Raw genomic sequence first — 60,948 nt, 5'->3', positions numbered from 1 at the left:
AGTGATTTTTTTCTTAATAATTGCTTATGGCAACTGTAATACTTTGGGAACAAAGAATTATCTGTAAATGTTTCACTGATTATTGACTACTAATTTAACACAATTAGGTTGTGTCTAGTGCCTATGTATGATCAGAGGTCTAGAGTTCAAGAGTTCAACAATGAAACGATACTCGTCAGTAGTAAAGAAATCCAAAGAAATCAGTTTGGAAGTTACATTGCATATGTTATACTAACTCTACAAAAATATAAGGTTTTACAGTAAACATCATGAAAGGTAATGACCTATTACTATCTGTTAGATTAAGTGGTGTTAAAGTAGTGAAAAAGTAAACTTTAGTGGCATGCCAAACATATGAAGTCATGAAGATATAAATAACATTCATTTTATAGAGAAATATTAAATTTTTATTAATACATACATAAACCATGGCAAACACTAACTAATGCATACATGTTTTTCTTAATAAGCCTCCTTAAGTTAAAAAAAACGGATTACATGTAATATCTTTAAGTGTTTAAGAATGAAACAAGAACCATAATAATATTAGGATGGTTTCTATGGGTTTATAAACCATCTTTAAGTGTTTAAGAATGAAACAAGAACCATAATAATATTAGGATGGTTTCTATGGGTTTATAAACCATACTATTTGTTCTTATAAATGGAAAATTTTAATCTATACTACCTAATAAAACAATACCCTATGTAACACATGACATCATTGTTTGTGTTTTCCCACTCAAAATGTTGCTTCTCTTTGCAATTGGGTCGTGCAGACCCGTATTCAACAATTCGGGTCAAAGTATATAAAACGTTATAACCCGTTTTCACACAAAAGTCCATACGCTATCTTTTGTTATCACGACTTGAAGCCTAACCTTAGATCTCATTTAAAGTTTCCACCATCACTTCATTCTATCGCATATGCTAATCAAATTCAAGCAATCGATCGTTTTTGGGATTTAAGGTTTGTTATCTTCCAAACCCTAATCTTCTTCTTCCAACGATCGGCGCCATCAGATTGTCTTCAAGGTACATTTCTGGTTGCAATAACCGACGACACCACTTTTGATCTTTGCTTTTGTGTTCTTCGATTGCCTTCAAGGTATGTTTCTGGCTCCGTTAATCAAAATTGATTTAGCTGAACTTTGGGCATTTTGGTGAAAGAGTCTCCTTAACCAAAATAACAAGGTACAATCATAATAAAACATAACTCAAATACTACCGGCCGATCATCAGTCCGATTGTCTAAACGTTCCAAGTAAAACTCTACCACACCCGCATCTAAAGGTGTGTTGGACACCCGTTCGTATTTAAACCTAAACGACGACAATGAAGACTTTGTTTTCGAAGAACCACGAGATGACCACGCAAGGGAGAGATAGAAGCAAAGTTGTTGTAGGAAGGGCACCTGGTTAACTTCCTTAACAAATCCCTGGGGTCCAACCACATCCATTGGGTTCATCAAGATTGGACATGTTGGAATTACAAATCTCCCGTTTAATCACGCTCAAGGAATTATAAGAGAACCAAAATCTTAAGGAAAAACAAATGCAAAAAAATAAAATAAAAATTAAAGCTTCTTAAGGAAGACTTTTCGCATTGCTCGCCAGTGGACCAGGCAATCTTCGAAACTTAGAAACAATATCTAAGCTAAATATTTAAACACGGACTAGCTAGGAGTTGTATTTTATTGGTTTTTTAGTACCTTTTTTTTATTTATGGTTTGTAATTTCTTTTTTATTATAGTTTAATGGTAATTTTATGTCTTAATTGTTTCTTTTTTAAGTTATGATATTTAATTTTAATTTTCTTTTTTTTTAAAAAATAAAAAAAAACAATATTAAAATAAATTTAATATAAAATTAAAGATTGATTAATGATGATAGGGGTTTTATGAAGTTTTGTCCCACTGTAAGTCAGTTAACAAATGGAGCTCCATGTTCAGCTGGCGTTGATGTGTTATGGCTAGGGGCTTTATACCGCACCACCCGGTCTTATTACAATTTATCTTTTTGGAATAAATATTCTTTCTATTAAAAGTAAATGTAATCATCATTATACATTTAAAAAAATAACTTATGGTTTTAGTATACACATTTTGTATAGGGGTATTCAAACAAATCCGTATCCAGAACCGAACCCCGAACCCGGAATATTCGAAAATCGGATAATCCAGAATTTTGGTTTCGGATTCAGATGCGGATTTCTAAAAAGTTCGGATAATCGGATTTTCCAATATCCGAAAACAAAAAAAGTTAGTAAATTTATATTACATGGGCACCATGTTTAGTTTAAATATAGTAAAAATAGTAGGATTATAATGTGGATTTCTAAAAGAATTTTTGTTTTCATTAGAAACTTGGAAAAATGAATACGGGTTAAAATAGTGTGTGTAATTAACACGTATGAGGAGATGGCATATAAATTATTTTGTTGAATAAATAAACTAAAATTTTGCTCCTAAAGAATAATACATGGATATTTTTTTAGGGTAACTCATAGTATGAATTACAACACTTACATGCTTTGGAGTGAAGAAAATGATCCTAGGGTGGGTGATTAGCACCATGAACCATCAGTTCTGCAAATGATCCATGAGTTGAGCTCAAGACTAGTCGAGGAAAACATTACTTACCACTATGAACTTATATATCGAAACACCCAACATAAAAAAAATCTTATGACCCATGACCCCAAAGTTTCTATCTCACACTTTCAAAACGCTACAAATTGTCTTAAGTTGTATTTGAATCCGAAAATCTGATATGAATTATCTAATATCCGAATTTGAACTATCCGAAAATTCGAATTTAGGTTCGGATAGCGATATTAAAAAAATTAAGATATTTCGTACTTTAAGATCCCGGTTTCACAACAGTTCAAGTCCAATAGAAAGATAGACAATAATGTGTAGGATTCTAGCCTGGGTAGTATCTTTATCATCATCTAAATAAAATCCAAAATCCCAGTTTGCGTCTCAGTTCGGTTAATTAGTTAGTCTTTAATTAATTGCAATTTAGGTTATTAGAAAACCTCCCTCAAAATATAAAAACAATTTAATTGTGTTAGTAGGTAAGTCTAGTGAGTCTAGTTAATGTGATTAATAGAGTCTCATGGGTTCAATATCCGAACTTATTTAGCTATTCTAGAGTCGATCGGTTCACTTGCCGGTCAGTAGTTTAGTCTAGTTTTAGAGAGTAGATTTTAACTTAACTAGGGAGGTTCTCTCGCGCTTCGCGGCGGTTGTTGCTATCGTACTAAACCGAATTGAAACCGTTTGAACAACATATATGTACGATACTGACACTCGTTATAACAATTGAAAGGAAAAATCCAAAAATAAACTCGTTATATGCCCAAAAGGAAATCGACACATATTTTACATAAATCGAAAACCATAAAAACGAATATGTGCAATGTCTTCCGAAATGAATATCAGTTTTAATTCCGATGACACCGATACCGGTACTGATGTTCGATTGGAATTGACGTGGTACCAATACTCACTATAGTTTATGATAATTAAAAAAACTCCATACTACCATCGAAGTTGTTCGCACGGTATCAATTCAATTCGTCATGGTAAAGAACAAATGGTATAAGTTCGGTTCGTCAAGGTACCCGTATGGTATTCATATTCGCTATAGTTTATAATATAAAAAAGATACTATATACCACTCTCCAAGTTTCGCATGGTAATTGTTCGGTTGATCAAGGTAAAGAACAAATAAAAATCAATTATATTGTTTCGTTTTATTTTGAACAAAACTTTTAGCGGAACGAAGACAAAAATAAACATGTCGAATATGTTCAGAACTTTATAAAGTATTACATTGTATTATTATTGTATTATTAGGATAATGAAAAAACTAATGTCAATTTATATATAAAAAACTAAATATGAGTTAGGTTTGATAAATTGTATGTTTGTGCTTCCATTACTTAAGCTATATGCCACTATCCAAGTTTTGCATGGTATTTGTTCGGTTGATCACGGTAAAGAACAAATAAAAATCAATTATATTAATTCGTTTGATTTTGAACAAAACTTTTAGCGGAACGAAGTCGAAAATAAACATGTCACATATGTTCAGAACTTTATAAAGTATTGCATTGTATTATTCATATAATGAAAAAAAATAATGTCAATTTATATATAGAAAACTCAATGTGAGTTAGGTTTGATAACATGTATGTTTGTGATTCGATTACTTAAACTTTACCACTCACAACTCAGTTTCGAGAAAAAAAAAATGTATCAATACATAAAAAAATTTAGACACGTCACAACAAAATACTCAAAGCTATATAAAATATCATATCTAGTTATAAAAGAAAAATAAATATACAAAATCAATTAAAAATATATTAATAAAATAATTAATTATAAAAGCAAACAATATTGGAATAATTTTAAAACACCATTCATGGTGACTTTCTATTAATATATATAATATATAATATAATGTCTATATTATGGTTAATTTAGTTAAGGGTGTCCGATGTGGGTTTGGCAAAGGACTTTGCCGCGCGGCAAACAGCGCCGTCGACCCTTTGCCGATTCGGTTTCTTTGATCAAGCGGTGAAGGCATGCCGATGCAGGAATCATGAGAGACAGGGTAGTGTGAGAGAGAGAGGGTAATGTGGCGTGGGGTCCATTCCAATCTCAACAAATCACACGTTTTTCTTTTTTTTTTTTTAATAGTTTACCACTTCACCAAGTGTCTGACCATTGCCAACACTTTTGAGCATAATTTACCGCTTTGACATGGCACACTCTCTTTGATTGATTTTTTAGTTTGCCACTCTTAAGTGTTTAACCACTCCTTACACCCTAATGTTTAATTCAAACAAAAAGTATTTTTGAATTCCAAACCTTAGCAAGTCAAGTCAGAGATTTTACTAACTTAACTTTGGAGGTGCCCTAGTATATTTCAAATTAGGGGTGTGCATAGGTCGATTTGGGTCGGTTTTGACCAAAAACCAACCGCGATGTTGGTTATTGGATAACCATAATCATAACTGATCGGTTATGGTGTTTATGGTTATTCGTTTTTTATGGTTATAGCGGGTCGGTTATGGATGGTTAACCTTGTATTTAGCTTAGCTAAAAATAGCTCAATTTTTTTTAACATGGAATACATTGTTATTGCATATTTGTATATATTAGTACATTAGATAGTATTAAAAAATATATATAATCTATAATATTAATACCAATTATTATCGAATATTCAAATAAAGTGATATGATACATTCCATAAATTCAAATAAACATTCAACCAAAACCACAAAATGATATGAAAACCCCATCAGTACTAAAAATCTTCAGTCAAAAACATCATATATTAAAAATATGGTGAAAAATCCTAAATCCTACAAAGATTTATTAGATGTCGGTTCGGTTTGGTTATGGTGGGTATGGAAAAAATGATAACCATAACCGACCCACTACTTTCGGTTTTCAAAAAAAAACCATTAACCGATCCACCGGTTTTTTATTTGGTTCGATTTTTTCGGTTCGGTTTTGTCGGTTAATTCGGTTATGATTCGGTTAATTCGGTTTTTTTGCACAAACTTTCCGCGAGTTCGACTTACGCCATTCACTAACGTAATTTCATCCATATTTTACGTTTATTACCTTTTTATAAAGTTATTCTATTAATTAATAGATATACATGTGTTAGTATTTATTTGATGACGTGGGTAGCTCAAACTTAATAAAGTGACTATAAGTGCAATATAGCTTAAAGGGTTGAAAGGTAAAATGGTTCGGAAGACGACCAGCTGTAGTGAACAGCAAAAAGCATGAAACAGTGTCACGTCCCATCACACTTTACGTGTGACTTCTCCCACTCAGCCGCAAAAGAGCATGTGGTAAGTGACACTCTTTTAACCGCAGGTCCGAAGCCTTCAACCTACCAAAAAGGGCAACCCTCTCACTGTAATCTCGAATCACTAGTCAAAGGTTTCTTTATATGGTTGATTCCTTCTCTATAAATGAGAACACTTGTTCATTCAGCTAAACATTCCAGAAATCTTACTCTCTTCCTCTAGAACTTGTACTCTACTTGTTCTATTCTTCACTCACTCCAACACTATCACATTCATGCAAACATTCTGGGTTGAATTCCCTTCAATCCAGAATTCAAAGCAATCAATAGTAAGTGATCCGACCCTATGTAATGCATACGTGGGGGGACCCCGCGACCTGTGCTAAGCTAATTAGGACTCTTGAACCCTTTTGCCTAACCAGTTTAACCACTATTATTGGTCTTATATTTGTTGTAGCAACATTATTAATCCACCCTAATACTAGGGGTGTGCCTGAAAACCAAAAAAACTCAAAAACCAAGCTATATGCATATCAAGTTAAAACCAAACTGCACCCGTAACCGTAAAAATCAAGCCGAATTGTGAATTCGGTTTTCAATTCGGTTCCTAACCGTATTCAAATTGTGAATTTAGTTTCTAGATTGGTTATCGGTTCCACATATCTTGTTTATTCGGATAACTGAACAAAACCTCTTAGTAAATTGGTTCGGTTGGACACATTTTACATTTTTAATTAGAATCGTTTAAAAAAACCGAATAACGCTAATGTCCAAACACCCATTAAACGGGGAGGAGGAAAGCAAAAACCCTTTCTTTTTAGAGTTAACTGCCATTTTCGTCCCTGTGGTTTGGTCACTTTGGCCATTTCAGTCCATTTTTCAAAAATGCGCCATTTTCCTCCCCGACGTTCTGGAAAGGTGCCATTTCAGTCCAAAAATCATAACCCAGTTAAGTCGGTTTGTTAATAAGGACTGATTGTGTAAATTTGTAACATAAAGGACCATTTAAGTAAAATGTATAAATATTAATATAATTATAAAATATAATATATATATTTATATAATGTATACATATATATATACAAATCAGACGAGAGAGGGAGAGGGTGAACCGGAACCGGAGCTCCGGTGGTCACCACCGCCGCCGCCGGAACCACCACCATCAACGTCATCATCGTCATCAGACGAGAGAGGGAGAAAGTCGGAGAGAGGGAGAGAGATAACGACGAGAGAGAGAGAGGGGGAGAGAAGGAGGCGGGAGAGAGAACCGACGACGGTGGGGGTGCCGTTTTTCCGGTGAGTTGCAGGCGGCAGCAGTGGTGATGAAGGTCTGATGATGATGATGAAGATCGCGATGATGATGGTGAGTATACATATATATATATATATGTATATATATAATGTATACAATGTAAGTATCTATAGAAAACCCACTTTAATTTAGAAAACCCGGGAAACTCAAAGCTCCCGATGTTTTTTTTCTTGAAAAAATTTACACATTGTTACATACATGTTTTTAAGGGTTTTGGGCAAAAAAAATCAAAAAAGCGCCGAGTAGATATTTAAAAAAAAAATAAACAAGTTTTGGTGTAACACATGTTACAAATATGTTAGATGAATGTAACATGTGTTACACCAAAACTTGTTTATTTTTTTTTAAAATATCTACTCGGCGCTTTTTGATTTTTTTTGCCCAAAACCCTTAAAAACATGTATATAACATGTGTAAATTTTTTCAAGAAAAAAAAAACATCGGGAGCTTTGAGTTTCCCGGGTTTTCTAAATTAAAGTGGGTTTTCTATACATCCCTCCCCAATGTATACATATATATATATATATATTATATATTTTATAATTATATTAATATTTATACATTTTACTTAAATGGTCCTTTATGTTACAAATTCACACAATCAGCCCTTATTAACAAACCGACTTAACTGGGTTATGTTTTTTGGACTGAAATGGCACCTTTCCAGAACGTCAGGGAGGAAAATGACGCATTTTTGAAAAATGGACTGAAATGGCCAAAGTGACCAAAACCACAGGGACGAAAATGGCAGTTAACTCTTCTTTTTAAGTTTTGGAGAAGGGCAACGACGTCGTATCAAACTCCAATATTTTCACACCCATTTTTAAACAGGAAGAATACCCACATCTAAAACCCTTTCTGCTTGCCGCCGCCGCCGTCGTCCTCCTCGAGCAACCAGTTGACGGCGGAGCAACCATGGCAGCTCCGGAAGCTCCTCTCTGTTATGTCGGCGTGGCCCGAAAGTCCGCCGCTTTCCGCCTCATGAAACAAATGGTTAGTTTTATGTTCATTATTTGCTTTCATCTTAACCCTTATTTGATCTGGAAACTTTAATGTTGATTATAAGATTTTGTTTGATTGATGGGTTGTGTTGTAGGGATGGGAAGAAGGTGAAGGGCTTGGGAAGGAGAAACAAGGGATTAAAGGTCATGTTAGGGTTTCCAACAAACAAGACACTGTTGGTAAGATTATTAATTTCTAATTAATCTATGTTTTATTGTTAAATGATTGTTTTATGTTTTAGGCTAATAGAATTATTAGTAATTTGATCTTAAGGCAAAGTGTGATTAGTCAGTTAGTTTGTTGAAAGGAGGTTAGTGGGAAACACTTAAATGTGTTGAATGTATTTGAGGGTAGACATTCTTCACAATTCGGTATCTTTATAGACGAAGGGTGTTTGATTTGTCGTATATATCGCACACTATGCAGTTATAGCAGTCCAAAATCATATAGCGGTCAAGGTCCGCTATATGATATATAGGTTATAGCGGTGGTATAACAGTAACTTTTATATCATGCATAATTTATGTATTTATATATATACATATACATAAATAGAAAAAGTGTATCGTACGTTTTGTCTTAACCTACGAAACGTACGCAATGACAAATTTGCATGTTATAACAAAGGTCGCATGTTGTAAAAATTTGAAGATCGCATGTTCAAAAGAAAAAAAACAAATCGCATGTTTATAAAAAAAAACAATTTTGCCTGTTAATTAGAAAAAAATCGCATGTTGGTTCAAAAAACCAAACTCGCATGTTATAAAGTTTTTTTCGCACGTTGATACTGAATCTCGTACGCTTCATACTTTAAGGCATTTTGTACAATAACCGGCCTCTACATAAATATATATTTGAAAATATTTATAGTAATATCAAACTTCATAGTAACATCATGCAAAATATTAGTAGGAACCACCAACGAATTAGGAACCACCAGCGAATTAGGATTTAAGAAGTGGAAGTCCAGCGATTTCTAGATTTACGCTTAATTTTGTTGACTGATGAAGAACCCGCGTCCGGCAAATGAAGACTTTAGGCCTCAATTTAGGTTTAATTTAGGTTTCGCCCTTTAGTTTTCGGTATATTTCAAACAAAAAGTTGATTAATTTGGGCTTTTGGGATGAAATAAATAAAACGTTAAAAGCAGTACTACGACCGCTGTACGGGTTTCAGAATAGCGGCCTTTAGCACCGCTAATAGCGGAACCGCTATAGGGGACCGCTATTTGAACCGGTATGAGATCGTATATCCGCTAAGCGCTATAGCAGTGCTATAGCACGCCATTGACTGTATAGATCGCACACTCACTCACTCACTTAGGGATCCACCATTGTTGGTTAGATTTGTCTTATCATTTTAAGTAGTACATGAGTGGCTCTGAGACCATTTGTAAATTGTAACATTTGACCCCTCATACCAAAAGATATATTCTGTTTTGCCCATTGATAGCTTAGAGTTTGTTTTTAATTGCCCGAGTGGATACTTCTTAAGGTCACCGATATTTCTCCTACTTAAGCATTGATTGTACTTGACGGCAAACTATAGTACCCAGTTTGATCTTTATTTAAATTTTAAAATGCAGGTATCGGTTTGGACAAGCCGAATGCATGGGCATTTGATACAACACAGTTCGATGGTATACTTAAAAAACTGAAAGTGGTAAGTGACTTAGGTTTTTACTTATGTTTGTTTTTTAATCCCATTGCTTTTAACAAAATCCCGATCTTTAACAGCAAGCAACAACAGTCATTGAACAAGATGACGATGACCTAGAGACCGATTCTCCAAAAAAAGATGGTAAAACAACCGTCAAGGCTACCCGACCCCAAGGAAGGTTTGTACTAGTTACATATAAATATATATATTTATATAAATAGTAATTAATAGTTTATATAATTTTAGTTAGTAATTTCATCAGACGTATATTCATGTGTTACTAGATACAAGAGAAGAGAGAAAGGGAAGCATGTTCGTTCTTATTCAGCTAAGGATCTTGAAGGAATCCTTGTACGTTCTCTGCAAATGTTGTTTTTCTAAATTCTACATTTTTTTTTTCAATCTTTATATACGGATTTGTCTCATGATTATGTTTTCGTGTATCGACTTCTTTTCAGGTCAAAAAAGTTGAGGATAATACAGAACCTGAGCCCGAGCCTTTCTCTTATCAGGATGGAGATTTGGATATGGTAGAGGCAGAAAGCAACACTGTTAGTTTGAAAGGTAAGATGCATATAATTTTTATCAATGTTCCTTCCCCAATATATCATAAACACGTGAGAAATACCGTGGACCAAAATCGGTGTTATCACTAAGGATGTAAACGAGCTTACTCAACTCGTGAGTACATTTTTAAGCTTGAGCTCGGATCGTTACATATATTTATTTATTGTTATATAGATTTCTAATTTTATTTTGTATACATAATTCATATTATTTACTTCTCTTTTATCATAATTATATATATACAGTAGTTTTCATTATGATTTTATATGTATATTCATCATCATCATCATCATCATACTCAGGAAATCCCACCAATAGCAAAGCTAAGGTAGGGTCTAAGGAGGGTAAGATGTAGACAGCTTTACCTCTACCCCGTTGGAATAGAGAGGCTGCTTCCAGTGAGACCCCCGGCTCGATAGTAGTTTTGCATCAAGCCTTGGACGTAAGGCACATAACACTCATCAATCGGGACAAAGACCGATTAGTGTGTGTACCCTTTTGTCTTTCGGCTATCAACGCCACTACATGATGCATGATTAACCGTTCGCCGCTTTTAACATTATTTTCACGAAATTAGTAAAATAACGTTAAAATTAGTGCAATTTCACTTTTGCCCCCCTAAGAGCCCACACATATATACATTATATGCACACAGCGCCTTATTCAAGCTTGATATATGAAGCTCAAGCTCGTTTAAAGTCAACTCGATTCGCGTTTTTAGCGAGCCGATCTCGAGTAGCTCACAAGTTGCTCTGTTTTTTATCACCACTTTTAGATAATTACTAACGGTAAAGAGATAAGAAAAAAAATGAAATTATGCTATAAAGAACATTGTAACAGCTAAATATGGACCAGGTCTTTCTCCGGATTGGTGGGGCTATAAATACGGATTTGTTTCCGGAGGTTTTCTTGGTGCTCAATCCAGGAGAAAGAAGACTAGCCTAACTGAAGATGATCAAAATTGTAATAAGAGGACTGCGTTTTACGAGGAGGATCAAGAGAATCTTTACAAACTTGTGCAAGTATGTATCTTATATATTACTGTCTTTATTTGCCTTTCCCGTTTTTCTCGTTCTTGTTTGGTCTTGTATAGGACTATAGGGTTGCAAACGAACCGAACGAACACGAACAAGCTTGTTCGTGTTCGTTTGTTAAGAAATGTACGTGTTCGTGAACTGTTCATCAACACTTACCGAACAAAGATTTTATGTTCGTATTCGTGTTCGTTTGGTTTGTTAATTTTAGGCTCCGTTGATGTTCACAAATGGAAACAAATGTACACAAACAAACGTTCATGAACATTATATCTATAATACACCGACACTTATTAAATATTTTATTTGTCGGAATTTTGAAGTATTTAAATAAAATATAAAAACTAAATATACTAATGAACAATCGAACATAAACGGACACGTTACCGAACGTTCACGAACATAAATGAACGCACGCGGCCTCTGTTCATGTTTGTTCTTTTTATACATGTACGAAATTTCTTGTTCGTGTTCGGTTGTTTAATAAACGAACGAACACAAACGAACGGGTCACGAACACGTTTGGTTCGTTTGTAGCCCTAGTTTTGTATCAAAAAAGTGGATTTTTTACTGTTTGATAATGGCGTTTCTTGCAGGACAAGGCAACTTCTGGAAAACAGGGACTTGGGATCAAGGACCAACCAAGAAAAGTAGCAGGTGTGCGGTTCCAAGGGAAAAGAACATCTTTTAGTGATGATGAGGGAGATGAATCCGAGGCTGAAGAATGTCATCCTTCACCAAAACGAAAATTTGATGACATCCAAGACTCACAAAAGAACTTGGAGTCAAGACCGAAGCTAAAGAAGTTGTGCAAAAAGCTTCTTTGTCAAGTATGTGATATTAATTGAATAATTAATTTTAAAAGGTTCTTGCGATGTTCTCGTTTGTGCTGATTATTAAATTATCGTTGCAGGTACCTGAGAAGTCGTTAAAACTTAAACAACTCAAAGTTCTCGTCGACGAACATTGTTCTATTCTCTCTGACTTCTCTTCAAAAAAGGATGCTCTTGCATTCTTGAAAAAGAAGGTAAGGCCGTATGCATTTATCCCGTCTTTTTTTTTTACAGTTTTGAATTCTAACTAGCGAGTCTTCTAAAAAATTGTAGTGACTAGTGAATCTTCAAAAAACATTTCGAACCCGTTAATTAACTGAAGATTGTATGCAACAAAGCGGTCCGGGTTACGAGCTGACTTTTTATTTATTTGTCGGTTTCGGTATGGTCCGGTCTGATCTAGAGCCCACGAGTACCCCTCCCTATTGTCATAGATTGCCATAAGGCTTTTTTGTTTTATTTTATGTTATATTACTTTGTAAAATGCCAATTTCATACATAGTTGTCGATAGTGAATAGCGACAAATAGCGACGGGACGGCTATTTTATAAATAGCGATTACACTAGAAAAAGATTCTTGAAAATTTTTATATGTATATTACATCAAAATACCCTTGTATATATGCTATTTTACATGTATATTTAACAAAAACTAATAGTTAGTAGCAAAAGTTTAGGACTTATATGTTGGGTGTGTGAATGAAAGTCTCAAAAGGTGGTAAATACTTTGTCCCACATTGGTGTGTGAACAAAGTTAGTGGTTGTTTATAAGGTAAAGTCTTTACTACTCCATTGTAGCTTTATGACATGTTTTACCACAAGTCCTACCCGCGCGCCGGGGGGGGGGGGGTGCAAAAAATGAGTTTCTGAACTGGTCGATTCGCTACAAAGCGCGCTATAGCGGTCGCTATAGCCGCTATTAACAACTATGATTTCATACAAAGGTTTGTTTTTTCTTATTTGGATCCAAAAAGTTTGGAATCTTGCCTTTTTCATCCGGCTCGTTAACTCCATCCATTTTTTCTCCCTTAAGGGCAGGGGTATTTTCGTCTTTTTTGTTATTTGGATCCAAAAGGTAACGAGCCGGATGAAAAAGGCAAGATTCCAAACGTTATGGCTTCAGATGCGAAAACACAAACCTTTGTACGAAATTCGCAAAACAGGCTAAACCACAGGGACGACAATGGCATTTTACTCTACAAACTCTATTACTCAAGACATAAACTTTGGTTGCCTGTTAAATTATGATTAGAATATGATATTGGTAGCTAGCTAACCGATGAACGTTATTAATGTGATGAAATTAGTACTTTTGCTTCACATTAGCTCCATTTTGATACTATTGATTTTGTGACTGCAGCTTGAAGGCAGTGGAACGTTTACTGTAGACAGAAAGAAAGTCTGTCTCTCTTCAAAATGAGGACACATTTTTGCTGCACGTCGAGGGGAAAGTCTGCTTCAATGCCAGATTATATTGTTATATGTATTTGATAGTATGATAAAAACAACTGATTATTACTTTTTAAGGTTTTTAACCAATTTTATGAGGGTTGTATTTAAAGGCCATGTTAGTGACTTAGTGCGACTTTTCTTCTACCTGGTTTTTAAACGTTTACTACGATAAAGATCTTTTATTTCATATTTTGTGTTGCTAGATAACATTCGGCTTTCGGGAAGTATAGAGATGTGCAAAATTACCCTCTAGTAATGTCGAAAAAAGGCGGATATCGGTCAAGGCCCGATATTTGAGATATCGGTAATACGGTGAGATATCGGTAATTTTAATATCATTTTGAATTTATATATATAGCAATATAACACTAACAATTCAGTATACTTTTCTACTATTAACAAACTAATTTTTTGCAACTTGTAAAACACTAACAACTGTAGCAAGTAGGAACTGATTAAGACTTAAACACTAATATTAGCAATAAGAAGAAAGACGGATAATAGAACTAAGAAGAAAGGTACTAATGTCGGGAAAATCAGTGATATATCGGTCTGATATCGGCGATAATATCAGTACCGGTATTTTGTATCCATATCTCACCAAGGGACCGATATATCTGTGATATATTGGCGATATTAACTACATAGCTCAAGTACACTAGTTAAGTCCGTTGGAGAGCGACTTGTAGTTGGTACTAAATATAATCGACTTGCACGATTTTATTTGCCAAGTATTTCCCTAAGAAATCATACCCATGGAAGTATAGAGCTTCAATTTCTGCTTTCTTGCCACTCTGAACCATTACTGCCAACTCTTCTTTATAGTTATCCTATCAAATTGATTTTCTACTCAGACTTCAACTCTTTTTTTTTAATTAATAAAATTCATGGCGATGCTATCTTATGCTGGGTTTTAGAAGCTTACCTGCAATATTTCAGAAGAAGTCAAGCTTTTGGCAATTTGCAGATCTTTTGGCTTCAGTGGAATGAAAGATTCTTCTGGTATTGCAGCCAAATCATCTTTCCTTAACCCCAACCACTTGATATTGCAAGCTGATTAATTAAATAAATGATTTTTTTGGTTATCAGGTTAGCTATATAATGGACTAAGTGGAGAACTAAATTTAATGATCTTTGCTGAATTTACATTTAGTCATATTTGGATAGTTCATTTCAGAACTCTAAATAACTACAGAACTTTCAGAACTCCTAATAAACAATCATTTTATATATAAGTTTTTGTATTTAGGATCTTTTTATCATCTATTATATGTATTTCTTTAATTACATTCATGTTAAAGTAGTTTATATATGTTTAATTGCCAAAATTATATATATGTGTCATAACTAATTACATATATGTAAAAAAACTAGTTTACATATGTGTAATTATAAAATTACATATAAAAATGATAAAATTACTCTTAACATGTATGTAATTGTAAAAATACACATAATAAATGATAAAATTATCCTAAACATTAAAATATATAAATATAAAGATTGTTTATTATGAGTTCTGCGAGTTCTGTAAATATTTATGGTTCTAAAATGATCCTGGTCCTATTATTATATTATTTATAATCTCGTAGATGATAGATAATTGGGTTTTATAACTATCCAAACCTAAACAAGTCGGCTGGTTCGATATTTATACAGTTATGTCTTGATGGTTTGGTCGTTTAGTCGTTTCTATTGTTTTTTAGACATTTTGAAGTATGTAGCTACACATATGCTTTATCTTCATGAACCTAGTTTTTTTTATATTTTTGATACCAGCTAACGAAGAAAGAATTAGTTTAAAGTTTAAACCGTTAAAATCGGACGGTTTGATAGACCCACTCAACTATGCCTCTTCGGTTTGTTGTTTTCCGTAACTTAAGTTAGCTTTTTAGCTAACAATTGTCGTAAAATTTGGTCAAATCAGACAATGAACACCCCTACTTGATTACGTGTCGATGCCTACACATAAAAATGTTACTAAATGTCTAAATATCACAGCTATCTGGTGACGAATTCGAGTAACTAGAAGCTTAAATCTGCCTAGATATCTAACAGAAAACAAGGAACAGGAGTATTACCATATCTGTATGCTTCTAGTCCCATTCCAATGCTTCCATATTTGAAGGTGCAGAGAATAGCCAATCCAGCTGGATTCCTGAATAGCATACAATAAACAATTAAACAAATACACGTGGCATTTAATAAGTGAGATCATGTTTCTAAGTTCCCAAAAGTCAACCAGAAATTCCTGTACTTGGTTACTTACCAGTCAACAAGTCCTAAAATTTTAATATCAGGAAATGTTCGACTCATACGATGAAGAAGAAACCTATATGAATAACCAACAACTTGAGTTAACAGAAGTAGGCCTGTAAACGAACCGAACGTTCATGAACTGTTCGTAAACTTGTTCGGCAGGAAGTTTGTTTGAACGAACATGAACACAATTTTTGTTCATTTAATTAAACGAATGAACATGAACACATGTTTTCTTCATTCAGTTATGTACATGAACGTCCGTTTATGTTTGTTCATTTGTGTTGGTTTATTTAAATTTGTTTATCTTCATTTCAATTTAAATACATAAATAGCTATATTTATATAAATATTAAGTATAAAAGAAACTTTCTATCTTCTTATATAAATATGTCCGTTTATGTTTTGTAAAAAATGAGTTTTTCAATAGAATTTATCGTAATTGATCACTAATTTATATAAAAAATTACTTTATGTCCGTTTATGTTTTGTAAATTGTGTTCATTTATGTTTCTTCTTGTGTTGTTTATTGTTTGTTAAATTATGATCGTTTAAGTTTGTTTCTCTATGTTCGTTTACGTTCGTGAACCGTTCTTTTAGATTTTAAACGAACGAACATAAACAAACATGCCCATTTTCTTAATAAACAAACCTGAACAAAAAAATGTGTTCGATTATATGTTCGTGTTCGTGTGATTCATTTACAGGCCTAAACAGAAGCTATTATTCTACTGGTTGAACACTTGCAAGTAAATTCTACCTTGTAGCAAGATCAGGGTATCCTTTAGCAGTGATGAGAATACATGGAATTTGATTGAACACGCGATCCTCAGCCAATCGCTGAAATATCGCATGCTAAACATGACACACGTCAGTAATTCTTTTACAATATCAAAAAATAAAGATTCATATAAACATATACCTTCTCGATAACAAAGATATAACGGGCATCTGTCTTCATTGTCAGTTTTTCTAACAAGTTCAGGTCACCAGAAATAGCATAACCGGAAGACCCACATGTGGTGCAGTCAACAATCTCTTGGTCAGGTTCCTAAGTATCCGAATTTGTTCTTGTTAACAATAAAATTCTTATTTAAAGTTTTAAACCGTCTAATTTTGTACCTGCAACAATAAACGGCCAGCAACGGCTCCTCTACTAGATGCCATGACTCCAAGGCTAAAGCGGCTGCATCGAAGCAATGCTACAACGTCTAGTTTGCATTTTATGTAATCAGGTGATCAGAAAAAGTAAACATATGGTCTCTAAGCATCTAAACACTAGTGAATCTGAACAGGACATGTTTAACATGTTTATCACGCGTCTTACATGACACAACATGTTTAAAACCATTAATGTAACCGGTCCTGTAACACAAATGACATGACACATTTACCATGATTAAATTAAAGTAGTTAAGTAACACGAGTGGCACAACACGTTCAACACGATTATTGACACGATTTTACTAAACAAGGTTAAGATGTATTAAGACACAAATGACATGAAAAAATAAAAGTTACCAAAAATTGCAACCCACTAAAAAATTATTTGGAAAACAATGTTGGTTCGATACACGGGCCATAAATGTGCAATGTTGATCCATTAACCTATTTAACACGTTAAGTTAAACGTGTTATGTATGATAAAAGAGTTGAACCCGTTTAGACATGCTTTAATCGTGTCATTAATGTGTCAATGAGTTAATGACCTAACCTCGTTACCCTAAACATTAACTCATTTAACTTCGTGTCTAATTATGTCGTGTTACAAGTTTCCAGCCCTAATATCATGTGACATAGAAAGAAGAAGAAGAAGGGTTTGACCTTGGATTGTTTGATTGACCTGTACTTGAGAAGGGAAATAATCTGGTGACACACAAAGCAACTTGTAAAACAATTCTCTCTGGGTTACCCTCTTTTCCTTAACTAAAATCTCGTAGCACATCTCCATCATCTTCCACACTAATTCACATAAACATAGATAGTAACTAGTAAGCAAACTTTTCGAGTGTTTGCGTTGATCTATATGCTGATGGAGACTTCAAATATACCTCTCATGAAGGATTTAGTAGTGTTCTCTCTCATCAAAGATCTTGTGCAGAATGAACGTGACAGAAAAATCCATGAATCTTCAGTTAACAGTCCATGATTCACTCTGCTATTACTTTTCTTACGGTTGATCTGTTTCATTCACATCAACAATCGATCATCAACACTAGTTTGTGAACAAACATTGCTAAATTGTAACATGCAAGCAGTCCTGATTCATCTTAGTTTGTCTAAATTGCAGTAGAAAGCGAATTCACACAATCAAAAAATAGGTGCATTGCTACTTAATACACATAAACCTCGTGATGATAAGAGCACCGAATCGCAAACCAATTTGCCAGAAAATTTGTTCTCAAATTCCAAGTGGTGATCATATAGCAAAATTCATTTCAATTGTAACATTTCAACCTAACCGGACAGAAATTTTATCCAAACTATACACGATTCTATGTTAAACTCACACGAACTGTAGCTTATTAGTAACTGAAATTTCAGGAGCATGATATAAAACATTATACTAATTTTCAGAATATATAGACACAAATCAGCATCAAATGTCAATATTTAAATTCAAACGGTAGATCTGTTTCATTGACAGCCGCAATCAATCATCTACACTAGTTTTCTCAAAAAAAACATTGCCAATTTGTGTCCTGATTCATAATTTCACATTACTTTTGTCTCGGTTGCAGTAGAAACCGAATCCACAATCTACAAACAGTTTCATTCCTACTCAATATACATAAACCTTATGAAAATAACATCAATGAATCAAACTAATTGTCAGAATTCCGTTCTCAAATTCTAATTGATAATCATATACTAAACTAACTCCACCAATCGGCCAGAAGTTTTATTCAAACTATAAATGGTTTTATGTTAAATTCACATGAACTATAGCTTATTCGTAACTGAAATCTCCAGATCATGATATGAACAATCATACTAAATTTCTGAAAATCATGAAACAAATCAATTTGTAACGTTTCAACCTAATCCGACAGAAAGTTTATTCAAACTATAACTGATTCTACGTTAAATTCACACGAACTGTAGCTTATTCGTAACTGAAATCTCCAGATCATGATACAAAACAATCATACTAAATCTCAAAAAATCACGAAACAAATCAGCATCAAAAGTCAAAATCAAATTCAAAAGGTGAAGAACACAAACCATAGGTAAGATCGAGATCGCTGGAGTTGAAGAATTCAAAACCTTGAGGAAATTAAGGACCGCTACTTCGATTCTAGATCGAACCTGATCGATCATACGATTCGAAACATAATTGAAAAAAATAAGCGAAATTTCATTGAATTGGAAGAACAGTTGAGTACCTCGAGAGGCGGAAGAATATCGGCGTACGAGAGGTGTTGCTCCGTGAAGAAGACGGTGGATCTCCGTAAGTCCGCCATTGTTGCACAACTGCTTTTGGCGCGAAAGTTTGTTTCTCTAAATATTTTGAAAATGCATCTTTTGATTTTCTTTAGTTTACACCCTTTGAATATTATTGTGGGGTAGTTGATTTAGAAGCAAATATATGTTTTAAATAATTTTATCATATGTTTTAAAGAATCGTACACTCCTCGAAATTAACCGTGAAGAGACGATCAAAAGCCCATAGTTGAGGGTGATAAAATCCAATAACCCTTCAACAAATAAAAAAACACGAGCTTTAATCACCCCATCGATTTGTCTGATTTTGTCATGTGGCTTTATCCTTCCATTTTAACCCTTTTAGGTGGTTTAGCTGAAAGTATATACCACTCCCGCATTGGGACACTTTAACTACCCGAAAACAAAAAGTTTCAACTTAAAACTCAAAAATTTACTTCTTTTTTCTTTCCAAATCCATAATTTTTCAATTCGTTTCCTTTGTCCCAATTTCGTCGTTATAATAATCTATACTTTCTAATAAAAGAATCCATTGGTGTACACGTGTCCTCACCAAATCTCTCATCCCAAAGGTTTTTCGGCTCAAACTATATGTTGACCCGTCTTAAAAAGCTTGCGGATCTAACCCGCACCAGAAACGTTTATACGGATCCTAGAAATCATCAAATATATGCTATAGAAAGATAAAAAAAAATATATATATATTTCAACTTCCTCACAAAATTAATCATATGTTATCTTAATGGAATATATTTGGCATACAACTAAATCAACAGTTGAACACACTACCTATATTGAAAACGGTTTTGGTAATATGACATTTGTTTAGATTTCAGTGGTGTGCTAAAACTGTAGAGGCCAACAAAACCGAAACAGGAGCGTTTGCGTAACCGACTATAGTCAGCTGGTTCATGGTTACCCTTTTTTATAAATCCAAGGGTAAATTACACTTCTCGTCCTTTATGTTTATACCGGATTGCAATAGATGACCTTTAACTTCAATAATTACAGTCACTGTCCTTTATTTGGAAAACTCGTTACACATTTCGTCCTTTATTACTAACCAGGTTAAAAAATTCAGTTAACTCTGGTCATGTGCACCTCAGATGAGGGCATTTCTGTCTATTCAGACTTGTTTCTTTTTCCTTTATGAAACTCCTCTTTCTCAAACTAACTCCTCAACTCAGACTCCTATCTCTTTCTTAGACGGTGTACACCACCACTGCCATCCCCACCCTCACACAACTAGCACCCTATATAAGATCAAGCCCTAAACCCTACCATCTAGAAACCCTAAACCCGAATCTGAATGACGAAACCAAATTGAGCCCATGTTTAACCTAAATCAGAACCATACCGTCAAATATGGGTCGCCTGAGAGCCTAACCGGACTGAAGTCGTGGGCTAGATACCAAATCGAGCACATGTTTAACCTACATCAGAACCATAACTACCAAATCGAGCCCATGATCTCGTTAGATACCCTAGATTTGTGAATTGGACTGAAGTCGCCGGATCTGGACTGAATTCGCTGGATTCTGGAGGATCGGCTACTTTAGGTACGATGTATGTAAAATCAAAACGTGTTGATTTTCCAGAGGAGTTCCGGTGAGTTGTTTTTGTGCGGTGGTGGTTTTTAGAGGGGTTTTTGTTTTTGTAATGTTTTCAAGCCATTTTCATGTAGGTGCTTCTGTAGGTAAGAAAGAGGGTCAAGTGCGATGGTGGGTTGGTGGTGCTGTGTAGGTTACTGTTAAGTGGTAGTGGTGTTGTTATTTGGTGTAGATGCATACAAAAAAAGACAATAAGTGATTGTGTATGATGAATTTATATCTTCAAGGTTGCAGTAGTTCAGATCTTCAAAGTTGCAGGTGAAACAGAAGTGAGAGGGGCTAGGTAGGTAGAGAGAGAGAGAGATGGGATGAGAAGAGAGACTTTCTGTTAATGTTTTGTATAAATATATATTGTTAATATAATAGATAAAATTACTAACATAACCTCTTGTGCAAGTCAGATATCATAATTAACTTAAATTTTTAACCTGGTTAGTGTTAAAGGCCGAAATGTGTAACGAGTTTTCCAAATAAAGGACTGTGACTGTAATTATTGAAGTTAAAGGTTATCTATTGCAATCCGGTATAAACATAAAGGACGAAAAGTGTAATTTACCCTAAATCCAAATTTCAGTTATTTGTAGTGTAAGAAATTGGAACCAAAGAGGATGTGCCTAAGGGTGTAAACGAGCCAGGCCGAGTCCAAGCCCGAGTTCGAGCTCGGCTCGGTTCGAGCCTACTTATTTGAGCTCGAGTTCGGCTCACGAGTTAAAGCCAAAACTCGATATCGGCTCGAGCTATTTTGAGAACAATCTCAAACAAACTAAAAGCTCGGCTCGCCAATGTTATTATCATCAGTATTATTATATTATATATATATAAAAAGTAAATTTTTTTGGGCTCGTTTAGACTCGCGAGCCTAAACGAGCTTTGTATTTTAGGCTTGAGCTCGGGGTCGTTATAGCTCGACTCGTTCGGGCTTTTAACCGAGTCAATAACGATTAGCTATACAGGTGATAAGTTACTTGGTTTTAGTTAGAAACTGGTAATGAATTCAAAATAAATAAACGGCTTGGCTTGGTCTGGAACCAAAATGAAAGAAAATTTAAATGTTGAGAGTGGGATTTGAACCCACGCCCTTTCGGACCAGAACCTTAATCTGGCGCCTTAGACCAACTCGGCCATCTCAACATTTGATTATTTGACCATTAGTTGTATATAAAATCCATATTCTGTATTTCCACAAATTTAAACCAACCATGAACGAAGCCTAACTAACATATCAGAATTACACAGGTGTTACATAATTCCAAAATCGCTAAAGAATTTATCGATATGAAAAAATCAAGAACACCAACCAACATAATCGAACTTGAATCTTGCTAACTAAACTCTAGACTTCTTTCAACAAAATCAAGCAACTAAAACAGATTCGGGTCATTCACCTGTCACTTAAATCAACTCATCTATGTTGTTTGTTGTTTCCTGTATGATGTCTAACAACTTAAATAAGAAAGGTATGCGATTTTAACTTCAAAACGACGTCGAACCTTAAACAACCTACCATTCATGATTCACCAATCAAAATCACGAAATTAGAAGTGCAGAGCTAAACTCCAAAATTCGCTGAACTAATCAGTGTGATGTACGAATACGAAAGCAATTAAAAAGAAGAAATCATAAAGTTTAACAAAAATGAAACGTGGGATTTCGGTCAATGCTAGTAAAATATTAGCATTTGGTACAGCAACCGAAAGACAAACACCAAATAGTAAAATCATAATATTGACATATTTTGCATCAATTAGATACCACAAAAACGATACGAGTAATAGTTCTAATAGTATTGGTACCGTTAATAGTTTTGTTCGGTCGGAGTCGATGTGGTACCAATATTATTGGGACGGTATCAATTCGGTTCATCACGGTACTGTTACGGTACTGACACTAAAAGATACTCTATACCGTTACCGAAGTTGTTCGGACAGTATCAATTCGATTTGTCACGATGAAGAACAGAATAACCAATTATATTTGACCCATTCGTTTTCGAACAAAATTTTTATTGAAACCTAGATAAAAATAAGAACGTCGCAAAAGAATAATAATAAAATAACGAAAGGGGTAAACGAAGTGAATATATGAAAAATAACTAAAATAAAGAGTAAAATGCACGGATAGTCCCTGTGGTTTGATAAAATTTCATCTTTAGTCCTTAACTTTTCAGAATTACACTCTTAGTCCCTGTGGTTTGACAAGTTGTTACTTGTATAGTCCCTAAAGCGGATGAAGGTTACTCGGATAGTCCCTGTTGTTTGACAAGTTGTTACTCGGATAGTCCCTGTGGTTTGACAAGTTGTTACTCGGATAGTCCTTGTCATTTCACACCCAGTTAACCAGAAAAACCAACCCCCATCCGCTTTGGGGACTATCCAAGTAACAACTTGTCAAACCACAGGGACTAAAAGTGTAATTTTGAAAAGTTAAGGACTAAAAGTGAAATTTCACTAAACCACAGGGACTATCTATGCATTTTACTCCTAAAATAAATGTAAGGTAGCTTTGATAACATATATACATAGATTACCACTCACAAAGCTAGTTTGTAGGAAGATGGTTTAGTTTCTTATTTTTCTAACATTTCCCGGAAACAAAATGATACAATTTCTGAACGGTTTAAATAATAATAAACAGATCCAGTTCCTAAGTAAGTATTTTATTTTATTTTCAAGCATAAAGGGGATGTAGCTCAGATGGTAGAGCGCTCGCTTAGCATGCGAGAGGTACGGGGATCGATACCCCGCATCTCCATTTTATTTTGTTTTGTTTTTAATTGTCTCTTTATTGAATTAGTAACCTTGTTTTGTTTTTAATTGTCTCTTTATTGAATTAGTAACCAATAAAATTTTGGTCAAATGCTCGTTAAATATTTTAAAAGAATATTTAGTTTGGTAATTTGACCAATTTCGTACCAAATATAGCTATAACCATGTTCGAAGGTGATTTACAAACGATTTCATTCACAGAATCAACTAAAGAAATGTTATAGTATTTTAAAATGTATTAAGAGTAAATTACTGTTTTGGCCCATGTGATTTAGCTAGTGTAACCATTTCAGTCAAAAAAAATATTTTGACATATCAAACCTCAATGTTGCATTTTATAACGATTTAGGCCCCTGACACTAACTTTGTTACTTTTTGCAGTTAAGTGTAAGGGTAATTAGGTCATTATATACTTTAGGGTTTGTTTTTTTTTTTTTTTATAATTAGAGTAAATTGCCAAAATCGTTCCTGAGGTTTGGACACGTTTGTCAGTTTCATCCAAAATAATTTTTTTGTACCATATTGCCAATCACTTTTTGGCTAATTTGTCATTTTCATCCAAACGACAAACTCTTTTGCCAAAATCGTCCCTGAGGTTTCAGATTTTTTGCCATTTTGATCCAAATATATGCCAGAAAATTAACCTAAATTAGACGTTTAGATGAAAATGGCAAAAATTCTCGAAAGTGAAGGGCGAATGGTACAAAAAAGTTGTTTTGGATGAAACTAACAAACATGTCAAACCTCAAGGACGATTTTGGCAATTTATTCTTATAATTACGAAGTTCTTTTAATATTTAATAGATTATTAATGCAATTACTCAATTTTTTAATTTATTTAGTTATTTTCACGATTATTATTTAAAAAAATTACGTTTTAAATATACACATAAATATGTATTTTCTTTAACCGTTTGTTTCTTTTTTACAAATATCGTTTTTAAAATCATTTGTTTTTTAACCTTTTTTTTAACCGTCTATCGTTTTTTAAATTGTTCCTTTTTAAACTAGTTGTTTTCTTTATGCCGTTCTTTTTAAATTTCTTTTGTCTTTTAAAGTTTTTTAAACAATTCATTTTATACCGTTCTTTTTAAAATCGTTTGTTTTTTAAACTTTTTGAACAAATCACATTTTTTAAGTCGTTCATTATGTGTATAAAAACAAAAGAAATGGAAGATTTGAAAAAAAAAGGTGAATTATTCTAATAAAAAGTTTGCAAAAGATCGTTCATTTCTCAACTTTTTTTAGAATGGTCTATCTTTTTTCAAATCTTCCATTTGTTTGTTCAAAATTCGTTATATTTTTAACCTTTCGCTTATTAAATTCGTGTGTTTTTTAAAACCTTACAACTGTTAACTAATTTTTGTAAGGTTTTGTTTTTTTATAAATGTCGTTTTTTATAATCTTTGTTTTTAAACCACTCGTTCGTTTAAAATCGATCGTTTTGAAATTCTTTCGATTTTTGAAGTCGTTCATTTTTTGAAGTTCTTTTTACCTAATGGCTATAAGTAAATTGAATACAAAGTTTCAAACGATTTTAAAAACGTTTCTAAAAGGAAATGTTTAAAAGGAGACGCTTTCAAAAATGAACGACTTAAAATAAACAAATTGTTTAAAAAAGTTAAAAAACGGTATAGAATGAAATGTTTAAAAAAAACTTTAAAGGACAAACGAATTTAAAAAGAACGATATTAAAAACAAAGGGTTTAAAAAGGATTAATGAAAATGCATATTTATTTGTATATTTAAAACATATTTTGTTAAAAAATAACCGTGAAAATAACTAAATAATAAAAAAAACTTGAGTAACTGTATTAATAGTCTTTTAAATATTATTTGTAATGATTAAAAAAACAGCCCCTAAGATATGTAATGACATAATTACCATTATACTTAACTCCAAAAGAGTAACAAAGTTAGTGTCGGGGGGCCAAAACCGTTATAAAATGCAACATCAGGGTCTAATCGTCAAAAGATTTCTTTTTAGGTTGAAAGGGTTAAACTGGCTAAACCACATGAATCAAAACAGTAATTTACTCAAATATTAATTTAATTCAATTTAAAAAGAAAAAGATCTCTACTTGTTTTGAAATTGAAACCTCAAGTTTGATGGAGGATAATCTTTAACTCAAGACCTCCAGTACAGATGAATACAATTTGAATATAGTTTAACCTCAAGTGTGATTCAATTTAAAGAGTATGACAGATTAGACACCAATTTTGTAGATTAATTAGAGACCATGGTCACTAATTTTGTAGATTAGTGACCAAAAGGCAGTAGTCGGCTGGTCGCTAAGTTCGACAAAAACAATAAAAACCGGACCATAAATACAAATTCGTCTACACCCCTCCCATGCAAACCACAACTATTTACAATTCTACGAGTGTATAAATGTCGGTTTGAAAAAAAAAAAAAAAAAAAAAAAAAAAAAAAAAAAAAAAAAAAAAAAAAAACTCTTCTAACATCTTTGAGAACATAGCACCAAAAATGGATACATAAACCAACAAAAGTCAACAGTATATCACAATAATGACCCAACAAAACTTGCATACAATTCACAGATTGTATTCCAGTAATTCAACTCATCCTCTAGAGCAATGTTGAATTATTCCACATTGTCTAGTTAAAACTAGCAAAATCTCGTATCAAAACGTTTTATTTATTTGACGGGCTGACTTGCTGTCGTATAGTGCGAACACAATCAGCAAAGTTCTTGACCAAATTACTGCATTTCAACGGGTCCTTAGTGTTTTCTCTGTAGCAATCCAAGCAAGCGTTTAAATCATCCGAACACGGCATAGGTTTTGGCTCCGGAAGTTTAAACTCTTTATCATGAAGCTCTTTCGCCTTTTGCGTCACTTCGACCACCATCTCATCTTCTTTCTTTTCCACTTTCTCCAAAACCCTTTCGCTTTCCCGAAGGACAGACCGGATGGCGTCCAGCTCAGCATTAGCAGGCGGTGCAGGTGGCGGAATTGGGAGGTACATTGGCGGCCATCCAGCGGCAGGGTGCACAGGTTTTAGCGTTTGGGAGTCGTCGTTGAAGTTGTTCTGGTTGGTGGGTTGAATATGGTTTTGTTGGGGCGGTTTTGGTGTCTTGGGTTTCGGTTTTCGTTTCTTCTTCACTTTGTCGGTGTCGGCAGCTAGCTGTTTGACTAAGTTGGTACTTATTTGAATGGTGAATGCATCATCCATGGTGTTTGAGACTGCTTCCTGAAATGATTTACACATTTTGCAGATAAGTTTCAGAACTTTACACATTTGAGTCTTTGACCCGTTTCAGATCATACATATTAACACTAATCGACCCATTTTTAGCTTAACTACTCAAAATTACCACCTAGACTTTAGAAATCAGTAAAAAAACTTACGTTAATCAGAAAGCCTTTCTTTTCAACATTCCATACACATGCATTTTACAGTGGAAGTTGACAGCAAACCGTAAAAAAATGAGAAAAATAAGATAAATAGCAACAAATAGCGATAAGGTACCTATATGCTACATAGCGAATAGCGACAAATAGCGATAAGGTACCTATATGCTACATAGCAAATAGCGATAAATAGCGGGCGGCTATTTTATAAATAGCTATACACTAGAACTTTTTTTTAATATGTATGTTATATCAAAATACCCTGGTATATATGCTACTTTACATGTATATTTAACAAAAACCTAAAATCTAACTATTTTATAGCTATATTTAATTGCTATTTATATTTAAAAAAAATACATAAATAAAGTGTCGCTATTCTCACCATCCATCGCTACAACCCAAATAGCAACGACACTGGACCTATATGCTACATAGCGCGCTATAGAGATCGCTATTGACAGCTATGCGCTCGCTATGAACGCTATTAGCAACTATGGTCATACGCGCAGTCAAACACCTTGCGCCCATTAAGGTGCACACACTCAAATTGCAAAATTCTTACCAATTTCTGCAAAAAAACCAGGTATGAAACAATATAAAATGGCATAAAAGAAGCCTAAACAGTTTAAACAGCTAAAAATGGCCTGTTTATACCGTGCGCCTTGCTTATTCTCGCTTTTTAAGCACCTTGCACCTGGGCGCCTTCGACTATTATGGCCGCATGTACTCATGGTTTTAAAAAACGGCTGAGGCGTGCGCCTCGAGGCGCGCCTCAAGGCGAAACGCCCAAAAAACGACTCTGAGGCGCGCCTCAGGGGGTTTCTAGTGTACATGCGCCTCAAAGAGGCTGAGGCGCTAAAAAGGCTGCGCCTCAGGTGCGCCTCAGGTGCGCCTCAGGGGTTTCTGATAATTGTTTTTGATGTTTTTGACTTTTTATGTCAATTTCAAGCAACTTATGTCTTTTTTATGTGTGTTTTTGATGATTTTGATGAATTTGATGATGAATTTAGTTAGTATTATTATTTTATAAGAGATACAATTTTATATTTATTTTTTTTAATTCCGCCTCGGGCTTACGCCTCGGTTCGCCTCGAGGCTTACGCCTCGTGAGGCGAAGGGAAAACGCCTCGAAACTCGTTTCCGTTTTTTTAAACCTTGCATGTACTTACTTAAGTTCTGAATGTCCAACCACCCCTAGTGTAAATGGACTCCTATACTTCAAAATGATACAACCTCAGTACCATCATTTATCCTATAGCTCTACACCTCAGTACCATTATTTATTCTATAACCCTACCTTCAGTGGCGGAACTAGCCCAAAAGGTTAGGGGTATCCTAATTTTTATTTTTAGGATCAGGGGTATCCTTTATATAACAAAAACGAAGTCGAGTGGTATTTTTACACTACCGAAATGGAGTTAAGGGGTATTTTTACACTACGTAGACAGGGTTGAGGGGTAGCCTGTGCTACCCCTGGTAACCCTTTAAGTCCGCCACTGCCTACGTTCTTCATAATCAGCCACTTGAAACCACACTGTACATTACAACACACAAAGCTTTGTCGCGATTAATCGCTAGTCGGAGGTTCATCCAATAATTTTCATCTAATTGCCCAATTAATCGCTAGGTGGTCAAATCCAGTCTCTAGCGATTTTGGCTAAAACCAGTAAGTTCCAGCAAAAACCTGTAAATTTCGGCAATTAATCCTATCTACTTCAAAATATGGGTCAAAGAAGGTGTTAAAACATGTCTACTTAAAAATTACACATAAAAATGTGTGTATATACATATAAACCTGAAAATTACATATAAAATCCCAATCTGATTAATCGCTAGTCAGTCTCCCACCTGCCGACCAGCACCTAGCGATTCTTACAACACTGTACATCCCATAGTTAACCTTATACTAAGATACCCAACAATATTTCGACCTTCCTTAGTTCTATTATATTAAAGTAATGACATATCTCATTCATGGGTAACTAGTCACCAAGCACACTACTACATCTCTGACCTCTTGGACCGTCCGTAAAGGTGCGGTATATACCGCCGGAATGCTTGATCGCGTCCCATAGCGCCCGGCCACATCGCTACGGCCGGCGCTATGGATTGGTTTTGTTGTCTCCGCGCGAAATACATAACGCTGCACAATGTCCCCCCCCCCCCCCCACCCCACATATACATACATATGTATGTATAATTGAAGGGGTTATATAACCCCCTTACCACTACACCCTCTTGTGATATAAAGCCCCGTAAAGCCCCCCTCTTGCACTTTTTGCCACTTGTCGCATAACGCCCCCTAAGGAGCTTTATGACTACACATGGCCTTATAATTACTCTGTTAAAGCTGCAGTTCATATAATTCTGTTGGTTCTACTTTTCATGTATATAAAATGCTAGCTAATCAAAGCAGTAGTTAACGACATCATTAGCAAAGAATGCTATAAACAATCTACTTTAGTAATAAAGGATCAAAGATACAAACATATTAAAATTACTGAAGAAACCAATCTTCAACTCAATAAAAAAGAAGAAATGTTATCAAAGAAATCTTTTCAAGTCTCAGAAACAATAAGGAAACTTGTGATTTATTTATCCTTTTTACAATAATAAATCAAATGTGGGGAGTTTACTATTCAAAGATATATTATGGTTAACCTAGCAGCATTATATAGACGCAGACAATAATCGAAATACATCTAAGAAATACAAATTGTTAATGAAACCCTATGTTCGATAATCAAATTCAACTTATATTGAGGTAATTAGGAGTATACAAATGCGGATCGATTAGGTATAACATCTTTACCTCGTCGCTTGCGAGAGGGGAAAACTTGGAACCCAAAATTTGTAAATATCGAGCAACAAGTTTCTTCTTTGTTCTACTAAATAAATAAATTTGGTATTTTTTTAAGGATGGAAAAAATAATTAAGACTTACGGGTATACACAAATCCGGAGCATTTGAGACAGGTATACTCGATGCCCGACGGGTAGATACTCGTCAAATACCCGACAGGTAATAGGCTAGGTATAAGACAAGATTTGACAACCAGGTATAGGTATGAGATTAGTCATACCCGACCCATTGACATCCCTTGTAATTTTATCTCTTTGAATACGTTTCCTAGGCTACTGGGTATGGCATGATGTTTTGGGTAGGGTCGTAAACGAACCGAACGTTTAGCGAACAGTCGGCGGGAAGTTCGTTTATGTCCGTTTGTTTAATAAACAAACATGAATAGAGGTCTCGTTCGTTTAATAAATGAACGAACATGAAGAAGAAATTTCGTTCGATTTGTTAAATGAACAAATATAAATAGAGGTCTTATTCATTTAATTGTGTATGTGAACATTCGTTTATTTGCCTTCGTTTATGTTCGTTTGTTTGTGTTTTAATTAAAAATTTAAATATTTTCATCTATTTTATCTATGCTTTTTATATTATTTAATTTTTATTTATTTTCTTACCTTAACAATTAAACTAGAAAACCCTATTTCCACCTTCTTTATGCACCATTCCCCTTTCCTTTCTCATTATTTATATTGACGAATACGACTGACATCCGTTCCACAATCAGAGTTTCAAGTTCCAGTGCTACTCTCTTACTCTCTGGGCCATCCACCTTTAGCATTCGTCGCATTCGCTAAATTTATTTGTGTTTTGTAAACCGTTCGTGAACACACTCATTTTCTTAATGAATGAACACAAACATAAAATCTCGTCCGGTAAGTGCTCATGAATCGTTGTGAACACATTTATTTCCTTAACGAATGGATTGCCATGTGGGACATGGTTTACGTGATACACCGCCTCCCTCCTCAAACCATGGTGGTTCGCATGGTTTAATCCATGGCAACCACAACCCTCTTTCAATTAATTATGGGATTTTAATTGGTGGGGGATAATAGTTAGGTCATGGTCCACATCATATACAGTGGTGAATTAGGTTAGATTGATGAATGAGGGTGGGGTGACATGACACTGACGTAAACGGTTCTTAACGCCATATATAGCCTTATATTAAAAATACTAATTTATATTGTGTAAAGTGGAATTTTGCGTTTCTCTAGTTATGTGAAAAACATAGGTTGAGCCTCCAATCTTAAAAAATAATCACTTGAACCCCTTTGGTTTAATATTTCTACCACCCGAAACCCTGTTGGTAACAAATATGGCTTTTTTGTTTAAAAACGGTGAAAAGACTTACAGGCCCCGTTTAGTTTAGTTTATCTTTTCAATACGAGTCCCTTCTGTTAATCCAATCCATTTCCATCCGAAATCAAATTACAAACACTACTCGTTACCACTCTAACACCCTCTAACACTGTAATCTAATCAAGTCCCAGTCGATAATCAAACCGAATAGAAAGTTGAAGAAAAGAATTTAGATCGAATAACTCTCAATCTTATTAATCAGCAAATAACTCAAAACTGATTACCTTATCTTAATCTTAATCACAACTTTGATCAGGTTATAAAGAAGATAACTTGGTTACAATTAGAGTAGGACTCAACTTCCTAGTTAGATAATCAGGGGAGGAGCTAGTGCACTAGAAGGGGTAGCACGGCCTACCCCTCAACCCCGTCTCCGTATCGTTTTCGTAATGTAAAAGAAAAATAAAAAAATCTGGTTTTATGCAAAGGATACTCCTAATCCCAAAAAAATAAATAAATTAGGGATACCCCTGATTTTTTGGGCTAGCTCCGCCGCCACTATGGATAATAGAATAAACCCCCATGTTTATCTAACTAATCTATTAAATATTAAATCTAACTCATTTAATTTATCTCTAATTAACTTAACCAAATAACTCACTAATCCATAACTCGGTTTAGTTCGGTCCAGCCTGTCTCATACGCTCGAGTACGGGAATGAAGTCCAACATATAATTACCGCTCTCTAACACGCCTCAAATTACAAACATAACTACTTATCTATGCATGTAGTCATCTGTGATCTGTAATGTTATGTTCACAGCTTGACTTGCATGTATTCAGTGTGTTCCTTCAATATTTAACCAATCTAATCAACCACATGTATAGTACCCTCTTGCACTATAAAAATTCCACATTTTCTAAGCAGTTCAATATTCATTGTTTGGATATTAAATCTGCATTGCATTATGAAGAAAAAATCTAGTGTTTATTTTTTTGTAAATGAATGAAATCAGACTCGAATAAGATGTGTAAGCTAACCAATTGTACATGATGTCCAATACTTAAAAGGCCCAATTTGTACCCACCTATTCAAAATATTAATCAACCCATGACCCAATCCAAAGTGTTTTCTTTTGTTGAGAATTGTACAAAGCCTCTTATGTGTGTGTCAATGAGTTCGAAACAATTGTTGTGAAGTACAAGACAATCAACACTAAGGCTATAGGGTGTGGTTGGAGCCCATAAGGGGCTTTATCACATCCCTCTTTAACTTGCATGGTGTGGATAAAGCCTCCTATTAATAAAAAAAAAAAGATTTCAATGGGTGAATTTACATGGGCCCCACCTGATAAAGCCCTTCGAGCTCGTTACCATGATGGAGCCCCATCAATGGCGCCCCTTCTTAAATTGATGGGTGTGGGTGTATAGCGCCGGGGGCGCTAGAGAGTGTGACGTGACGAGGGTGGCGCCCCCACACCCTCCAACCTAATTAATTTCATAACCAAAACACTTTCAATGATGATTGTTGATACTTTTAAACAACACTTAATGATTATAACCTAAGGGTTTTTTTTTTTTTTTTTTTTTTTTTTTTTTTTTTTTTATATAAATCTCGTTCTAGGTTAAAACTGATCAATTATGCACTTGTCGCTCTTACATGAAAAAAACACTAATGTGTGATGTCACGAATTATTACACCACTTCCAACACTTGATTACATATCAAAATTATTTGATTTATTACCTATTTATGTCAAAAAATTATATGAAAAAATTATAAAGAAGTGTGTTACAAAATAGATGAGAAGTTTCTATTAGTCCAAGTGCATTCTCTTCAAACTAGGTGTAGATCTTCTCCTTATTCTTTTCTTGAACACCTAAACATCACCAAGGAACACCCAAGATCATGCGTTCCTCCTTCGAGTCAAGCTCCAAATGGGGTATTGACAAAATTCCCCTCCTCCGAGTCTTCTCTTTATTCAATTGCTTTTTATTTCCTATTTTTGAGTGTTTTTATTAATAAAATATAAACTATAGAAGCGTTGATGCAAAAAACTCAAATGCATCAAATATAAATATAAATTCATAAAACGGAAATATATACTGGTATAGGGTCTTAAAACTTTCTATTATTATTTGATTGATGCTTTTGTCGTTCTCTCCATTGATGCTTGTTTATTTTCTTGTAAAATCTTGTAATATAGTATTTGAAATAGCTAAGTTACTGATTTTAAATGTGTATTATAAGTATCTTGTTTTTGTTTAACAAAAATTGTCGGTGTTGACCGATGCTTTGATGAAGTTTGGATAGAAGAAAAGCTAGGCATTAGGGGCGAAACATGGGAATAGGTAGGTAACAAGCCGGCCCCGAGAATTCATATACCTTGTTCGAGCTCGAAAAACCGTGCCCTTATGCCTTAATGAAATTGGGTATTGTGCTCACTAAAGGTCTAAACCTAATGCCAATGGGCTAATAACTAATCTAAACCGTAAAATTAGTTTTGTAAGGGGGACTATGTTGGTTTTTGTATGGGTATACCCTATTAATTTATTTATTTTTACATATATATATATATATATCGGAGTTTTTTTTAAAAATAACGTACCCTTCGAAATGACGGGCCCTGGCCGGTGGTCCTCCCCGCCCACCTTCAGGGCCGGCCATGGTAGGTAAGACCATAGGGTATGGTTTGGCTAGTCCTTTTGGGGACTATCCGCCACGTAGGGCCACGTCACATTCGATGAAGGACCATCCAAAAGAGACTACCCAAGGGTGTGGGGACTACCCAATAATAAAAAAATTAATATATAAAATAAAGGAGAGAGAGAAGAAATGAAGGGGGCCCCACCATTTGGCTCGTCGCTGCCGTCTTGAGGGGACGTGAGGGACGCCGACGGACTGCCGGGGGCGGTGTGGGACGATCCGGAACGCCTGGGACGGAGTGAAGACGAGCCCCATACCCTTTGGTCTAATGGCGATGATGGGAGTGGTTGCTCCATGATTGGAGGCGGGGGAGGTGGTGGCTCTGCCAATTAAAAAAAGACACGAGCCTCACAAGCCTGCTACAAACTAACCAAGAGTGAGATTATATATTCATGACCTAGTGGTTTAGTGGAATGGTGCTTGCGACTTGTAAAAGTGTGTGAGTTCAAATCTTTGCGAGTGCGATATTAGATAGTATTTAAATGGAAAAAAAAATGTTAGTTAAAAAACTGAGAGTTATTATATCCAATATCGAAAGGTGCATTTTCAGGGCAAGACAGTAGAACTCCAAGTTTACTTGGTTACTTGTTAATACTAAGAGGACATTCACGTTTAAACGGTACTCTACTCCATAACTAAAATAACTAAAATGTTAAGAGTTTAAATTTTGTAAAGTGTAAGCTGTGACATATTTATTCTAGAAAATCTAAGAAATGACGTTAAAAAATAATAGTTAACGATTATTTTTTGATAGTCATTGAGAAAAGTTCCATTCTTTTTTTTTTTATTTATAGTTGAATTTAACTTTTTTACTGATTATATGTGAGATCATATATATTATGTTTATCTAAGACAAACGTGATATTATTAGTATGTGAAGTTTTATTGATATATTTGTCCACTTACAAATGGGTCGACGTTCCACTTTAACAAGTTGATTGGTACACTTAGTAAATGTATGTGTACTTTGCCCTTTTTGCACACTTTGTTTGTCAAATCATTTCAAAGGTTTTATTTTATTTTGCATTATAAAAGAAATCGACAAAACCCTCGTTTGTCGATAGGTTTTTTAACGCACGTTTTCGAATGCTTTTTTAATGTACGGAGTTGAATGTTTTGTTAAGTACGTTGTCGAATTTTTTACGCACGTTATCTTTGACTAACGTACACACTACACTTTTACATATGCAAACATTTAAAAAAACTTTTACATTTAAAATCGACAACACCACCATCGTCGTTACCATCACCGTGCCACCACCATCGCCGTCACTGAACCACCACCGTCGTCTACATCACCCCTTCCACTGCCTTTAACACCGCCGCCACCACCGTCTACATCACCCCCGATTAGTCTTCTTGCCGGGGATCCGTTCCCTGATCCGCTACCATCACCGGCGATCCCCACCCCTTTCCGTCGTCTACATCACCCCGATCAGTCATCTTGAGGGGAAGCTGGAACGCTTTGGGGCTAAACATTTACATATGCAAATAGTTTCAAAAAAAAATTTGCATTTGAAATCGACAAAACCACCACCGCCGCCGTCACCATCGCCGCGCCACCACCATTTCTGTCACAGAACCACCACCGTCGTCTACATCACCCCCTTCCACTGCCTTCAACACCGCCGCCACCGCCGTTTACATCACCCCGATTAGTCATCTTTCCGGGGATCCATTCCCCGATCCGCCACCATCATCGGCGACCCCACCCCTTTACGGCCTCCAAGGTGGTTCTGCCACCTTCGAACACCGCAACCACCTCGATCTGAGTCTAACTTATGGGAATTTTCTTTTGGATCTCGATTTGCTTTTTGTATATATTGAATATGATAAATCAAACATTTTTTGATCTTCATTTGCTTTTTGTAAATGTAAAATGAGAGTAAAAGAAATATGAGAAGAGAGAGGAATATTCTACTGTAAATGAAAAAGGGAGAGAGAAAGAAAAAAAATGGATGCGACTTTTAAAAAGAAGAAAGAGAGAAATGATACGACATCGAGAGTAAAAGACTACATTATCCTTTTGATTTAATTTTAATATAGGTGATGCGTTAAATTCTTATTGAATGATAGGAGTTTTTATGGTTCTTACAACAGATAGTGGTTTCTCTTTGAACCGAATCATATATATATATATATATATATATATATATATATATATATATATATATATATATATATATATATATATATATATATAGAAAGTGTAACGTACAATAGGGCTTATCGTACGATACGTACGCGATCATTCCAGCCGTACGATCTGATGCGAATTCAATATTCGCATGTTATAAAAAGGCAAATGAAATCGCATGACTTGAAAATCCAATGAAATCACATGTTTTGAAATCTCATGCAAATGAAATCGCATGTGAAAAAATGGCTAGCATGGGGTAATGTGAAAAATGGCATGAGATGTGTAGATGGACAAAATCGCATGTGGAAGATTGAATATGGCATGTGAAAAAATGGCTAGCATGGGGTAATGTGAAAAATGGCATGGGGTGTGTAGATGGACAAAATCGCATGTGGAAGATTAAGTTCGCACCAGATTGTACGGCTGGGATGATCGCGTACGTATTATATATATATATATATATATATATATATATATATATATATATATATATATATATATGGGTAAGGTTCATTTGAGAACCACCTTTACTGTGAGAACCATGGGAACCAATGTGAACACACAAAAAAAAACCTAAAAAAAAAACATTAAAAAACCTAACCCCCCCCTCCCCCATAAAAAAAAAACCCTAAACCCCCCACCCACCCCTACCCAAGCTAAAATGCTAAAAACTAAACCCCCAAAAAACCTTTAAAAAATCTAAAAAACACAATTTTTTTTTAAATTTTTTACATTAAAATCGCTACTTTTAGTAGCAAAAAAAAATTTTGTTTTAAAAAAAATAAAAAAAATTGGTAACGAAATATAGCGATTTTTTTATAAAAAATTTTAAATTTTTTTTGTGTGTTTTTTAGCTATTTTTAGGTATTCTTGGTTGTGTTCACATTGGTTCTCGCGGTTCTCGCAATAAAGGGTGGTTCCTCACGGATCATTCTTATATATATATATATATATATATATATATATATATATAGGGGACCGTTAAAATGAAAACCACCTCCAGTTGTAAGAACCGCGAGAACCAGTTTCTAGCCATTAGATCAACAAGATGAATGAATGAGACTAAAAGTAACTAAAATTAATATTAAATATTTTTTTCTTATTATGTCTTTAATATTATAATCCAAAAGGGTAGTTTAGTAAACTTACTCTATTTTGTCATTTTGTCTTTATTGTTTTTTATTACTTTTTTGTATTATTAAATTAGTTTTATTTTTTAAACATAATATTTTTATTAAAAGCATTTTAAAATTCAGTTTTTTTTATAGATTTTTTAGACTTTTTACGTTTTACGTTTTACGTTAAACTTTTTACTTTTTACGTTTTTAGGTTTTACATTTTTGGGTTTTACGTTTTTACGTTAACCTTTTTACGTTTTACGTTTTTACGTTTTACTTTTTACGTTTTACGTTTTTACGTTTTACATTTTACTTTTTACGTTTTAGTAAAAAATTTTACGTTTTTTACGTTTTACGTTTTTACGTTTTACGTTTTTCACGTTTTACGTTAAACTTTTTACGTTTTACGTAAACTTCTTACGTTTTACGTTTTTACGTTTTACGTTAAAAAGTTTACGTTTTACGTTAAAAAGTTTACGGTTTAACTTTTTTTTCACAAAATTTTTTATGCAAAAACGAACGCACCTAGAAAATCGCAAACTCGGTAGGTGTCTCAGATAGATTGCTATCATCATCGACGCCTCGAAAAAAATAAAAACCCAACAAACAAAAATCATAAGAACGAGTGGATTCTTGAAAAAAACGGGGTTTTGGCTCAGATTTTCCAATAATCAGAGGCTGCAAAGTGGGGTTGCGGGTTCAAAAACCTACCCTCCACCATCCTTGCCGCGCCATCGTCATCAAAATATGTGATTTTTTTTCATTATCACCGCCCAAATCCAAAAACGAATCAAACCCCACATAGTTCATTGTTCGAAAATCTACCAAAAAGCACCAGCAAAACCCACAGATTCAATCATTCAAAAATATCCCAGATTCAAACATTCAAACAATCAAAAAATCACCAGCAAAACCCACAGCAAAACCCACTGTTCAAAACATTCAAACATTCAAAGTCACCTCCAAAAACCCAGCAAAAATCACTGTTTGAAACATTCAAAACCATTCAAAAAGTTCACAGATTCAAACATTCAAACATTCAAACAATCAAAAAATCACCAGCAAAAAATATTAATAAAGCATAGCAAAAATATCTAACCAAACACCACCACCGTCGCCGTGAAAACCTCACCACTGCCACCACCGTCTCCGACAGTCCTCACCACCACCACCGTTTCCGTTTCCATCAAAAACCACCAACACAGTCGCCGCCAAAACCCATTTTCTCCACGACTGAAAAACCTGCAAACCCCCATCTCCCTTCACTCGAAACCACAAGTCGCACAAACGACCACCACTTGGCCGCTTGGAATCGGTGCTGAAATATCCGATCCGTGGTTGAATCTGTATGATGAAGCGAGGGAGATGAAGGGTTGCGGCTCACCGGAGAAGATGGGGGGGGGTGTATGTGTTCCAGTCGGCGAGTAGACGAGAGAAACAGAGAGTGTGATCTTTGTGTGGCTGCCATGTTTTGAGAGAAATCATGTTAGGATTTCAATATCAAGATGAGAGGTGAGAGTGCACAGAGACGGAAATTGGGGGGGGGGGTTCTTCTTTAGGTTTAGGATGAAGAGAGAGAAACGTGGGTGATAACATAAAGAGAGAGAAAGTTGTGAGATATTTTAAAGAGAGAGAAAGTTGTCTGGTGTATTAATTGGAGAAAGAGAGAGGGATTTGACATTTGAGTTAAATGACCAAAATAGCCTTTTGGTTGTCATATTCTGATTGGTTGAAAGCGGTTCTCGCGGTTCTTACAACTGGGGGTGGTTTTCATTTTACCGGCTCCCTATATATATATATATATATATATATATAGGGAGAAGATCATGCGAGAACCACCTCTTATTGCGAGAACCAATGTGAACACACAAAAAATACTTAAAAATAGCTAAAAATCACACAATTTTTTTTTTAATATTTTTTTATATAAAAATCGCTATTTTTCGAAGCAAAAAAAAAAATTTTTTTTGGCCACTAAAAGTAGCGATTTGAGCATAAAAAATATTAAAAAAAAAATAATTTTTTTAGATTTTTTTTTGACTTTTTTAGATTTTTTTTAGATTTTTTTAGGTTTTTTGGGGGGTTTAGTTTTTAGCATTTTAGCTTGTCACACCCCGAATTTCCACGTGTCACCGGTGGGCCCGGTGGGGAGTATAGTGACGTAGTTGGCATCATCATAGACAAACAACACAATATAATAATGCACAGCGGAAGCAGAAATAGATTCATTTCAACTTTAATGTAATATTAAATATCACGAGTAGTTGAAACGGATCCACATGCGGATCAAATAAAATAAGATAATTGTTCAACAGTTTTATTGTCGTCCGAGCTTGCGAGACTATTGTGGACGCTCTAGGAGACAGCCAGCCTAGTACGTGTAGTACCTGCACTTAACCTTTTGGGAAAATACGTCAGTTTACACTGGTAAATACAAATTAACTGACTCATTTTGAAAATGATTGAAAATTGATTTAAATGCACATGGCATAAAATATTTTTATAACTTGTGATAATTATGCAATATAAACTTGTAATGGATTTACATGTTACTCCGCGTTCAGTAGCCCGATCCATAGACCGGGTTAAAGATTAATAGACACACCACAATATAGAGTTATACACTGACGGGTGTACGCCTACACCCCGTGCTCAGGTCGTGGCCATCTCGTAAGATGATGCCAAGGATATCCGGGACATGGTCATTAACCCCCCAAAGGCTTCAAGTAATAAAACACATTCAAAACAAGGTCATCGCAATGAATTCAACCACTATACGATTAAATGATTCGATGCCGGACCAAGCGGTATTTTATATACCTTACCCCAAGCCCGTATAGGGAAAATAAGTTATAAGTATTTACCTTGGTAAGTATTGATCACAATTAGCAAGTGAAGGTAGCTTTTACTGGGCCTCCTATTCTGGAACAAAGGTTTATAATAACCTATTAGATTTCTAACGGGCCTTTATTTAAGCCTAAGCTTAGACCAGTTAGTTTTAAGGACGATACGGTTCAAGCGCACGATTAAGCGAAGACCGGATAGGATGTGATTTAGACCCGACAAGTTTGGATACTTATATAATATGGGTATGCTAAGTACATTCTGGATTTTGAGACAAAAATGATAATGTTTGACCCGTTTCGGTCAATTTATGCAAACTAGTTACATAAACCGAACCGAACGCTAAAAGAGCGTTACGGGTAGCCAAAAGAGTCATATGCAAGTTCCCTGAGATAATATGCTTTAAATATGATATAATATCAGCAAGTTATGTTCTATTATGCCCGAATAAATTTAAACTCAATTTATGCCTTATAAGGGCATTTTGGTCATTTAAAAGATTATAAAAGAGTTAAATTGGAAGTCTGAGTTACAGGTCTGATTTATACAGTAAATATACTTAATTTGACATATTATAACAGTAGGGTATGACCCATATACAAAACTTATCATTTAAAATCAAACTATGCACCTTAGGGGTATTTTGGTAATTTCACAAGGGCTAAAAATGTCAAAACTGGAAATCTGAGTTCAAAAGCTTATACTTACTGTTATTTTATAAAAATATGCTAAATACATCAATAGGTATAATCCTTATATGTTTAATATGGGTATAACGCATACTATGTGTTAAAAACGCTTAGAAAGGCGATTTAGAGCCGTTTCCGGGTTTTCAAAAGAAAGCTGAGATTTTTATATTTCCAGAATGCTCAAAATAATTTTATTTAACAAATAAAATCAGTAGAGAAAGCTTTGGGGTCAAAAGGATTTATAAAACTCATTTTATGGCTTAAAAGGTCAAAACCGATATTAACCGAATCAAATTTAGAGACCTATGATACGATCAGCCAAAAATTAAATAAAAATCTTCAAAAATCCCAAAATATTATATAACATCAGTGGGTAAAAAGTTTTATATCAAAAAGTGGGCTTAAATAGGTTATATGCTATTTACGCCGTTTATTTAACATAAAGCTTTAGTTTTACGATATCGAGCATAACTCTAAATCTGGACCTCCAACTGATATCAAATTTTCGGTGCAAGTTTATAAATTAGTAATAAAGGTTTCTACTCTTTCACTTTTCCAAAAACCACGTTTTTTAGCAAAAAGGGCAAAATAGTCAACTTTAAGCATAAATCGGAAACATGCATATGAATCGGTTAAGCATGGACTCAAGTTGTAAAAATTCCAGAGAGTTAAACTTAAATATAAATGGTCCAAAATAAGCTCTAAGGCAGATCTCAAACATGCATGCACGGATCCGAATCGAGAATCAAAGAAAAAGTCATTTTAGGGGACTTTCGGTTCCGATCCGGGTTCAAACTGAAAATTTGTCGAGTTGATCATGATGAAACATGTTCTTACATTATTTACAAAGTTATTTTGATGATCAAACAGGTTGCATGTGATCTATAGTGTTAATTATGCTAAATTTTGCAAAAACCCATTCTGTTGACTTTTTAAGAAAAGCTTTGACTCGACAATCAACATGCTTAGTGTGGGAATCTAAAAATACCCTTTTAAGGGTTTGTTACCCACATAAATACCTACTTGTAGGTACTTTCAATTTGAGAAATGACTGAGCGGATTTTAATTAATCGCAAAGTCAAATTTAAATTACGACGGATTGACTAAAAGCTAATTAACTAAGCTAGAATGAAATTGAAAGGGTTATAACCACTTATAAGATCCTAATTGCAATTATGGATCATTAGAAAGCCTGAATTTGATCAGAGAGCTTCAGAAATGGAAATGCAAGTGAAGTACCAAGTGAACTCATCACCTATTTATACTTTTCGGGACCTCGTATGATCGCGACAAGTGTCGGGGACATGAAATCAGATTAGGACAGGTGTTAAACCACCTTTCAAACCTGTGGGCAGCCCCTAGAATCAAGTTGATGGTATTAGAAACTAACTTGCACATGAAAACAGCTGGAACAGGTTGTAATATGCTGTTTGCACGTCTGACCAGGCCATGCGGCCCGCGTAGAGGGCACAGCAGACTCATGCGGCCCGCCTGACAGGTCTGGTCTGCATAAAACAGTTTCGAAATTGACAGGTTTGGTCCCTGTTAGCCTATACGGCTATTTTAAGCACGTTTAAGGCCCGTTAACCTCGTATAAAGGTCCCACTATGATGTCTAAACTTAGGAGACATGAAACATGTTCAAAAACATGTCGGATGTCGGTTCGTTTGGCCGTACGGTCACGATATACGTCGAATTACGACGAATCACGGACGGACGCTAAAAACGAACCAAACGACGCGACGAAAGGAATTTTATCATGGCGATCACTAAAATAAAATATTTTAGTGCTTACATAAATTTTTGGGTGTCCGAAGATATTCAGAATGTGAGATATGCGCGAAAGTGCAAACTTGTGCCCTTTTTGACACTTTTAGTCCCTGAATGACATAAAAGTTTATTTTTGCGCACCGAACACCTCTAAGCCTATATATAAGCTATAGAAATGATAATTAGGTCATGTTTAACTCATGGACACTTTCCGGAAGGTCCGTTACCATACGAATCGACATACTTTTACATTTTGACGCTAATAGCCCTTAAATTGCGCAAAGTAGCGCGAAATGCCGTTTAATGTTATTTAAGCCTCCCATGACCCATATTTATCCTTCCCGAGCATATACTTAAATATTAATACGCTCTCGTTCGCTTAGATGGTCACCGGAAGGCATATATTCAAAAGTTGACGCTTTAGGCCCCTCTATTGCGCAAACTTGCGCATTACAACATTTAATAGCATTGAAGCCTCATCTAATCCATATTAGACATTCTTGAAAGTATTATTAGACATCACGATGCTTCGGGCCCGTCAAAAGGTCATTCAGAGGTATAATTAAACATATTGACACTTTTAGCCCCTCTAACTTGCAAAGTTGCGCGTAACTTTACTTATAGGCATAAAAACCTTAGATGGCCATTATTTGGCATTCCCGAGAGTATAATTAAATATTATTAAGCTCTCGGTTGGTTAGAAGGTCACTCAGAGGTAAGAATTAACATGTTGACGCTTTTAACCCTTTATTGCGCAAACTTTCAATTAATTACGCAAACGACTACACTTATCCATCAAGTGGCACATTTGTGAATATAAACATCGTGAGAGGTTAATTGGAAACTTATTTTAGGTATGCTAACACTTCCAGTCCTTTTATTATCAAAGTTTTCGATTTTTCGAAAAATTAGTCCCTTAAATTCAACATTGGACTTTATTAGGGTTTATTACACGTGTCAATATATCATTGGACGTGATTTTACGAGGTGTTACATCCTCACCCCCTTAAAAGAAATCTCGACCTCGAGATTTGCTAAATTGCTGGAAGTACCTTTTGTCACACAACGGATTTAACTTCCATAGCATATCTGGAGTCTCTCCAAGCTCCCAATTTGACCTCTATATAATAGGTTCATGTATCCTTTTTGAGGTTTCTTATCCTGGCGATCCTCATTCGATACAGGTTTATCATTATATCACAAGTCTGCCAACCATTATGTGTTAGTGCTTCTTGATTTATTGGCGAACATATCCTTTAATCCTTAGGGTGTAATATATTGCGAGCTCCACCAAGCTCCTTAAATAGGTTTTAGCTCATAAGTTATTTGATCTTGATATATTCGATTACTTCGAATGATTTCATGTATTCAGAGCTTACTAGCCTGACAATTAACAAATTGGCACACCTTTCCAGGGTGATATCTTTTGTTGAACCTTATTCCTTAACAAGGACTTAGGAGGGTTGCTATTTTCATTAATCTTTGGTCCTTCTGCGAAAACTGGCAATCTTACAGATGATCATGGATTTGTATGATCCTATTCGTTGTTTCCAAGGCAATTTTCAGATCCTGATGATTGGACGTACCAATCTTTTATTTAACAATAGGTATTCAACATTCCATCTAAGCAAGGTCTCCAAAGGAGCAGCCTTGTTACTTATACATCAACTATTATAGAAAACTTATCTTAATGTGAAATGGTTATTCCACCCATTACTTAAAACTAATCTTAAGGGATAGTTAATCCTCACAGTTAGTCGAACAAATCGACGATCCTGGGCATTTGATAGACATTCTTAAATATTGCCTTAATTAGGGTTACGGTAATCAATGCACAAGCAAAAATGAACCGTCTTTCTTAAATAACTATACCGAATTTTCAGGATAACGAGTCAGGTTATATGAATCCTTTATTTTAAAATTTACTTAATCAGGGTTTCGATTCTTCCAATGATGGTACTAGTTACCTTGAAGGTTTCATAATAGAACAACCCTAAATGGGATATAAATCTTAACTCTACTTGCCTCTCAGGAGGTAAACAGGGTAATCTTAGAAGAAGATAATCAAGATACAAGGAGATTACAGAGATTTTCCAAATCTCAGGCTCCAGTTCATCCATCATTGCTCGTGTCAAATAAGTGACACGTTTATGTTACAAGTCCACGAATTCATTATTCGGGGACATTTACTTGGACAATTCCATTATGGATATCTTCTTTGAATACATTAGTTGACTTTAGTACCATATGACCATCGGAATATCCTTGCGGTCCCATGCATTAAACCTCCATACTGATCAGGCATGGAAGCAATCTATGGAACATATTAAGATACATCAATCCTCATATGACGCTTTTATCATACTGTCTGGTATTCGTAATCGATAGAGATTAAAGAGATATCAACTATATGTGCTGACGCACTTCCTCTAGAGAGAGGCTACTTCTAGACTTGTGCAATTGGAAGTTTCTGACACGAACAGAAGGGATGGTTCTTATGATTTCACTTGTAAGTTTTACCTTACACTTAATGTCAGGGGTTCTTACGGGAAAATTTCTTAAAAGTTTGCTAAGCTTAAAATCTTATGAGAGACTTAGCAGTTCCTGAATCCAAACGTAACCCTTAACCAAAAGAGTCACAATAAGGGTTTATCTAGCGTCATTATTAATGTGAACTGCCTCTAATTATTCATCAGGAAGGTTAAACGCCTCCATTCTTAATCCTTTTAAACTTAGCTATAAGATCTTTGACAATTTGTAGGGCAGTTTCGACCTTGACCGGTTATTCCTTAATCTATAAAACGTGAGTAGCTGAGGTGGATCCGTGGATCCATAATGGATTCATAGTAAGCAGGCTTTGAAACCTTAATGTGCCCTCTTATTGCTGATGCTAAATCATAATATATATATATAGTGCTTTATGCTTAAATTCTAGGTTAACCGAATAAGAGCACTATTTCATCCAATGAATCAATGTTTGCAACCTACTGCTGATAGTTTATAGCTCTTATGGGGGTCGGAAAAATCCTTATTCCATCTTCTCCACTTCGCAAAGCGGATACCAGGTTTTTCTAATAAGGTCCTTAAAATTTGGATCATCCCATACTGTATAAGGGGACTCCATTAGTGTCCTCACAAATCAAGGGTATTACCATCGAATGATTGTGACGCACACCTTACCGCGTGCTTTCCAGCATAACCACCGTTATATCTAATGGTTTCTACTTCTTTCAACAATTCCTTGCAATCAATGGCTCCTTTTTAACTATTGAAGTCTCTTGACTTCCAAGAGACGAAGTACTTTTTAAGTACATCCTAAAAAGAATGGGCTCCTTGCCACATATGATTTTATTTGGGTCATTCTTCGCATATGGAGTATGAATAAAACTCTTATTTTGAGTAGCGACATGTGTTTTAGAGTAAACAACATTTGGCTTCTTGAATCATTTCATGTGTTTTCTTATTACCTTTCTAACAACTGCGTTAACTTTGGTTTTGGAGATTAACTCCTTTAACATTGAGGTTCACTCTTGGTGCACCGTTAACATTTGTCGCATCTCTAGCATTGTGACTGTTGTTTGTCTTATATGAGTTTTCCATACTCGAATCTTTTGGTATTAAATACCAAATGTAACAATTTATTGTGTGCATTTCAACAGCTAGTCATCGCTCTGATGACTTATCATACATTAACCTTGGTATTATTAAACCATATAAACATTCCTAAGGAGTGTTATCTGATTGTACATCGATCATATTCAGCCTAAGACACAAAAGGATCATTAATGGCCTTTAGGGTTTTGACCGAGTCCGTTACCCTTTTAACAGGGGATCAAAATGTCCCAGCTGTCTTTGGCATATAGATGATTTTAGATAGCTCGAAGGCTTGCCAAAATGGCTTTCTAATATATGAAACATTAGTCTATCAGGAAGGACACAAATAATCATATGGCACGAAGGCCTTGTTGCATACGACGTTATAGGATATGGCAACAAATGCTGTCATAGAGGGCATTAATTTATAATCCGTAATCTTATTAGATTAGGGGCTTTAAGATTTGAATCTAGTTCTTCACCGTTGGACAGGGAGTCATAGGCTACCATTGTCGTCGTCTTGAAAGGTGATTTATTTTGGCACATAGGCAATTCCTAGGACATCATTAATGGATGTTTACATATATACATATATGTATATATATAATTATCATCATTGAGTATATCAGTCATGATCTCATCGATCTCATATACTTTGAGGCTTGGGCATTGCCCATCACCTTCGACGATGTACCATAATGGTCATATTTGACAATGTCTCTAATGGACAATATAATATATAACCCGTGGGTGATATAGATCTTATCGTTGATTCAGGATAACGCTACGAAGGGTAGTACAATAAACACACTTATATATAGGAAGTACCAGCAGTGTATCCACCATGTGTTTATTGCATTACTCTAGTTTCGTTATCTAAATCACCGTCAAGATGCATATAATCATAACCATTGAGTCGGAAAGTACTTCTTGAAATCTCCTTATGAAGATAGGAAGGCCCAAGACTGTACTTCAAATATTCTATGAAATAATATGATCCTCGTATCAGATGATATTAGTTATGATCGCACTGATCATATAGACTGTTAGGGTTGGGTATAACCCACCACTTTGAACAGGGGATCGTAAAGACCACCACTAGCCTTATCCAATCTCAAATAGCACAAAAATATAGCCCGTAGGCTTTTCATCACTAGGGATGTTAATATTATGGTGACCATACTGATGATACTGGTCAGGATCGTATTGATCATATAGACTATGGGATTTGAGCATAGCTCACCCCCTTGGGCAAGGAATTATAAAAGATTACGATTGCCTTGTCACTATTGGACAATATATTATATCCCGTAGGAAAAATATCACTAAGGGATGTTAAATAACATGATCCTCATATTAGATGATATTAGTCATGATCGCATTGATCTTATAGACTATTATGTTTGGACCTAGTCCAATATTTTTAGACAGGGAGTCGTAGACCACAACCGTCGTGTTGTCTTATTGGGCAACAAGTTTAGCCCGTAGGCACTTCATCACTAACGGATGTTTATAATATGATCATCTTATAGGATGACATAAGCCATGATTCCTAATTGCTAGGTTAGGCAAGAGAATTTGAAGAATCCAATATAAGGATGACTGTTGTGATTTTTCGAATCACATTTGTCAAGAGTGCTAACACGTTCTTAGGTGTTAACAAGGATCTGAATCCCTTTGAGTAGATTTCACCGTCTTGGCCACGAAGGCTAGGTCTCACCTTTAAGATTCTTTTTAAAATGCATACGGACAGGGAAGGAAGGATATTTACTTTATTCAGGATTTTTGTCATAAACCCTAATTTATAAGTTAATAATAGCACAAAAGGCCTAGTCGCGTAGACAAGTTAGATTTTTAAGCCATGATTTCAGAGAATCGTGGCATTAAGGTTTGAATCAAATTTCATTACCTTTTCCTGACAGGGAGTTGTAGGTTACGACTACCTTTATTAAAATTTCTGGCCCGTGGGCCTATCCATTAACATCTCGTAAGATGTTAAGACATATAGTCATTGCACTGATGATACGTTCAGCGGTCACAGTAATGACATGACGACATGATCAGTGCCATTAATTTAATCAACTGTCGTTCAGTGGTCATAATAATGACATGACGGCATGATTAGCACTTAATTTAAATCAACTGTCATTCAGTGGTCATAATAATGGCATAACGACAAGATTAGTACTTTAATTTAAATCAATTGTCGTTCAGTGGTCATAATAATGACATGACGACCAGATTATCGTCTAGAGGGCTTTGAGCATAGCTCACCCCCTTAGGACGGGGAATCTCAAAAGATCACAACTGTCGATGTCGCAATCGGACAGTGTATTATAGCCCGTGGCACTTCATCCTTAAGGGATGATTATTTTAATAAGGAAGGTTTGGAATAACCCATTCTAGGGATGATTTACGTGATTTTATCGAACCACGTTTGCCAGGAGTGTTAACATGTTTTCAGACGTTAACAGGGATACGAATCTTTTAAACAGGTCTTACCATCTTGGCCCGGTCTTATAATTGCCCCGAAGGCTAGGTTTCACTCTTAAGATTCTTAGTTTATAATTAACGCAGAACAATTTTAAATTGAAATGTTAATAATGATCTGAATCTAAATTGGGGAACTGCCATCTTGGCCGGGTCTTAATAATGACACGAGGCTAGGTCTTGTCCTTTTTAGATTTTGCCATTTTATTATAATGGTAGATCTTATAACAGAAATATTATTTTAATTTATTTTATATATTATATTCATATATAATGTTATAATTGAAATTTAGGTAAAACATCCCAATGGTTTTAAAAGGGGTATAGAATTGCCCCAAAAGGGACTTAAAAGAAATGATGTTGTCCTCAAAGGGACCAAAAGATAAATCTCGTTATAAAGACTTTGAAGGAAACGATCTTCCTTAAAAGGAGTCTCTTCTTCATTTTAGTTCTGAATGTCTTCTTATCGGTTGTACATTAATCCTAGTCGCAATGCGAAGCTCGGCCTTTCCTGGGCTTCAAATGGGGAGAAGTTTCACTACAGCTCCTTGCTTGGCGACAAGCTAAAACATATATAATTGAAAGTAACAATCCTCTGAATAGAGTCGAGAGTATTCCTATGTTAAGTCTAGACTCGGAAGGTCAAAGAATGTGCTATCGTGTCATTGAGATTAAACACAAAAAGCTAGTGTTTAATTCACTCAATGTTCGCTCTGATACCAACCTGTCACACCCCGAATTTCCACGTGTCACCGGTGGGCCCGGTGGGGAGTATAGTGACGTAATTGGCATCATCATAGACAAACAACACAATATAATAATGCACAGCGGAAGCAGAAATAGATTCATTTCAACTTTAAATAAAATGTAATATTAAATATCACGGGTAGTTAAAACGGATCCACAGGCGGATCAAATAAAATAAGATAATTGTTCAACAGTTTTATTGTCGTCCGAGCTTGCGAGACTATTGTGGACGCTCTAGGAGACAGCCAGCCTAGTACGTGTAGTACCTGCACTTAACCTTTTGGGAAAATACGTCAGTTTACACTGGTAAATACAAATTAACTGATTCATTTTGAAAATGATTGAAAATTGATTTAAATGCACATGGCATAAAATATTTTTATAACTTGGGATAATTATGCAATATAAACTTGTAATGGATTTACATGTTACTCCGCGTTCAGTAGCCCGATCCGTAGACCGGGTTAAAGATTAATAGACACACCACAATATAGAGTTATACACTGACGGGTGTACGCCTACACCCCGTGCTCAGGTCGTGGCCATCTCGTAAGATGATGCCAAGGATATCCGGGACATGGTCATTAACCCCCCAAAGGCTTCAAGTAATAAAACACATTCAAAACAAGGTCATCTCAATGAATTCAACCACTATACGATTAAATGATTCGATGCCGGACCAAGCGGTATTTTATATACCTTACCCCAAGCCCGTATAGGGAAAATAAGTTAAAAGTATTTACCTTGGTAAGTATTGATCACAATTAGCAAGTGAAGGTAGCTTTTACTGGGCCTCCTATTCTGGAACAAAGGTTTATAATAACCTATTAGATTTCTAACGGGCCTTTATTTAAGCCTAAGCTTAGACCGGTCAGTTTTAAGGACGATACGGTTCAAGCGCACGATTAAGCGAAGACCGGATAGGATGTGATTTAGACCCGACAAGTTTGGATACTTGTATAATATGGGTATGCTAAGTACATTCTGGATTTTGAGACAAAAATGATAATGTTTGACCCGTTTCGGTCAATTTATGCAAACTAGTTACACAAACCGAACCGAACGCTAAAAGAGCGTTACGGGTAGCCAAAAGAGTCATATGCAAGTTCCCTGAGATAATATGCTTTAAATATGATATAATATCAGCAAGTTATGTTCTATTATGCCCGAATAAATTTAAACTCAATTTATGCCTTATAAGGGCATTTTGGTCATTTAAAAGATTATAAAAGAGTTAAATTGGAAGTCTGAGTTACAGGTCTGATTTATACAGTAAATATACTTAATTTGACATATTATAACAGTAGGGTATGACCCATATACAAAACTTATCATTTAAAATCAAACTATGCACCTTAGGGGTATTTTGGTAATTTCACAAGGGCTAAAAATGTCAAAACTGGAAATCTGAGTTCAAAAACTTATACTTACTGTTATTTTATAAAAATATGCTAAATACATCAGTAGGTATAATCCTTATATGTTTAATATGGGTATAACGCATACTATGTGTTAAAAACGCTTAGAAAGGCGATTTAGAGCCGTTTCCGGGTTTTCAAAAGAAAGCTGAGATTTTTATATTTCCAGAATGCTCAAAATAATTTTATTTAACAAATAAAATCAGTAGAGAAAGGTTTGGGGTCAAAAGGATTTATAAAACTCATTTTATGGCTTAAAAGGTCAAAACCGATATTAACCGAATCAAATTTAGAGACCTATGATACGATCAGCCAAAAATTAAATAAAAATCTTCAAAAATCCCAAAATATTATATAACATCAGTGGGTAAAAAGTTTTATATCAAAAAGTGGGCTTAAATAGGTTATATGCTATTTACGCCGTTTATTTAACATAAAGCTTTAGTTTTACGATATCGAGCATAACTCTAAATCTGGACCTCCAACTGATATCAAATTTTCGGTGCAAGTTTATAAATTAGTAATAAAGGTTTCTACTCTTTCACTTTTCCAAAAATCACGTTTTTTAGCAAAAAGGGCAAAATAGTCAACTTTAAGCATAAATCGGAAACATGCATATGAATCGGTTAAGCATGGACTCAAGTTGTAAAAATTCCAGAGAGTTAAACTTAAATATAAATGGTCCAAAATAAGCTCTAAGGCAGATCTCAAACATGCATGCACGGATCCGAATCGAGAATCAAAGAAAAAGTCATTTTAGGGGACTTTCGGTTCCGATCCGGGTTCAAACTGAAAATTTGTCGAGTTGATCATGATGAAACATGTTCTTACATTATTTACAAAGTTATTTTGATGATCAAACAGGTTGCATGTGATATATAGTGTTAATTATGCTAAATTTTGCAAAAACCCATTCTGTTGACTTTTTAAGAAAAGCTTTGACTCGACAATCAACATGCTTAGTGTGGGAATCTGAAAATACCCTTTTAAGGGTTTGTTACCCACATAAATACCTACTTGTAGGTACTTTCAATTTGAGAAATGACTGAGCGGATTTTAATTAATCGCAAAGTCAAATTTAAATTACGACGGATTGACTAAAAGCTAATTAACTAAGTTAGAATGAAATTGAAAGGGTTATAACCACTTACAAGAGTCCTAATTGCAATTATGGATCATTAGAAAGCCTGAATTTGATCAGAGAGCTTCAGAAATGGAAATGCAAGTGAAGTACCAAGTGAACTCATCACCTATTTATACTTTTCGGGACCTCGTATGATCGCGACAAGTGTCGGGGACATGAAATCAGATTAGGACAGGTGTTAAACCACCTTTCAAACCTGTGGGCAGCCCCTAGAATCAAGTTGATGGTATTAGAAACTAACTTGCACATGAAAACAGCTGGAACAGGTTGTAATCTGCTGTTTGCACGTCTGACCAGGCCATGCGGCCCGCGTAGAGGGCACAGCAGACTCATGCGGCCCGCCTGACAGGTCTGGTCTGCATAAAACAGTTTCGAAATTGACAGGTTTGGTCCCTGTTAGCCTATACGGCTATTTTAAGCACGTTTAAGGCCCGTTAACCTCGTATAAAGGTCCCACTATGATGTCTAAACTTAGGAGACATGAAACATGTTCAAAAACATGTCGGATGTCGGTTCGTTTGGCCGTACGGTCACGATATGCGTCGAATTACGACGAATCACGGACGGACGCTAAAAACGAACCAAACGACGCGACGAAAGGAATTTTATCATGGCGATCACTAAAATAAAATATTTTAGTGCTTACATAAATTTTTGGGTGTCCGAAGATATTCAGAATGTGAGATATGCGCGAAAGTGCAAACTTGTGCCCTTTTTGACACTTTTAGTCCCTGAATGACATAAAAGTTTATTTTGCCCACCGAACACCTCTAAGCCTATATATAAGCTATAGAAATGATAATTAGGTCATGTTTAACTCATGGACACTTTCCGGAAGGTCCGTTACCATACGAATCGACATACTTTTACATTTTGACGCTAATAGCCCTTAAATTGCGCAAAGTAGCGCGAAATGCCGTTTAATGTTATTTAAGCCTCCCATGACCCATATTTATCCTTCCCGAGCATATACTTAAATATTAATACGCTCTCGTTCGCTTAGATGGTCACCGGAAGGCATATATTCAAAAGTTGACGCTTTAGGCCCCTCTATTGCGCAAACTTGCGCATTACAACATTTAATAGCATTGAAGCCTCATCTAATCCATATTAGACATTCTTGAAAGTATTATTAGACATCACGATGCTTCGGGCCCGTCAAAAGGTCATTCAGAGGTATAATTAAACATATTGACACTTTTAGCCCCTCTAACTTGCAAAGTTGCGCGTAACTTTACTTATAGGCATAAAAACCTTAGATGGCCATTATTTGGCATTCCCGAGAGTATAATTAAATATTATTAAGCTCTCGGTTGGTTAGAAGGTCACTCAGAGGTAAGAATTAACATGTTGACGCTTTTAACCCTTTATTGCGCAAACTTTCAATTAATTACGCAAACGACTACACTTATCCATCAAGTGGCACATTTGTGAATATAAACATCGTGAGAGGTTAATTGGAAACTTATTTTAGGTATGCTAACACTTCCAGTCCTTTTATTATCAAAGTTTTCAATTTTTCGAAAAAGTAGTCCCTTAAATTCAACATTGGACTTTATTAGGGTTTATTACACGTGTCAATATATCATTGGACGTGATTTTACGAGGTGTTACATCCTCACCCCCTTAAAAGAAATCTCGACCTTGAGATTTGCTAAATTGCTGGAAGTACCTTTTGTCACACAACGGATTTAACTTCCATAGCATATCTGGAGTCTCTCCAAGCTCCCAATTTGACCTCTATATAATAGGTTCATGTATCCTTTTTGAGGTTTCTTATCCTGGCGATCCGCATTCGATACAGGTTTATCATTATATCACAAGTCTGCCAACCATTATGTGTTAGTGCTTCTTGACTTATTGGCGAACATATCCTTTAATCCTTAGGGTGTAATATATTGCGAGCTCCACCAAGCTCCTTAAATAGGTTTTAGCTCATAAGTTATTTGATCTTGATATATTCGATTACTTCGAATGATTTCATGTATTCAGAGCTTACTAGCCTGACAATTAACAGATTGGCACACCTTTCCAGGGTGATATCTTTTGTTGAACCTTATTCCTTAACAAGGACTTAGGAGGGTTGCTATTTTCATTAATCTTTGGTCCTTCTGCCAAAACTGGCAATCTTACAGATGATCATGGATTTGTATGATCCTATTCGTTGTTTCCAAGGCAATTTTGATTGGACGTACCAATCTTTTATTTAACAATAGGTATTCAACATTCCATCTAAGCAAGGTCTCCAAAGGAGCAACCTTGTTACTTATACATCAACTATTATAGAAAACTTATCTTAATGTGAAATGGTTATTCCACCCATTACTTAAAACTAATCTTAAGGGATAGTTAATCCTCACAGTTAGTCGAACAAATCGACGATCCTGGGCATTTGATAGACATTCTTAAATATTGCCTTAATTAGGGTTGCGGTAATCAATGCACAAGCAAAAATGAACCGTCTTTCTTAAATAACTATACCGAATTTTCAGGATAACGAGTCAGGTTATATGAATCCTTTATTTTAAAATTTACTTAATCAGGGTTTCGATTCTTCCAATGATGGTACTAGTTACCTTGAAGGTTTCATAATAGAACAACCTTAAATGGGATATAAATCTTAACTCTACTTGCCTCTCAGGAGGTAAACAGGGTAATCTTAGAAGAAGATAATCAAGATACAAGGAGATTACAGAGATTTTCCAAATCTCAGGCTCCAGTTCATCCATCATTGCTCGTGTCAAATAAGTGACATGTTTATGTTACAAGTCCACGAATTCATTATTCGGGGACATTTACTTGGACAATTCCATTATGGATATCTTCTTTGAATACATTAGTTGACTTTAGTACCATATGACCATCGGAATATCCTTGCGGTCCCATGCATTAAACCTCCATACTGATCAGGCATGGAAGCAATCTATGGAACATATTAAGATACATCAATCCTCATATGACGCTTTTATCATACTGTCTGGTATTCGTAATCGATAGAGATTAAAGAGATATCAACTATATGTGCTGACGCACTTCCTCTAGAGAGAGGCTACTTCTAGACTTGTGCAATTGGAAGTTTCTGACACGAACAGAAGGGATGGTTCTTATGATTTCACTTGTAAGTTTTACCTTACACTTAATGTCAGGGGTTCTTACGGGAAAATTTCTTAAAAGTTTGCTAAGCTTAAAATCTTATGAGAGACTTAGCAGTTCCTGAATCCAAACGTAACCCTTAACCAAAAGAGTCACAATAAGGGTTTATCTAGCGTCATTATTAATGTGAACTGCCTCTAATTATTCATCAGGAAGGTTAAACGCCTCCATTCTTAATCCTTTTAAACTTAGCTATAAGATCTTTGACAATTTGTAGGGCAGTTTCGACCTTGACCGGTTATTCCTTAATCTATAAAACGTGAGTAGCTGAGGTGGATCCGTGGATCCATAATGGATTCATAGTAAGCAGGCTTTGAAACCTTAATGTGCCCTCTTATTGCTGATGCTAAATCATAATATATATATATATATAGTGCTTTATGCTTAAATTCTAGGTTAACCGAATAAGAGCACTATTTCAACCAATAAATCAATGTTTGCAACCTACTGCCGATAGTTTATAGCTCTTATGGGGGTCGGAAAAATCCTTATTCCATCTTCTCCACTTCGCAAAGCGGATACCAGGTTTTTCTAATAAGGTCCTTAAAATTTGGATCATCCCATACTGTATAAGGGGACTCCATTAGTGTCCTCACAAATCAAGGGTATTACCATCGAATGATTGTGACGCACACCTTACCGCGTGCTTTCCAGCATAACCACCGTTATATCTAATGGTTTCTACATCTTTCAACAATTCCTTGCAATCAATGGCTCCTTTTTAACTATTGAGGTCTCTTGACTTCCAAGAGACGAAGTACTTTTTAAGTACATCCTAAAAAGAATGGGCTCCTTGCCACATATAATTTTATTTGGGTCATTCTTCGCATATGGAGTATGAATAAAACTCTTATTTTGAGTAGCGACATGTGTTTTAGAGTAAACAACATTTGGCTTCTTGAATCATTTCATGTGTTTTCTTATTACCTTTCTAACAACTGCGTTAACTTTGGTTTTGGAGATTAACTCCTTTAACATTGAGGTTCACTCTTGGTGCACCGTTAACATTTGTCGCATCTCTAGCATTGTGACTGTTGTTTGTCTTATATGAGTTTTCCATACTCGAATCTTTTGGTATTAAATACCAAATGTAACAATTTATTGTGTGCATTTCAACAGCTAGTCATCGCTCTGATGACTTATCATACATTAACCTTGGTATTATTAAACCATATAAACATTCCTAAGGAGTGTTATCTGATTGTACATCGATCATATTCAGCCTAAGACACAAAAGGATCATTAATGGCCTTTAGGGTTTTGACCGAGTCCGTTACCCTTTTAATAGGGGATCAAAATGTCCCAGCTGTCTTTGGCATATAGATGATTTTAGATAGCTCGAAGGCTTGCCAAAATGGCTTTCTAATATATGAAACATTAGTCTATCAGGAAGGACACAAATAATCATATGGCACGAAGGCCTTGTTGCATACGACGTTATAGGATATGGCAACAAATGCTATCATAGAGGGCATTAATTTATAATCCGTAATCTTATTAGATTAGGGGCTTTAAGATTTGAATCTAGTTCTTCACCGTTGGACAGGGAGTCATAGGCTACCATTGTCGTCGTCTTGAAAGGTGATTTATTTTGGCACATAGGCAATTCCTAGGACATCATTAATGGATGTTTACATATATACATATATGTATATATATAATTATCATCATTGAGTATATCAGTCATGATCTCATCGATCTCATAGACTTTGAGGCTTGGGCATTGCCCATCACCTTCGACGATGTACCATAATGGTCGTATTTGACAATGTCTCTAATGGACAATATAATATATAACCCGTGGGTGATATAGATCTTATCGTTGATTCAGGATAACGCTACGGAGGGTAGTACAATAAACACACTTATATATAGGAAGTACCAGCAGTGTATCCACCATGTGTTTATTGCATTACTCTAGTTTCGTTATCTAAATCACCGTCAAGATGCATATAATCATAACCATTGAGTCGGAAAGTACTTCTTGAAATCTCCTTATGAAGATAGGAAGGCCCAAGACTGTACTTCAAATATTCTATGAAATAATATGATCCTCGTATCAGATGATATTAGTTATGATCGCACTGATCATATAGACTGTTAGGGTTGGGTATAACCCACCACTTTGAACAGGGGATCGTAAAGACCACCACTAGCCTTATCCAATCTCAAATAGCACAAAAATATAGCCCGTAGGCTTTTCATCACTAGGGATGTTAATATTATGGTGACCATACTGATGATACTGGTCAGGATCGTATTGATCATATAGACTATGGGATTTGAGCATAGCTCACCCCCTTGGGCAAGGAATTATAAAAGATTACGATTGCCTTGTCACTATTGGACAATATATTATATCCCGTAGGAAAAATATCACTAAGGGATGTTAAATAACATGATCCTCATATTAGATGATATTAGTCATGATCGCATTGATCTTATAGACTATTATGTTTGGACCTAGTCCAATATTTTTAGACAGGGAGTCGTAGACCACAACCGTCGTGTTGTCTTATTGGGCAACAAGTTTAGCCCGTAGGCACTTCATCACTAACGGATGTTTATAATATGATCATCTTATAGGATGACATAAGCTATGATTCCTAATTGCTAGGTTAGGCAAGAGAATTTGAAGAATCCAATATAAGGATGACTGTTGTGATTTTTCGAATCACATTTGTCAAGAGTGCTAACACGTTCTTAGGTGTTAACAAGGATCTGAATCCCTTTGAGTAGATTTCACCGTCTTGGCCACGAAGGCTAGGTCTCACCTTTAAGATTCTTTTTAAAATGCATACGGACAGGGAAGGAAGGATATTTACTTTATTCAGGATTTTTGTCATAAACCCTAATTTATAAGTTAATAATAGCACAAAAGGCCTAGTCGCGTAGACAAGTTAGATTTTTAAGCCATGATTTCAGAGAATCGTGGCATTAAGGTTTGAATCAAAGTTCATTACCTTTTCCTGACAGGGAGTTGTAGGTTACGACTACCTTTATTAAAATTTCTGGCCCGTGGGCCTATCCATTAACATCTCGTAAGATGTTAAGACATATAGTCATTGCACTGATGATACGTTCAGCGGTCACAGTAATGACATGACGACATGATCAGTGCCATTAATTTAATCAACTGTCGTTCAGTGGTCATAATAATGACATGACGGCAGGATTAGCACTTAATTTAAATCAACTGTCATTCAGTGGTCATAATAATGGCATAACGACAAGATTAGTACTTTAATTTAAATCAACTGTCGTTCAGTGGTCATAATAATGACATGACGACCAGATTATCGTCTAGAGGGCTTTGAGCATAGCTCACCCCCTTAGGACGGGGAATCTCAAAAGATCACAACTGTCGATGTCGCAATCGGACAGTGTATTATAGCCCGTGGCACTTCATCCTTAAGGGATGATTATTTTAATAAGGAAGGTTTGGAATAACCCATTCTAGGGATGATTTACGTGATTTTATCGAACCACGTTTGCCAGGAGTGTTAACATGTTTTCAGACGTTAACAGGGATACGAATCTTTTAAACAGGTCTTACCATCTTGGCCCGGTCTTATAATTGCCCCGAAGGCTAGGTTTCACTCTTAAGATTCTTAGTTTATAATTAACGCAGAACAATTTTAAATTGAAATGTTAATAATGATCTGAATCTAAATTGGGGAACTGCCATCTTGGCCGGGTCTTAATAATGACACGAGGCTAGGTCTTGTCCTTTTTAGATTTTGCCATTTTATTATAATGGTAGATCTTATAACAGAAATATTATTTTAATTTATTTTATATATTATATTCATATATAATGTTATAATTGAAATTTAGGTAAAACATCCCAATGGTTTTAAAAGGGGTATAGAATTGCCCCAAAAGGGACTTAAAAGAAATGATGTTGTCCTCAAAGGGACCAAAAGATAAATCTCGTTATAAAGACTTTGAAGGAAACGATCTTCATTAAAAGGAGTCTCTTCTTCATTTTAGTTCTGAATGTCTTCTTATCGGTTGTACATTAATCCTAGTCGCAAAACGAAGCTCGGCCTTTCCTGGGCTTCAAATGGGGAGAAGTTTCACTACAGCTCCTTGCTTGGCGACAAGCTAAAACATATATAATTGAAAGTAACAATCCTCTGAATAGAGTCGAGAGTATTCCTATGTTAAGTCTAGACTCGGAAGGTCAAAGAATGTGCTATCGTGTCATTGAGATTAAACACAAAAAGCTAGTGTTTAATTCACTCAATGTTCGCTCTGATACCAACCTGTCACACCCCGAATTTCCACGTGTCACCGGTGGGCCCGGTGGGGAGTATAGTGACGTAGTTGGCATCATCATAGACAAACAACACAATATAATAATGCACAACGGAAGCAGAAATAAATTCATTTCAACTTTAAATAAAATGTAATATTAAATATCACGAGTAGTTGAAACGGATCCACAGGCGGATCAAATAAAATAAGATAATTGTTCAACAGTTTTATTGTCGTCCGAGCTTGCGAGACTATTGTGGACGCTCTAGGAGACAGCCAGCCTAGTACGTGTAGTACCTGCACTTAACCTTTTGGGAAAATACGTCAGTTTACACTGGTAAATACAAATTAACTGACTCATTTTGAAATGATTGAAAATTGATTTAAATGCACATGGCATAAAATATTTTTATAACTTCGGATAATTATGCAATATAAACTTGTAATGGATTTACATGTTACTCCGTGTTCAGTAGCCCGATCCGTAGACCGGGTTAAAGATTAATAGACACACCACAATATAGAGTTATACACTGACGGGTGTACGCCTACACCCCGTGCTCAGGTCGTGGCCATCTCGTAAGATGATGCCAAGGATATCCGGGACATGGTCATTAACCCCCCAAAGGCTTCAAGTAATAAAACACATTCAAAACAAGGTCATCTCAATGAATTCAACCACTATACGATTAAATGATTCGATGCCGGACCAAGCGGTATTTTATATACCTTACCCCAAGCCCGTATAGGGAAAATAAGTTAAAAGTATTTACCTTGGTAAGTATTGATCACAATTAGCAAGTGAAGGTAGCTTTTACTGGGCCTCCTATTCTGGAACAAAGGTTTATAATAACCTATTAGATTTCTAACGGGCCTTTATTTAAGCCTAAGCTTAGACCGGTTAGTTTTAAGGACGATACGGTTCAAGCGCACGATTAAGCGAAGACCGGATAGGATGTGATTTAGACCCGACAAGTTTGGATACTTGTATAATATGGGTATGCTAAGTACATTCTGGATTTTGAGACAAAAATGATAATGTTTGACCCGTTTCGGTCAATTTATGCAAACTAGTTACACAAACCGAACCGAACGCTAAAAGAGCGTTACGGGTAGCCAAAAGAGTCATATGCAAGTTCCCTGAGATAATATGCTTTAAATATGATATAATATCAGCAAGTTATGTTCTATTATGCCCGAATAAATTTAAACTCAATTTATGCCTTATAAGGGCATTTTGGTCATTTAAAAGATTATAAAAGAGTTAAATTGGAAGTCTGAGTTACAGGTCTGATTTATACAGTAAATATACTTAATTTGACATATTATAACAGTAGGGTATGACCCATATACAAAACTTATCATTTAAAATCAAACTATGCACCTTAGGGGTATTTTGGTAATTTCACAAGGGCTAAAAATGTCAAAACTGGAAATCTGAGTTCAAAAACTTATACTTACTGTTATTTTATAAAAATATGCTAAATACATCAGTAGGTATAATCCTTATATGTTTAATATGGGTATAACGCATACTATGTGTTAAAAACGCTTAGAAA

At 35.2% G+C, this 60,948-nt stretch overlaps 3 protein-coding genes and 2 non-coding genes across 8 annotated transcripts; 2 read left to right on the top strand and 3 right to left on the bottom strand.

Moving 5' to 3' along the window:
* The first annotated feature begins 7,933 nt into the window (after window positions 1-7,933).
* Window positions 7,934-13,886, top strand: LOC110922987. The gene is made up of 10 exons (XM_022167187.2): window positions 7,934-8,145; window positions 8,249-8,333; window positions 9,740-9,816; window positions 9,891-9,991; window positions 10,098-10,164; window positions 10,272-10,377; window positions 11,236-11,402; window positions 12,011-12,244; window positions 12,328-12,441; window positions 13,608-13,886. The coding sequence occupies exons 1-10, from the start codon at window positions 8,068-8,070 to the stop codon at window positions 13,665-13,667; spliced, it is 1,089 nt and encodes a 362-aa protein (XP_022022879.1). The 5' UTR covers window positions 7,934-8,067; the 3' UTR covers window positions 13,668-13,886.
* A 298-nt stretch (window positions 13,887-14,184) lies between these two features.
* On the bottom strand, window positions 14,185-19,514 carry LOC110922972 (meiotic recombination protein SPO11-2). 4 transcript variants are annotated; one of them, XM_022167168.2, is made up of 11 exons: window positions 19,345-19,510; window positions 19,184-19,267; window positions 18,010-18,139; window positions 17,783-17,920; window positions 17,081-17,169; window positions 16,881-17,009; window positions 16,719-16,813; window positions 15,969-16,031; window positions 15,781-15,857; window positions 14,625-14,752; window positions 14,185-14,529 (listed from the first exon to the last, which is right to left on the bottom strand). In XM_022167168.2, exons 1-11 carry the CDS (start codon window positions 19,420-19,422, stop codon window positions 14,395-14,397), a joined length of 1,146 nt encoding a protein of 381 aa, XP_022022860.1. In that variant the 5' UTR covers window positions 19,423-19,510; the 3' UTR covers window positions 14,185-14,394. The 4 variants fall into 4 exon arrangements, with proteins under 4 accessions (XP_022022860.1, XP_035842605.1, XP_022022867.1 ...); XM_022167175.2 differs by having other exon boundaries at window positions 14,349-14,529; window positions 16,719-16,798; window positions 19,345-19,513; XM_035986712.1 differs by lacking the exon at window positions 15,969-16,031 and having other exon boundaries at window positions 14,328-14,529; window positions 16,719-16,798; window positions 19,345-19,514.
* A 2,548-nt stretch (window positions 19,515-22,062) lies between these two features.
* TRNAL-AAG lies at window positions 22,063-22,143 on the bottom strand. The gene has a single exon. It is a non-coding gene; the product is annotated as a tRNA-Leu (tRNA).
* Window positions 22,144-23,690: 1,547 nt separating this feature from the next.
* Window positions 23,691-23,763, top strand: TRNAA-AGC. The gene has a single exon. It is a non-coding gene; the product is annotated as a tRNA-Ala (tRNA).
* Window positions 23,764-26,244: 2,481 nt separating this feature from the next.
* On the bottom strand, window positions 26,245-30,052 carry LOC110922963 (MICOS complex subunit mic25a). The gene is made up of 2 exons (XM_022167158.2): window positions 29,968-30,052; window positions 26,245-26,991 (listed from the first exon to the last, which is right to left on the bottom strand). The coding sequence occupies exon 2, from the start codon at window positions 26,971-26,973 to the stop codon at window positions 26,434-26,436; it is 540 nt and encodes a 179-aa protein (XP_022022850.1). The 5' UTR covers window positions 26,974-26,991; window positions 29,968-30,052; the 3' UTR covers window positions 26,245-26,433.
* Window positions 30,053-60,948: the final 30,896 nt, after the last annotated feature.

The sequence above is a fragment of the Helianthus annuus genome, chromosome 2 (genome assembly GCF_002127325.2).
Source record: "Helianthus annuus cultivar XRQ/B chromosome 2, HanXRQr2.0-SUNRISE, whole genome shotgun sequence".
Classification (NCBI taxonomy): domain Eukaryota; kingdom Viridiplantae; phylum Streptophyta; class Magnoliopsida; order Asterales; family Asteraceae; genus Helianthus; species Helianthus annuus.
The sequence above is the reverse complement of the archived record's forward strand: the minus strand, read 5'-3'. Positions and strand labels throughout refer to the sequence as shown.

Bases quoted from the DNA above. Each gene is read 5' to 3' on its own strand.
- LOC110922972 (XM_022167168.2), bottom strand. From the start codon at position 19,422: ATGGCGGACTTACGGAGATCCACCGTCTTCTTCACGGAGCAACACCTC. The intron at 18,140-19,183 runs GTTTGTGTTCTT...TGAATGAAACAG, and splicing joins CGATCTCGATCTTACCTATG to ATCAACCGTAAGAAAAGTAA. The intron at 17,010-17,080 runs GTACAAAATTAG...TCGGATACTTAG, and splicing joins CTGGCCGTTTATTGTTGCAG to GAACCTGACCAAGAGATTGT.
- LOC110922987 (XM_022167187.2), top strand. From the start codon at position 8,068: ATGGCAGCTCCGGAAGCTCCTCTCTGTTATGTCGGCGTGGCCCGAAAG. The intron at 9,992-10,097 runs GTTTGTACTAGT...ATGTGTTACTAG, and splicing joins GCTACCCGACCCCAAGGAAG to ATACAAGAGAAGAGAGAAAG. The intron at 10,165-10,271 runs GTACGTTCTCTG...ACTTCTTTTCAG, and splicing joins AGGATCTTGAAGGAATCCTT to GTCAAAAAAGTTGAGGATAA.
- LOC110922963 (XM_022167158.2), bottom strand. From the start codon at position 26,973: ATGGATGATGCATTCACCATTCAAATAAGTACCAACTTAGTCAAACAG.